The 72,089-nt window shown below is 37.5% G+C and overlaps 1 long non-coding RNA gene across 2 annotated transcripts; it reads left to right on the top strand.

The window, feature by feature from the left end:
* The first annotated feature begins 24,981 nt into the window (after positions 1 to 24,981).
* Positions 24,982 to 52,142, top strand: LOC137769628 (uncharacterized). 2 transcript variants are annotated; one of them, XR_011075019.1, is made up of 6 exons: positions 24,982 to 25,287; positions 27,371 to 27,546; positions 44,983 to 45,037; positions 47,003 to 47,080; positions 50,238 to 50,369; positions 50,498 to 52,142. It is a non-coding gene; the product is annotated as an uncharacterized lncRNA (long non-coding RNA). The 2 variants fall into 2 exon arrangements; XR_011075018.1 differs by having other exon boundaries at positions 44,983 to 45,079.
* The last annotated feature ends 19,947 nt before the right edge of the window (positions 52,143 to 72,089 follow it).

Below are 72,089 nucleotides of genomic sequence, written 5' to 3'. Positions count from 1 at the left end.
TGACACCAGGAAGATGAGTCCCCTTGGCTGGATGGAAAACCAGTGGGGCCTACTGGAGAACTCTGCTCTTGTAGAGAGCATCTACAGATTTGCCTACTCATCGTCAGAGTACAGAGGCAGCAGATTGAAAACTGCCTGGGACTCCGACCAGCTTGGCAGGGCTGCCTCAGCGCGCTCCCTAGCCCTCACCATCAGCATGCCCACCAGAGTGGCGCGTTTGTTACAATCAGTGACCCTACACTAACGCCTCATTATCACCCAAAGTCCACAGTTTACATCAGGATTCGATCTTGATATTGTACATTCTGAGTTTGCATGGCCGTTAGATAGTATGGGGACATTTTCCATAATTGAGTGAAGTATATCTGTAGTCCCAATTCTTTTTATTAAAAAAAATTAAGCATGTATGATATGCATGACATTATTATTCTAAGGGTTTGAGATACTTTAGTTAAAAAAAGATGACTGAGGTTACGGTCCTCAGGTTCTAGGGAAGACAGACAATAAACCGTAAATATACTAAATAAGTAAACTATGTAGTTTGTTAGAAGGTGATGAGGGGTGGAAAAACAAAACATAAAAGGCAAGTTGAGTGAAAGTAGACTGAGAGGGCAAGCAGAGAGAGGTGGGAATGAAAATAAGTTACAGGCCTCATTCAGAAGATTTGACATATAAAAGGATTTCTTTAAAATGTTATTTTGGCAAAAATATATTTACTTAAAGTAATAACATTTACTTTTTCCCAACTGTTCCTGAACATATTGACTTGGGTGAGATGGCTCTACGTAAGAGTGTGGTCATAATTAACAGTCATTTCCAAAGTCATATTAAGGACTTTGTTCATATACTTCCCAGAAGACAAACACCTCTACCATGTAATGAAACCTTTTGAAAGTTTTCCAATTTCAAAAAATGTGAAGGAAAATCTAATTGAACAGCAACATGATGAAGCATTAATAGATCAGTTTTGATTTTCAAGTAAATTAGGTCGATTTACAAAAATTATAAAATTGATGCATATGAGTCAACTGTGAGGTGAGTGTTGCCAGATTTACAGTTTTACTTTGTATTGGTCCTTTCATGTCACACTCCACATTTTGTGCAAGTTTTGTTTTTATTTAGTGTAAAATACTTTAAGTCAGATGAAAATGTCTAAATAAAATACAATTTAATTATGTTAATTTAAATTACAAAGTTCAATTTTTCATGATAGAATATTTTATAGAATTTAGAACAATAGTTAATCAAAAGAAAAGCTTTTTTTGGAGGAGGTGGGTTACATCAGAAGTTCCACCAAACAGAGTCAATGTTAGCATGCTAAAACAGATATCTGTATGAAAAGAACAATTGTATAAAAATTGCAGTAGTGGAAAGCATAAAATTTTACAAGTTAACCTGAGAATTTTTTGAGCTCTGTGGAATGTATTTGGGTAGTACTTAGATAAATAACAGCAATAAAATGTTCTATAATAGTTCTTTCTTAAAACAGGGTTTCACAGCATAAAAGTCAGGAAAGGGAAAGAAATGATATTGTGTATCATTTTTAAACTGCTGCCATAAAACTTTCTAGAGCTCTCTGACAGTGAAAACTTTGTTAGTAGTGGTGTGTTTAATAGGCCAAAGAAAGCCAAATAGCTAATAAGCCAGTCTTAACTTGTCTTTTCTGACATATAGTGTAAATTACATGCATTCTGTCCCTTAAGTTAATTTTTAGTCAAAATCCCAAGAGAAATCTTTTAGAGATAGTATACAATCTTTCCATTTCAGTAAGATCTCCTGTGATGAAAATAGTTCCCATACCAAGGGAATATATAAGCTCTGTGTGACTGACAAGAAAACAATAAAATTTCTTAATTTTAAACATCACTTTTAGTTTTTTTTTTTTTTTAATGGTATGAATTAGTCCAAAGCAAGGGCTACTTGACAATTAATGAATTGACAATTTACACATCTGAAGAGACCGTATAAAATGTCTTGGCATATCACAAGTTTCTTATATTTCAAAAGTTGAAGTATGTTAATTTTTAATTATAGTGTATGACCCACTAAACAGGAAAAAAAATCTGTTAAGGCAGAATTCTGTAAAGAGAGCTGCTTTCAAGCCATGTGCAGTCAAATATCTGTTCAATGATGGTTTGGATCATTCTGGATTCATATAACACACTCTTTTTTTTAACATCTTTATTGGAGTAAAATTGCTTTACAAAGGTGTGTTAGTTTCTGAATTATAACAAAGTGAATCAGCTATACATATACATATATCCCCATAACTCCCTCTTGCATCTCCCTCCCACCCTCCCTACCTCCCCCCTCTAGGTGATCACAAAGCTCAGAAATGATCTCCCTGTGCTATGCGGCTGTTTCCCACCAGCTAACTATTTTACATTTGGTAGTGTATATAAACTCATGCCAATCTCTCACTTCGTCCCAATTTACCCTTCCCCCTCTCCGTGTCCTCAAGTCCATTTTCTACATCTGCGTCTTTATTCCTGTCCTGCCCCTAGGTTTTTCAGAGCCATATTTTTTTTTTTTTTTAGATTCTATATATATGTGTTAGCATACTGTATTTATTTTTTCTTTCTGACTTACTTCACTCTGTATGACAGTCCCTAGGTCCATCCACCTCACTACAAATAACTCAATTTCGTTTCTTTTTATGGCTGAGTAATATTCCATTGTATATATGTGCCACATCTTCTTTATCCATTCATCTGTCGGTGGACACTTAGGTTGCTTCCATGTCCTGGCTCTTGTAAATAGAGCTGCAATGAACATTGTGATACATGACTTTTTTTGATTTTGGTTTTCTCAGGGTATATGCCCGGTAGTGGGATTACTATGTCATATGGTAGTTCTATTTTTAGTTTTTTAAGGAACCTCCCTACTGTTTTCCATAGTGGCTGTATCAATTTACATTCCCACCAACAGTGCAAGAGAGTTCCCTTTTCTCCAAACCCTTTCCAGCATTTATTGTTTGTAGATTTTTTGATGATGGCCATTCTGACTGGTGTGAGGTAATACCTCACTGTAGTTTTGATTTGCATTTCTCTAATGATTAGTGATGTTGAGCATTCTTTCATGTGTTTGTTGGCAATCTGTATATCTTCTTTGCGAAATGTCTATTTAGGTTGTCTGCCCATTTTTGGATTGGGTTGTTTGTTTTTTTGATATTGAGCTACAGGAGCTGCTTGTAAATTTTGGAAGTTAATCCTTTGTCAGTTGCTTCATTTGCAAATATTTTCTCCCATTCTGAGGGTTGTCTTTTCATCTTGTTTATGGTTTCCTTTGCTGTGCAAAAGCTTTTAAGTTTCAATAGGTCCCATTTGTTTATTTTTGTTTTTATTTCCTTTTCTCTAGGAGGTGGGTCAAAAAGGATCTTGCTGTGATTTATGTCATAGAGTGTTCTGCCTATGTTTTCCTCTAAGGGTTTTATAGTGTCTGGCCTTACATTTAGGTCTTTAATCTATTTTGAGTTTCTTTTTGTATATGGTGTTAGGGAGTGTTCTAATTTCATTCTTTTGCATGCAGCTGTCCCGTTTAACCAGCACCACTTATTGAAGAGGCTGTCTTTTCTCCATTGTATATTCTTGCCTCCTTTATCAAAGATAAGGTGACCATATGTGCTGGGTTTATCTCTGGGCTTTCTATCCTGTTCCATTGACCTATATGTCTGTTTTTGTGCCTGTACCATACTGTCTTGATTACTGTAGCTTTGTAGTATCGTCTGAAGTCAGGGAGTCTGATTCCTCCAGCTCTGTTTTTTTCCCTCAAGATTGCTTTGGCTATTCGGGGTCTTTTGTGTTTCCATACAAATTGTGAAATTTTGTTCTAGTTCAGTGAAAAATGCCATTGGTAGTTTGATGGGGATTGCATTGAATCTGTAGATTGCTTTGGGTAGTATAGTTATTTTCACAATGTTGATTCTTCCAATCCAAGACCATGATATATCTCTCCATCTGTTTGTATCATCTTTAATTTCTTTCATCAGTGTCTTATAGTTTTCTGCATACAGGTCTTTTGTCTCCTTAGGTATGTTTATTCCTAGGTATTTTATTCTTTTTGTTGCAATGGTAAATGGAAGTATTTCCTTAATTTCTCTTTCAGATTAGTCATCATTAGTTTATAGGAATGCAAGAGATTTCTGTGCATTAATTTTGTATCCTGCTACTTTACCAGATTCACTGATTAGCTCTAGTAGTATTCTGGTAGCATCTTTAAGATTCATGTCATCTGCAAACAGTGACAGCTTTACTTCTTCTTTTCTGATTTGGAGTCCTTTAATTTCTTATTCTTCTCTGATTGCTGTGGCTAAAACTTCCAAAACTATGTTGAATAATAGTGGTGAGAGTGGACAACCTTGTCTTGTTCCTGATCTTAGAGGAAATTGTTTCAGTTTTTCACCATTGAGAATGATGTTGGCTGCACGTTTGTCATATGGCCTTTATTATGTTGAGGTAAGTTCCCTCTATGCCTACTTTCTGGAGGGTTTTTATCATAAATGGGTGTTGAATTTTGTCAAAAGCTTTTTCTGCATCTATTGAGATGATCATATGGTTTTTACTCTTCCATTTGTTAATATGGTATATCACATTGACTGATTTGCGTAAATTAAAGAATCCTTGCATTCCTGGGATAAACCCCACTTGATCATGGTGTATGATCCTTTTAATGTGTTGTTGGATTCTGTTTGCTAGTGTTTTGTTGAGGATTTCTGAATCTATATCATCAGTGATATTAGCCTGTAGTTTTCTTTCTTTCTGACATCTTTGTCTGGTTTTGGTATCAGGGTGATGATGGCCTTGTAGAATGAGTTTGGGAGTGTTCCTCCCTCTGCTATGTTTTGGAAGACTTTGAGAAGGATAGGTGTTAGCTCTTCTCTAAATGTTTGATAGAATTCTCCTGTGAAGCCATCTGGTCCTGGGCTTTTGTTTGTTGGATGATTTTTTATCACTGTCTCAATTTCAGTGCTTGTGATTGGTCTGTTTATACTTTCTATTTCTCCTGGTTCAGTCTTGGAAAGTTGTGCTTTTCTAAGAATTTGTCCATTTCTTCCAATTTGTCCATTTTATTGGCATATAGTTGCTTGTAGTAATCTCTCATGATCCTTTGTATTTCTGCAGTGTCAGTTGTTACTTCTCCTTTTTCATTTCTAATTCTATTGATTTGAGTCTTCTCCTGTTTTTTCTTGATGAGTCTGACTAATGGTTTATCAATTTTGTTTATCTATTCAAAGAACCAGCTCTTAGTTTTATTGACCTTTGCTATTGTTACCTTCATTTTTTTTCATTTATTTCTGATCTGATCTTTATGATTTCTTTCCTTCTGCTAACTTTCGGTTTTTTTCTTCTTCTTCCTCTAATTGCTTTTGGTGTAAGGTTAGGTTGTTTATTTGAGATGTTTCTTCTTTCTTGAGGTAGGATTGTATTGCTCTAAACTTCCTTCTTAGAACTGCTTTTGCTGCATCCCATAGGTTTTGGGTCTTCCTGTTTTCATTGTCATTTTTTTCTAGGTATTTTTTGATTTCCTCTTTGATTTCTTCAGTGATCTCTTAGTTATTAGGTAGTGTATTGTTTAGCCTCCATGTGTTTTTATTTTTTACAGATATTTTCCTGTAATTGATATCTAGTCTCATAGCATTGTGGTCAGAAAAGATACTTGATATTATTTCAATTTTCTTAAATTTATCAAGGCTTGATTTGTGACCCAAGATGTGATCTATCATGGGGACTATTCCATGAGCACTTGAGAAGAAAGTGTATTCTCTTGTTTTTGGATGGAATGTCCTATAAATATCAGTTAAGTCCATCTTGTTTAATGTATTTTTTAAAGCTTGTGTTTCCTTATATATTTTCATTTTAGATGATCTGTCCTTTGGTGAATGTGGGGTGTTAAAGTCCCCTACTATGATTGTGTTACTTTTGATTTCCCCTTTTTATGGCTGTTAGCATTTGCCTTATGTATTGAGGTGCTCCTCTGTTGGGTGCATAAATATTTACAATTGTTATATCTTCTTCTTGGATTGATCCCTTGATCATTATGTAGTGTCCTTATTTGTCTCTTGTAATAGTCTTTATAGTCTGTTTTGTCTGATATGAGAATTGCTCCTCCAGCTTTCCTTTGATTTCCATTTGCATGGAATATCTTTTCCATCCCCTCACTTTCAGTCTGTATGTGTCCCTAGGTCTGAAGTGGGTCTCTTGTAGACAGCATATACATGGGTCTTGTTTTTGTATGCATTCAGCCAGTATCTGTCTTTTGGTGGGAGCATTTAATCCATTTACATTTAAGGTAATTATTGATATGTATGTTCCTATTACCATTTTCTTAATTGTTTGCGTTTGTTGTTGTAGGTCTTTTCCTTCTCTTGTGTTTCCTGCCTAGAGAAGTTCCTTTAGCATTTGTTGTAAAGTGGTTTGGTGGTTCTGAATTCTCTTAGCTTTTGCTTGTCTGTGAAGGTTTTAATTTCTCCGTCGAATCTGAATGAGATTCTTGCTGGGTAGAGTAGTCTTGCTTGTAGGTTTTTCCCTTTCATCACTTTAAATATGTCTTGCCACTTGCTTCTGGTTTGCAGAGTTTCTGCTGAAAGATCAGCTGTTAACCTTATGGGGATTCCCTTGTGTGTTATTTGTTGTTTTTCCCTTGCTGCTTTTAATATTTTTTCTTTGTATTTAATTATTGATAGTTTGATTAATATGTGTCTTGGTGTGTTTCTCCTTGGATTTATCCTGTATGGGACTCTCTGCACTTCCTGGACTTGATTAACTATTTCCTTTCCCTAATTAGGGAAGTTTTCAACTATAATCTCTTCAAATAGTTTTTCAGTCCCTTTCTTTTCCTCTTCTTCTTCTGGGACCCCTATAATTCGAATGTTGTTGCGTGTAATGTTGTCCCTGAGGTCTCTAAGACTGTCCTCAATTCTTTTCATTCTTTTCTCTTTATTCTGCTCTGCAGTAGTTATTTCCACTATTTTATCTTCCAGGTCACTTGGCTATTCTTCTGCCTCAGTTATTCTGCTATTGATTCCTTCTAGAGAATTTTTAATTTCACTTATTGTGTTGTTCATCATTGTTTGTTTGCTCTTTAGTTCTTCTAGCTCCCTGTAATTGTTTCTTGTATTTTCTCCATTCTATTTCCAAGATTTTGGATCATCTTTACTACCATTACTCTGAATTCTTTTTCAGGTAGACTGCCTATTTCCTCTTCATTTGTTTGGTCTGGTGAATTTTTACCTTGTTCCTTCACCTGCTGTGTGTTTCTCTGTCTTCTCATTTTCCTTAACTTACTGTGTTTGGGGTCTCCTTTCTGTAGGCTGCAGGTTCATACTTCCCATTGCTTTTGGTGTCTGCCCCCAGTGGCTAAGGTTGCTTCAGTGAGTTGTGTAGGCTTCCTGGTGGAGGGGACTGGTGCCTGTGTTCTGGTGGATGAGGCTGGATCTTGTCTTTCTTGTGGGCTGGACCTCGTCTGGTGGTGTGTGTTTGGGTGTCTGTGACCTTTGTATGATTTTAGGCAGCCTCTCTGCTAATGGGTGGGGCTGTGTTCCTGTCTTGCTAGTTGTTTGGCATGGGGTGTCCTGCACTGTAGCTTGCCGGTTGTTGAGTGGAGTAGGGTCTTAGTGTTGAGATGGAGATCTCTGGGAGAGCTTTTGCTGTTTGATATTACGTGGAGCCAGGAGGTCTCTGGCGGACCAGTGTCCTGAACTTGGCTCTCCCACCTCTGAGGCACAGGCCTGACACCTGGCCGGAGCACCAAGATGCTGTCAGCCACACATCTCAGGAGGAAAGGGAGAAAAAAAGAAAGAAAAAAAATAATAAAAAGAAGTAAAGTTATTAAAATAAAAATTAAAAATAAATTATTAAAAATAAAAAAATAAAAAGTAATAAAAAAAGAAAAAAGAAAGAAAGAAGAGAGCAACCAGACCAAAAAACAAATCCACCAATGATAACAATCTCTAATAACTACTAAAAAAAAAAAGAAAATGACAGACAGAACCCTAGGACAAATGGTAAAAGCAAAGCTATGCAGACAAAATCATGCAAAGAAGTATACACATACACACTCACAAAAAAGAGAAAAAGGAAAAAAATATATATAGCTATATATTTAAAAAAAAGGAAGAGAGCAACCAAATCAATAAACCAATCTACCAATGGTAATAAACTCTAAATACAAAACTATGATAAACATAAAACTAGAAACCAGTCAGTCGAGTCGCATACAGCAAACCTCAAGTCTACAGTTGCTCCCAAGTCCACCACCTCAATTTGGGAGGATTCGTTGTCTATTCAGGCATTCCACAGATGCAGGTACATCTAATTGATTGTGGAGATTTCATCCGCTGCTCCCGAGGCTGCTGGGAGAGATTTCCCTTTCTCTTCTTTGTTCGCACAGCTCCCGGGGTTCAGCTTTGGATTTGGACCCGCCTCTGCGTGTAGGTCGCCTGAGGCCATCTGTTCTTCGCTCACACAGGACGGGGTTAAAGGAGCAGCTGCCTCGGGGGCTCTGGCTCACTCAGGCCGCGGGGAGGGAGGGGTACGGAGGAGGCGGGGCGAGCCTGCGGCGGCAGAGGCCGGCGTGACGTTGCACCAGCGTGAGGCACGCAGTGCGTTCTCCCGGGGAAGTTGTCCCCGGATCACGGGAGCCTGGCTGTGGCGGGCTGCACAGGCTCCCGGGAGGGGCGGTGTGGAGAGTGACCTGTGCTCGCACACAGGCTTCTTGGTGGTGGCAGCAGCAGCCTTAGCGTCTCATGCCCGTCTCTGGGGTCCGCGCTGATAGCCGCGGCTCGCGCCCGTCTCTGGAGCTCGTTTAGGCGGCGCTCTGAATCCCCTCTCCTCACGCACCAGGAAACAAAGAGGTAAGAAAGAGTCTCTTGCCTCTTCGGCAGCTCCAGACCTTTTCCCGGACTCCCTCCCGGCTAGCTGTGGTGCGCTAACCTCTTCAGGCTGTGTTCACGCCGCCAACCCCAGTCCTCTCCCTGCGATCCGACCAAAGCCCAAGCCTCAGCTCCCAGCCCCGCCCGCCCCGGCGGGTGAGCAGACAAGCCTCTCGGGCTGGTGAGTGCTGGTCGTTGTCGAGCCTCTGTGCGGGAATCTCTCCGCTTTGCCCTCTGCACCCCTGTGGCTGCGCTCTCCTCCGTGGCTCCGAAGCTTCCCCCTCTGCCACCTGCAGTCTCCACCCGCGAAGGGGCTCCTAGTGTGTGGAAACCTTTCCTCCTTCACAGCCCCCTCCCAGAGGTGCAGGTCCCGTCCCTAGTCTTTTGTCTCTGTTTTTTCTCTTGCCCTACCCAGGTACGTGGGGGAGCTTCATGTCTTTTGGGAAGTCTGAGGTCTTCTGCCAGCGTTCAGTAGGTGTTCTGTAGGAGTTGTTCCACATGTAGATGTATTTCTGATGTATTTGTGGGGAGGAAGGTGATCTCCACGTCTTACTCCTCCACCATCTTGAAGGTCTCCCATATATCACTCCTCAACCATACCTGATGACAGGTGTGTGTGCTTGGTGTGGGGAGATGATTTTAAACTTAGAAGTCAATAAAAGGATTAGTAGAGAGTAAATGTACTGCATATAACTCAAACTCTCCACATATACATACTCATATTCTCAGATATAATCACAAAGCTCAGATAAGTGGTAGTATAATCCTAGTACTAAATACAAATTTCTGCAACGAGAACATTTTGGTGAAATTCATAGTATTGGATAAGAGAACATGTTTTCATCCCACATATGTCCAGAGCTTGATTCCACGTGATTTGTGGTTGCTTATCTGTTTCCACACTTGTTCACATCTACATTAAAAGAGGTCCTTTGTTGTATCAGAGCTAAGAAACTCATTATACAGATTTCTGTGTGGGTTCACAATTATACAACATTCGTAATGTAAGTCTAAGATTCTTCATCATTTTGTTTTGATAGTTCTAGTTGCTGCACTTCCTAATTTGCTACTGTACATAACATTAAAATTCTGACATTTAAACAAGTTTACACTCCTTCAGTGAGCACTGTAATATTTCCTTTGACTTCAAATAGCTTCTTTCTCTACCTCATTATTGGGTGGTACATGACCACCTTAGTTGTCCAGCCCAGCCCAGCGTTTTTTCTCTGTCCCTGCTCTTTCTCTTTCTTAGTCTAAGGCTCTCAGTTGGCCCTTTCTGTAGGGCACTAAGTGTCCTTCTAAAAGATAAAGAGGCTGCTTCTAAAACTCTAAAATGACAAATGAGTATTACACCTGGGCTGCAGTTCTTAGAGCCTGGGTTGGCCTCAGAGTAGAGCTGCTCTGGCCAGAGGCTCCAGAGTATGGAACTATGGGAGGTCGAGGGCTAAAGCCTGGGTCAGGCCAACTGGCCTTTTCTGCTGAGGTACGAAGGGCCTGGGAAGTAAAACAGAGCAGGACAGGAAAGGTGGACACTAAGACACAATAAGCTGACTTGGAATAGAAAGTGGAGAGCAGAGCCTAGAGACTGCCTCTAAGGGGCTGTAGCCACTAGACCTTTCCATAGGATACCTGCAGGCTTGCTCAGGGATGGAAGGGAGCCATTGAGGGCACTGAGACTTCCTGGACACCAGCTTTAAGTGAGGGATGCCTGCAAAAACGTGTTTCCATTGAGCCAGTCACTGACAACAAGACACTTTCTACGTTGAACTACCAAACATCCTTCATTCCTGTGCCAGTGTAGAAATTCCCCACTGTACCATCAACATCTGGCTCTCCAGGGCTCTCTCGCTGGGTGTTATTTTGTGTTTGTGCTTGTCCTATAGCTCAGGGCCTGTGGTCTGCTCGTGGACCAGTGAGGTTCAGATATAGTTCAGTAGAGAACTGAGAAAGGATTTTTAAAAATCATTATCAATGAACCAAAACCAGGGTGGAGGAAATATTCAAGGCATGTTAGATTTCATGGTTTTAGATAATGAGAACTTAGTTTCAACCCTTTGAGGATTTGTGAATTTTTATTTGGAAACTCTAAAGTACAGATTGGAACTCTATTGCTTCGCTGTTCTCTGACAGAGGTGAGGCCATAACATGATCTAGCAATTCTTCTACTCATTTCTAGTCAGGAGGTCTTTTATGAGAAGTATGTCATTTTCATAAAAGTCTCACCCCTCAACCTCATGTTCTATTTTACAAAGAGAATAAAAACCATTTAACATTTATTTTATGCAACAAATATTTATTGAACACCAACTATATGTCACGATCTGTGCTACATGCGAGGATACAGTGGTTGGAGGATACAGGTAAGTAGGTACCTGTAATAAATATGACCCAGTCCTGACTAATTAGACATAAAGAAACCTCTAAAGGGCTTCTGAGACAGATGACCTCCCCTGCCAAAGGGCAAGGACACTGCAAAAGAAAAGTTCTTGGAATCCCTTCCCCTTGTCCCTGCTTTCGATTCTATTGTTTGAAGTCAGATGTCTGTGAGGTTAAGATGGGGTCCATTTTACAACCAGTAGAGACAATATGGAGGATGAAAGTCAATACACTTATTGTGGTGAACCAGAAGCGTGGAAGAACCTGGGTCTATGTGAATATATTGAGTTGCTGAACTAACCATCCCAAGGACAGGCATTTAATGTTCTTATGATTTAAGCCACTGATAGTTAGGTTTTCTGTTACTTGCATCCAGAAGCATCTTGACTGACAAAATGTCATGGGGGAGCTTAGGAAGGATGCCTACTTCAACCTTCTTGGAGAAGTAGTATCTCTGATGGAACCTGAGAATCTACTAGGAGATTGGTATTCCGAGGAGGGCCAGGTCTGAGGGGGAAGGATGTGCCAGGCAGAGGTAGCAGCACATAGAGGGGTTCAGAGGGAGAGTAAGTGTGAGGAACTTCAAGTAATTAGTGTGAAAGGAAAAAAGGACATGACGGGAGCCTTCCAGAGTGATCATGTCACTCCTCTCTTCAAATCTCTGCAAGCGCTCCCTGGTTCCCTCTTAGCAGAGGCCAGAACCCTTGGAATGAGTTTTAAGATCTCATGGTCTGGCTCTAGATATTGCTGGGGCTTCACCTCCTACTATTCTCCCCTCACTCCTTCTTCTTAAGCCACAAGGACCTAATTTCTCTCCGTCAAACATCCTTGGCTTGATTCTGCTTCAAGGCCTTTGCACCTGCTGTTCCCTCCACCAGGAATGCTCTGTCCACACATATCTGCGTGGCTTGCTATCTCTTGCTTTCTTCAGTTCTCTGCTGAAGTATCACCTTTCCAGGGAAGCTGCCTCTGACCACTCTATGTACAGTAGCAACTCCCAATTACCTCTGCCAGCACTCCAGATCCCCTTTATCTTGTTAACTTTTCCTCTAAAGCATGTGTCGCTATCCTATCCTATATAAGTTTACACATTTGTTTATCGTCATTCTTCCCCTGTGTGAGCAGGAATTTGTCTGTTTTGCTTTGCAGTATATCTGTAGAACCCAGATAAACTGTTTCACTGCTGTATCCCTAGCACTCCAGCCCTTATCAGAGGCTCAAAGCAAATATTTATTGATAAAATGCGTGAATGAATAAGGATAAACCAAATCCTCTAGGTTTTTGCATGCTATGGTAAAGACACATTAACTACCTTAACTTGCCCCTTTCCTAGGCATTTCCAAACTTAACCAACTCTTCTTTAATCCTTTCCTTCTGAGAGGATTGTAGGGAGTTGTGGGCATGAAGATAGAGAGGTAGGCAGATCACAGCATATACTATGGTTGCATAAGGGAGCTCAGGTTTTATACTGAAAGGTTTTATAGCAAGAGAGTGACGTTTATCAATTCACATTTTTGAAAGGTAACTTTTCCTTCAGTGTAGAGAATAAGTTTGGAGTGGATACAAGTGTAGAAAAGGAGACCCATGAGGAAGCTATTGCAATAATACAAGTGAGAAATTATTAGGGTCTTAACTAAATAAGGGGCATCTGGGATTGAGAAAAGGATGTTGATTGAGACCTGATTGTGAGGGAAATGATAAAGGATTTAGTGTAAGATTAGATGAGAGGGTATGAAATACAGGGCAAACTCTGAAATGCCCCCAACTTTGGGTCCTGGGGACCTAGCTGACATTTCATCAAGATGGGCAGGTGGCAAGCGGAAGTGGAGTTCCAGGAAGTGACAGAGTGAGCTTGATTTCAGACATGCTGAGTCTGAGGTATCTGGAGAGATATTCTCAGGCAGCTGGATACGTCCATCTATACAACTCACAAAGAATCAACCACTAATATCTAATGGGTGCGCAGAGGAAAAAGAATTGCTGAGAGGCTAAGAGGAGAGCTTCATAAAATGAAGACGGAAAAGTGGGCAAAGTGCTGCATGATGAATACCAAAAAGATATTACTGTATTTGACAACCCTAAGAACCTTGATGACATTTGATGGAAACATTTCAATAGACTTACAAGGATGGAAGCCAGATTCCACTTGGTTGAAGAATAGGAACAGTAATAGCTAACATTTTCTACTTATTTATTGAGTGCCAGGCCCTTTCCTCCGTCCTCTTTGAGTATAAGTGCATTTAATCCCCACAAGTGCTTTGTGAGGTCAGTCGTGCTATCAGAACCACCCCCATTTTTCTGATGAGGAAATGAAGCACAGAGATAGTGATTTACGAACATCACACAGATTAAGAAAAGTAGCAGAATTTTAGGATTTGAACCGGGCCGTTTGTGCTCAGAGCCCATCTTAACCACTATGCTCCACTGTTCTCTGATGAATGAAAAATAAGGAAACGGAGGCAATAGGTACAGGGGTTTCTTCGAAATATTTGAAATGAAGGAAAACAGAGACAGAAAATGTTAGCTAAAGAAGAAGGTAGGGTCGAAGGGTACAAGATGCCGTGCAGAGAGTATGAGCTTTGAAATCAGATAAAGGCCACTCCACCTCTTGCTTGTACTGTTATTTCAAGAAATTAACCCTGATTCGTGTTCTTCATGTATAAAATGGAGATAATTACAATGAAACATTAGAAATGTTGCAAGGGTTAACTGAACAATAAATACAATGTTCCTAACATAGCTCTAGATATACAGTAGCTGCAAAGAAAAAATATGCATTTCCTTCTTTCCCCACACAGCCAGCCAAGGGGCTGGTGCCCTGCCAATCACAACACCCGCTGATTTCACAGAGGTTGTCATGGTTTCCTCCTACTTGGCCACGAGCTCTTCTAATTCTACTAAAAGCATTCCTTTTTTTTCCCAGACTCTTCACCTCTCACTGCTATCTCTTTCATGCCAGCATCTTATCACTCTGGGAAAGCTGAGGGCCCACTAGCTGCCTGACGGTGTCTGCCTCAGATGGCAGGCTGCGTTGATGGCTCCAATTTTTCACCCACTTTGTGTCTGTGCCCCTTGCCATGGCTGGCCGTGCGATTGCCTTTGGCTAATGGGATGCTGGCAAACTCAATAACAGATGAGGATTAAAAAATGAGGTTTTGTTATCACTTTTGCCCTCTTGTGCCTCTCTGCCACCGGTGTAAGAATATACACGGGCCAGGCTGCCAAGGGCTGAGAGACACATGGAGGAGAGCTGGGTCACCCAAGGTGCCCCACTGCCCCATCCATCTAAATTGCTAACCTACAGACCCATAAGCTAACTAAATGCTTCATATTTAAAGCCACAGAGTTTTGGGGGGGGGGGTCTGTTATCCAACACTACTTCAGCCACAAATAACTGATGAACTCTGTCAAATTTGAGCATTTTATCAACTGCCAGTAGGGTCCCGGTGAAGCTGAATTAGTTACAATTTTTCCATTGAAAACTTCTGGCTCTGTTCTGCTATAAATGGAAGCCGGACTTTACTCAGAAAGATTGAGGCATGTTCTTGGGGCCCCATCCTGGCTTAACAGCCCCTGATGCTGCAGCGTTCTCCCTCTTCTCTCCCCCTCCCCCTCTGAGGGCTGGGTGGGAGAATTAACTCAGCCTAATGGTCTTTTGCAGATCATACATTTCTACCTCTCCCAGTTCTATGATGGTTGGGTGTTAGACTTAAAATCTCAATTTCAGTGTTTTGACGACTCTCTTTTAGTAGAATGGCAGAGATTGGCACACATCCTCCTGTGGAAACTTCATTAACCGGCCTCTCTTTAGCCCCCCATACTCTGTGATATATACAAATGAATAAACTCTAGAAAGCCTGGGAGCATGTCCGCAGTTCTGGCCTCCACCCGCATGAGAGCTTTCAATTGCTGCTGGGTCCTTTTGCCCTCGTATGTCTGGGAAATGATTAGAGGCTAACAAAATTCTTTTCCTATGGCTGGTGCAAGATAGCCACAGTCACAGAAGTTTCCACTGTGAGAGGCAGTGAAGCCAGTGGATGAAATAACCTGCACTTCCTGACCCTCATCTAACGCGTTCCAGGCGACGTGACTATCTCAGCAGTTGCCCTGGTGCTAGTGCCAGCCTTTGGTCTCCTTTGCTGTAAAGTAATATTATTTTTATACAAAGAGTATGTAATATAAAATAGGTAACGTCTAACTCCGCTGTCTTTGTGAAACTCAAAATGTAGAAATTTAAGGTCAGAAAGATGTCAGAATAATAGCCTTTAAACATTGTGGCCAGTATGTGCAATTCTTGGGCATCTTTTGGGGGGTGTGGAACAGCTGGAGAATATGTATCTGTTTCACACTTCTCACACCACCCTTTATCTCTCCTGTCTGTGCTGTCATATGCCCACCTACCATTGAAATAACTCAGTAACTTAGCTTAAATATATTTGCAAACTGTGTACCTTTGTTTCTGTTATGACAGGCCTTTTTGTTAGGCTTTCTGCTATTTAAGTAATGACAGTTTTGCTTGGTAGGTGAGAAAAAAGTCATTCTTGATCTTTCTTTAAAAACTAGGGGCTTCCCTGGTGGCGCAGTGGTTGAGGGTCTGCCTGCTGGTGCGGGGGACACGGGTTCGAGCCCTGGTCTGGGGGGATCCCGCGTGCCGCGGAGCAACTGGGCCCGTGAGCCACAATTGCTGAGCCTGCGCGTCTGGAGCCTGTGCTCCGCAACGGGAGAGGCCGCGATGGTGGGGGGCCCGCGCACCGCGATGAAGAGTGGTCCCCACTTGCCGCAACTGGAGAAAGCCCTCGCACAGAAACGAGGACCCAACACAGTCATAAATAAATAAATAAATAAATAAAAAATAAAAAAGAACGTGAATTTCTTTAAAAAAAAAAAAAAACTAGGTTGGGGGTTTCCCTGGTGGCACAGTGGTTGAGAATCTGCCTGCCAATTCAGGGGACACGGGTTCGAGCCCTGGTCTGGGAAGATCCCACACGCCGCGGAGCAACTGGGCCCGTGAGCCACAGCTGCTGAGCCTGCGCGTCTGGAGCCTGTGCTCCGCAACAAGAGAGGCCGCGATAGTGAGGGGCCCACGCACCGCAATGAAGGGTGGTCCCCACTCGCTGCAACTAGAGAAAGCCCTTGCACAGAAAAGAAGACCCAACACAGCTAAAAATAAATAAATTAATTTAAAAAAAAAAACTAGGTTAATATCTCCTAGATTAACAGAAATTTTGAGGCTACCATACTTACTTGGAGATTGTTTTGGAAAGGAAAATGGCATTCGTATAAAATGTCCTTAAAAACAATAGGAAAGTTCTTAGACTAAAGACTGAATATTATTCCAATCTCAAAGACTAAAACTTAAAGTTGGAAGCTCACACACACACACACACACACACACACACAGGACCAGTCTGATGTGTCCTAAATCTTCTTGGCCTGTCCCTAAGTAGAATCCCAGTATACTGGGGTTGAAGACAGGCCAAGATCAAGATCAAGAGCTAAGTTTTGGTTTTTAATTTTTTCCTTGAATCTCTTTATCCTTCTTCCTGCGTTTCACTTACAAGGAGGTGAATACAGTAACGAGTAACCTATATTCTTTATTTTCTTAGTTGCTTACAGTGTGATTCCCCTTCTGTCAGCCCCCTTCCCTTTTTCTTGCTCTCTTTCTTCCCCTCCCTTAAACAAAGGCGTTTCCTCCCGGAGAACTGCCTCTGCTACGGTTGCAGTTCCTCTCTTCGCCTTGCCTTCTGGAATGTTTTATGAAATGCCAGACAAGATGACTCAGGGAGAACAGGGGAAAAAAAAGCCTGTGAGTCCCTTGGTCTCACATCGCGTATGGAATAGAATACTATTTAGGAGAATTCACTTTGCGAAAGTAACTAGAATAAGATGCTGATAATATTTTCCACTATCAGGTGCAATACCATGAGGACACGTAAATGATGGATGTGAGCGTGAAATGTCCCTGATGGCTGAACTCATGGAAGGAACGTGGACATGAGGTGTCACAGGCTGGCTGGAAGCTCCGTGCACATTTAGACACAAAAAATAATGTGAACTTGGTCTAAGGAATGAGACCAAATGAGGAGCTACGGACTTCAGAGACGTGTGCTTTTCATTTAGTGCAAACATGTCCTTGAGTTCTCTCATTGTAATTTGATGTGTACCGTTCAGTATTTGAAGTTTTGCCTCTGTTTCAAAAAATCCTCAAGGATGGAAACTCAACAATTCCAGAAATCCCTTGATCTCAGTCTTCCCGTTTTCATGCTTCAGAAACATTTCCTTCTTGGGTGGAGACACAAAGAGGACCAGGAACAGGGAGGTCTGGGGTTGGAGGGACGGGTGACGAAAGATGAACGATGAGGAAAGCAAGTCTCCATAAATAGGCCTTGTTTTTGCCAGACTTTTCACTAGGAAGTGAAAAATCACTAGGTAGTGACTTTTATTTTATTTTACTTTACTTTTACTGTATATTGAAGCTGACTTCATGGCTAGAGAAAAATAATTTAATGGTTAGTTATGTCAAAATTTCACACTTTAATTTCCTTTTGTCATAACTGCTAAGATTATATTTTTGGGAGGAGGAAGGAGCAAATTATCACTAATAATATCACTTCAGGTTATATGATGATTTTAACTTCTCAAAGTAATTTTATTATTGACAAACTTATTTTATCCTTTGTAAACCAGAAATATTTTCTTAATTTGCATAATGTCAAAATCCTGAAGGGAGAATCCTGGAATGAGCAGATTTGTAGGATAACCTGATTCCTTCCAAGAGGCGTTGATGTACTGTGTTCCATGTGAGTGAAGCTGAAGTGAGGAACTTCCTTTCTTACATTCTACTTGAGGATGAAGTTCTCCATTTACTCATTCACAAAATCAGGGGGCCGGCCTAGATGTCTTCCCAGAGTATTTTCCTTTGAAATTCTGTGGTTTGGTGACACTGTAAAGACACATGTCTCTCGCCTTCCATACCAAGACAGGTATCCTTCTGTGTGGAAATATCCAGCTTCTGGAAGTTGCCAGAACACAATCAAGTTGCTGTCCTCAGGTAGAACAGCCTGTTAATACTTCAGTATATTCTTGTAGATGTGTATATTCTTGTTGTAACTATCTCAAATTCTTCATGGGTAAATCTGGAGGGAAAAAAAATAAGAAACAATCAAGAAGCCTACTTTGCCAGTTTCCAGTGGGGATAAAAAGCCACAGTTAAAGCCATAATCCTTGACTGGAAGGGTAAGATCATGTCGACAACCTTGACTGACAGTTCCCAAGGAATATATGAAATTACTTGGAAAACAGGTGAGGAATACCTGTGTCAAGAGAAAATAATAAACAGCCCACGGGGGTGCAGCCTTACCAGGTGGTTCAATGAATGGATGGCTTTTGGTAAAAATGTTCTTTTTTCGGAACACGTAGACAGGGAGTCAAATTGGTTGCCATCAATGAAATGCGCTATCACCAGGAAGATAAGCTGGGCCCTTCAGGTCTCGGCATATAGCTCACTCGCTGGGGGAAGTCAGAGCCTTCAAGCTCTTTGGACACAGAGGACCCCACGGGGAGGCCCGGCTAAGAGCACAGGATGGAGGGTGTGTGCTGCTGTTCTTCTGATGACCCTGCATCCCTTAGCTCTCATTCCTTATTAAGAGGTGAAGAAACAGAAGCTCAGAGAAGTCATATAAATGGTTTACCAAAAGATGTTTACTAATTAATGACCAAATTGTGACTCGCAGGCAGAGGCTGGTTTGAAAGCTTTAAAACAGACGGTGGCAGGGCCCATCTAAGTACTTAGATGGAACTCTTTACACTTCAAGGACACTTTTAAAGCTCTTTTTCCCCTCTGCTCTATATTAAACTTAACTTCACATCCAGGTGGCTAAGTGGCTTACCTTAAATCTATTGACACTATTTCTCATCGGTTCAAATCATGCAAATTGCCTGGAAGAGGAAGGCCATGGACTTACTGGAGAATAGATGGGTTAAAGAGGAATAACAGGGGTTTCGAATCAGCCTTGAGGCTGAATCTTGACTCCACTGTTCACATGGGTGAGACATTTAAACTTCCAAAACCTCTCCTTTCTCATAATGGAAATAATAATACACTATAGGGCTGTAGTATGGTTAAAGAAGTATAGGAAAGATGTAGCACAATGCCTGGCAGATAATAAACAGTAGGTAACTCTCATTGTGATAAATGCTAAATCTGATTACCTATCAAATTAGAGACAAAAACTGGGTTCGACAAACTTTTCCTATAAAGGGCAAAATAGTAAATATTTTAGGTTTTTCAGACCAAACGGTTTCTGCAATAACTACTCAAACTTTCTTGCTGTAGCACAAAAGTAGCCAGACAACAAAGAAATGAATGTGTGTGACTGCGTGCCAGTAAAACCTTATTTAAAAAATGGGAGGTACACCAGATTTGGCTCATGGGTATAGTTTGCCCACCCCTGAGGTTAAGTGGTAAATAGATTAATTGTAAGAACATAAATATCTCAATATAATTGTTGCACTGTGTCTAACGGTCTCTAAATGAAATATATCCAGAGTTAAAGTGCATGTAACTTGACCTCCACAGGTAAGGCCCAAGGGTCTGGGTTGGAAGGCAAGCCTCGTGAACTGTACATCACTTCTCTCGCGAGTCGTCCTTTGCGTGGGATGGCATTTACCATTTTACGTCTGTTAATCATTTTTGTTGACTAACGGCAAATGGATTCAGCTGTTCAAATCACATGCTTGGGTATACCAGGAAAATCTGGGATTCAGAAGATCAGTTTACATGGCATTTCACAACAAACTGAAATCCATTACTGAACTGCTGCATAAATTTTCCAGTTAAGGGAGTCTTTGGGAATTGGAAGCTTTTCTGACTGAATGTACAATTTGGCAGACCCTGCCTTGTTTGAAACCATGAAAGCCTGAGATATTTAAGTGATGCAGTGTAATTAATAAAGTTCTATTAATCTTTCTGAGTTTTGTCCAAAGCTTTTAATAACTCGGTTCTATTTTTTCTGATCACTTTATCTTCTGTTCCTATGGGAAGTTTTTGGGCTATCGATTATAATTTGATGTGATCAAACTGAATTCTATTTCAACTGTGGAGGGAAAACATTGAATTGAAACACAATGCAATCAATTTTATATGTACAAACAGCTTAAAAGAACGAAGTAGTATCTAAAAATAACTATGCTTTGTCATTAACCGATTTAAATGAACAGTTTTATTAAATTGGTGTCTCATACTCAAATCTCAACCTCATGGAATGGGAACTATGGCATTGAGTTCTCAGGGGTTTCTGTACTTGGGGGAAACTACTTGGTTTCTCTGCTCCAGAGTGAAATGTGATTGCCCCTGAAATGCTGAGTTTTCTTGCCAGAAAGGCATTCTCACATCCAGAAAAATAAAATATTCCCTATGATCAGCCATAAGCTAAATTGCTCACTTTGGAACGTTAGTTTGCTTATAAAATCTCCCTTTTTCTGCTTTACATCATAATCCAAAAGTTTCATTAGTTTTTCTTTGTTATCACCCTGTGTTACCTCAATTCATCTCACTTCTGACACTGGCTACCTGGAGTTACGTCACACCTCACACGTTAAGATCTCAGTCCCACAAGACTGCCCCCAATTTCACTTCAGATGCCAATCACAGGTCCAGGTTGTTAAGACCCACTGGTGATAAAATCAAAGATTCCCACCTCCTTCCCCCCCCCCCCACCAACTTAGGTTCCATTAATTTGCTACAGCACCTCACAGAACTCAGGAAAACAGTTTACTTCCTAGATCACCAGTTTATTATAAAAAGATATAACCCAGAAGCAGCCAGAAAGAAGATATGCATGTGGGTAGGTAGGCGGAAAGGAGCACGGAGCTTCCATGCTCTCCCTGGGTGCCGCCTTCCCAGCATCTCCACGTATTCACAACCAGCAAGCTCTCCAGACCCTGTCGTTTAGGATTTTTATATACGATTCTTTACATAGACATGATTAATTAAATCATTGACCAATAGTAATTGATTCAACCTCCATCTCCTTTCCCGTCCTCAGAGGTCAGAGGGTGGGGTTGAAAGTTCTAACCCTCTTAGTTACAGGGTTTGTTCCCCTGGCAACCAGTCCCCCTCCTCCGGTTATCGAGGAGCTTTCCAAAAATCACCTCATTAATATAAACTCAGGTGTGGTTGAAAACAAGAGACACGCATTTCACTTTTATTACTCTGGATCTATTTCAGGAACTGGAAACAAAGTTTAAATATTATAACAAAAGATGGCTTTCTGGCTTTTATCACTTGGTGAATTACAAGGAACGTAGGAGCTGTGTGTCAGGAGCCATGGACGAAGACCAAAGTAGGCATGTCTTATTATAAATCAAAACATCTCAGGTATTTTTCTATATTATAGTAAAAATATTACTCACTGAGTTTAAATCAGTTAACAAGACTTAAACATCAGGAGCTAAATTAGGAGTTTGGGATTAAAATATACACACTACTGTATATAAAACAGGAAACCAACAAGGGACCTAGTGTACAGCCCAGGGAGCTGTACTCAATATCTTATGATAACCTATAATGAAAGAGACTGTTAAAAAAGAATATATATATATATACACACATATATATGTATGTATAATATAACTGAATCATTTTGCTGTACAACTGAAAATAACACAACACTGTAAATTTTAAATTTACATTGTAAACTATATTTCAATAAAAAATTTTTAATGGAAAAAATTAAACGAAGACTTAAACATCAGTAAATTGTACATAGATATCCTGATTTATTGCTGTCTTGGAAAATTACAATGTCAAGAATGTTGGGATGGCCTTCCTTCTTGTGGTTTTTAAGGTCACAGGTTTGTTTCACTGCTGGGGGGCGGGGGGAGGCCTTTGGTTCTGGGGATGGTCTAGTTTTTGTGCTCAACTTGTACTGCAAAATAAAAAGTGGCAGTCTTTGAGTAGAATCTCTGTGGGACTTTGTGATGTCTTGCTGTCATTAGTTTTCTTTTGCATTGAGGGACTGGGGTTCTCTCTTCTCCTGCAGACATGAGATTTGACGGCACACTTGTTGCTTTGGCATCCGAGGTGACAAGAGATTCCACTGCAGCAAGCAGGAATCGGGGCAGGGAAATGTGGGTGCTCATTAGTGGCCAAAGACACTACTGTATAGCACATTCTTGGGTGGGTTACACCTTACACCTGCAGTTCCACAAACCATTGAGAGTGGTTTTTGTTTCTAACGAGAACTCCACAAAACCCCACAAGGAACTACTCGTTATGATTCTTTTTTTAATTTATAGTTTGATGCAACTTGAGAAATATTGGGTACTTATGTTCAATTTTACATTACCTCATCCATCTCTGATCAAAGGATTTCTTAAGGGCCACAAACAATTTACATTGCAAAAGAGTACCTGATACATGGTATAAATATATTAATTATTATTATTGTCATTACTATTTGAGCATTATTCTGCATTTTTAAAAGAACAGGGTGTTTGTAAACCTTCAGTCCTCAATGTAATTCTTGTATTCAGAATGTTAACAAAAGAAAAATCACTATAACATGGACTGTTGAGATTAAATATTAAATTTTATAATAAAAACTTTTAGTGCTTTTTGGGTGAAGACAAGACAGTTTCAAGTCCTTATTTCTTCTGAGGTAAATTCTTACAAAGAACAGTACTGAATGCTTGAGGTTATTCAATCAACACTTACACAAATTTTGTATATTTAAGGACAGACTTTGCCAAAACCATGCTCATTAAGGTAGAGTTACCATCATCATAGGATGAAAGAATTTGGTAGCCTTTAAAAAGTTGAGAATGCCAGTGGTATTGCTTCTGCAGGCAGTTCTGCTTTTAGCACTCTGACCCATTAAACACACTAGCAGCCTGCTGACAGACTGTCGAATAGAATTTCCTTTTCAAATTTCCATCTTAGCCAGCGAAATAATATGAAAGCTATTTGTCATGCCACATAGATCAAACACGAACTTGCAAAATAAATTACCTTTGAGGTTATTTGCAGACAAGTATGATCCTGGAAAAAATGTGCATATGGAAAGATAATGCAAGTCAGTGAAAGAAATAGCTGATATCCAGAGTGAAGAACAAGTATTAAAAAGTTTTCCAAGTTGGAAAAAGTGAATAATTAAAAAAGCCTTTACTTTCCATTATCTCTCTTTTAAGGGCAAGAACTGTGTGGAGATACAAGCGAAGCTGCTGTTTTGTAGTCTAGCGTCTGATTTTGTTGCTCACGCTTTGACAAATAAGAAGATGAGATCATTTTTTCTGCCTAGGCCAGGTGTTTCTGTGGTTATACCTGGTTCTGAGGTTTCCTTAAAGAATAGAAAAATTAATATCAACCATCCATACGATTAAGGTTGTTATGAAGTACATATGTGTATGTTATGATTGCGTGGATGTGTGTGCAATTAATTCTGCAAACAGAATTTTTAATGTTGAAACATGAGGCTTTTGCTGTGCAGATTACGAAACATTCCCCGAGAAATTAGTGCAATATTTTTGTGCATGTGTGCTTGTGTAAGGCAGAGAGTTCCTTGAATGCCAGAACAGTGTTCATTTGTCTTTGGATCTCAAGCACCAATAGAGTGGCTACCTAGTAGATGTTCAATAGATCTTCCTGATAAATAAATCCTGCGACCAGAAACTGCCAGTGAGGGACCATATGATAAGTGAATGGGTGTCAGCTAAAAAATATTATAATTCGAGGTGGCACTAGAATGGGGAAAAAAATGGATTTGAAGTAAAAAATAATGAAAAGAGCTGGATTCAAGTTCTGGTCCCCATAAATTACTGCTGTATGGCCTAGAGGTGAGCATTGTGTCTTCAGGAGAAAAAAGTGGGGTGGGGAGAGGTGAGGAAGGGTTAAAAAATTACCACATAAAAAGATTAGAAGAGGATCATTGAGTTTTAGGTAATTTTTTTCAGTCATTCAAAAAAATATCAAGTTCTTACTCTATGTCAGGCACTGTTGTTTATAGGTGATGGAAGGAAAGTTTCATTCTCAGGGAGCTTACATTCTAGTGATCTATTATATTATGTCATATTATATTATGTTATACGTGAAATGTTATTTTTTCTACTTCATGCTATGTAGTATGCAGTATATTAGATAATATTGTATTGATTGATATCTTAGAAAATACGTTAAATCGTGAGATATTATAATAAGCAGTATGAAGAAAAATAATCGTCAGACATTGGTGCTACCATTTTAGATGAGGTGATTAGGGAGGTGACCCTTGAGGAGAACGTTGAATGAGGCAGGAGAGGAAGTCAAGGAAGAAATAGGTCTGGAGTATTCCAGGCAGAGCAAATCTCAAATAAAAGGTCCTGAGGAACAACTCGGGTTTATTTCTTCAAGAAAAAAAATAAGAAGTCCTGTGTGATTGAGGGTGGAGAGTCAGGAAAAGAGTAGAAGGAGAGGATGACAGGGAACGAGGCAGAGGCCAGACTACGGAAGGGCTTTTTTTTTAGAGTCATCAACCCATAGATACCAGCGAAAGTAAACAGAGAAGAACGATTTTCGACGACTGAACCCTGGAGAACAGCTGAGTTTGGGATTCGGCATCTGGATGAGCATACAGCCGCGGAGACTCAGGAGTGGGCGTTGAGCTGGGGAAGAATGGGGAGAACGTGCCTCTCACACAGCAAGTATTTGAAGAAGCATGAGTCACCGTCTGTGCCCAATTCCCCTGCAAGACTGAGGAAGACGAAGACTGAAACCACCCTTTGTACTCATGCCCTCCCCAGGAACAGTTTAGTGAAGTGGTGGAGACAGAAGCTGCCTGTAGCTGATTCGAAAGTGAATATGAAACAAGGACTTTGGGACAGAGAACAAAATACTCTCACGAGAACGAGAGATGAAGAAATGGAGCTACGGAAGGATGAGCCCATGCAGTAAAGGAAGCATTTTTTTTCCCCAGGATGGGAGATATTATACCATACTTGTAAGAAAGACAGACGGATGCGACAGATGGAGCGTGTGACGGGCAGAGTGTCTGGGAGAGCAAACACAGGTGAGCCATGGTCACAGGTACGGTGGATGCTGAGGGTGAGTGGAGAATAAGAGCCGTATTGTTTGTGATCTTATCAAGTTTACAGTCTCAAGTTTCCAACCCTAATTGCTGCTGAAAGCACTTTGCATTAAATCGAGATGGAGCTATATAACCTAATACTTTCTTGGCTCTTTTAAAGTCATACCCCATTTAAACAGCTGAGAGTTGCATACCATAGAGACCAAAGACAGGGAACAGTCCCTGTTCCTCCTCTAAGTCAGTTTTTCTCATGACCCGTGGAGTATTGATAAACATTTAACCACCAACCCTCTGGAGGGAAAAACACCCTAATTTGCAGTAATTGCCAATTATGGTAGTGTCAATACTCTTGCCATGGTCAATTTCAAGTTACTAACTATGGAACAGCCAGCTTGCAGCATTCCGAAATATTTCACAAGCAGCTCTGACAAGTCAGTAGAAGCTGGCTGCAGCATTCCACCCGTCAGTCACAACTTCAAATTTACAATCCCTCCATGACTCTAAGCTTCCTGAAGATAAGAAATGTGTCTGGTCCACTTTCTATCTCTTTAAGCACTAAGCACATTGATTTATCTAGTAGAGCCACACGCCAAATATTTGGGGAAGGAAAGAAGAAAGGGCGGATACTCTGATCAATAGCTGAGATAAATGTCATCTGTGAGCCACTCGGCTTAGAACACACCTCCCCATTCTACCTGCCTGGGCCTTTGCCTCACATGTCTTATCTGAAATGTTGCCTTGATAGAAAGCCCTTTCTACTGATTCTATCCAAGCAGTCCCCGCAGTTATTTCATAACTCTGCACTCTGTTGCTTTTTTTCCATAGTACTCATTGTGATCTATCATTTTCCACAATTTATTTCCTTCCCAATTTACCCCACCGTACTATAATTCCCAAACAAGACGGGACCATGTTTATTGTATTCCCAGTGCGTAACTAGCAGCCTGAATGGGGCCTGACTCATACGACACACTTAATAAAAATATACTTTGAACAAATACGTGATTTTACATGATTTATTAGTAAAAAGCAAGCTACTTAACGAAATGCTAATCCTATTGGTAAATTGTTTTGATATCTACAATACCATTAGGATACTTCGTTTTGCATTTTTCTTCTTTGTCAATTATCAGAGTAGGAAGTTAGTGTTACTAAAATGTTCATCAACTTTGTTTCCTACACAAAGATGTCACTGTCATTTGGAAACTGTAATTTTACATGGTTTTATATTCGAGAATGTTATCTATGTTCTCTCTGCTTTTTATCTAAATTTACATACACACACTAACAGCCATACATGTATTAAAGATGGAAGCAAGTACCAGTAGACAAAAGTTTGGACTCATCCTGCTAATAATCACGAGGGAGTATAAATTTCTATATAGAAGTGAAATACCAAAGACTCCTTTCCTGTTATATCTACAGTCCTCAAGCCTGTCTTATATCATAGAGTGTTGCTTACCTGCTTCTATGCCCTTTGCGCATGCTGTTTGCTCTGCCCTTTGCTCAGGTTGTTTGCTTTGAACCATCCTCCTCGTCGCAGTCTCCACTCATCAAAATTCTATTATCCAACAGATTTCATCTCTACTGCTCTCTCTAACCATGAAGTGTTTCTCATTTTCATATATCACTCCTTAAAGAGACAGTTTCTGAGACTGCTGCGTCTCTGGCACTAAGCAAGTACTAGGTACTCGGAGATAAATAAGATACAGCCCTGCCATGCGGAGCTGACCGTGTAGCTGGGGGGTCAGACCAGCAAGCCTATTGGGCTTCACACAGGGTCAAATGCGAGGTTCTGATCCAGAATGAGCTGTCAGAGAATGCTTCCTAGAAAAGAGTGCCTCTCCTGGGTTACAGTCACGCTAGATGGATTTCCTCTTCATTCAGGTCCCGTAGGATGTTTCTTTTTCTTATGGCATTTGTAGAGTTCCTTATTTTATTATAGACATTATGGGCATTTTTATATATTACGGATGTATAAAATATCCTTATATTTTTATATGCGTGCGTATTTATTGTCACAATCAAGTCTGTTTCTCATTCGTGTCAATTAATTATTTGTCAGGTGGCCAACAAGGTGATTCAGGGACCCAGGCCCCTTCCACATATTGGCTGCTCCAAATACTCCATTGGCTGCTCTGAGTCTGGCCTGGAGATGAGGGGAGAGAGATCACCAGCAGAGAATCTCAGGGACAAGTTCAGAGGCCACGTGCAATGCTACATACATTCATTTGGCCAGAGGTAGGCACATGGCCCCAAGTAACTTGCACCTATTATCAAACTGTGAACTTGCTAAGTCTACTAATGTATAAGGTAACTGCAAGACGCTTCAAAATACATTTATTTACAATAACTTGAGCACTTTTTCCTCTGGAAAAGAAGTTCAGAAAGTTTCATAATATACTTTTCAATAACGTTCTTGTGCACCATTTAATCTACACACCTGGCAGATGATCTTCAGTACCTTCCATGCTGGGGAGTGAGGCATCCAAGAGACATTTCTTCCTTGTGTTAAATGTGCAGCCAGCCCCAGCGCTAGCTATGGGTCACCAGAAGGCTTGCCTGTTGAACATAACTCTTTCTGTCTGCTGGTTTGTAAACCGAATTCAGCATTGTGAAGTGAGATTTTTTTTCCAGAATTTTATGGCATGTGGTATTTTTCAAAGCATTCATCCAAAAGAAACCTAGCTAAAAACTACCTATGATAATACCTCCATGTCTCCCAGTTTTTGCCTTTAAAATCAAATGCATTTGTGTTACCATGCCCCCTAAGTAGAGACTGTCCCCGGGTACATTCCAGTAATACAGAGAAGGCCAGTGACAGCTGAAGGACTATTTTTTCCTAAACAACTGTGTAAATTGAGAATGGGCATAACCTCTAAAAAGTGGGTAACCATGTTATTTATCATCTTGTAAGATTATGTAAATTAACATCAAGTCAGCTTATCAGCACAGTCAGCAGGAATTATACAGTGTGAATTTGATAAATATGGAACAGACATGTGAGGTGGAGAAGATCAGCGTTTGCAATTAAAATAGTAACAGAGAATCATTTGCAGCTCTAATCCAGGAAACCTCACACATTCATTAGGCAAGGTGGTCTAATGGAAGAAATAGGTGTGAGAGTACATAGCTTTCCGTTCCATTCAACTGTTTATAACCTGTGATCTTAAGGTAATCATTTAATTAATTCTCATCTAGACAGAGGTTGAAAACACATACTGTAATCATTAATTATAAGGATGTAAATTTACCTGCAACAGTACCTGATACAGGGAAACCTCCTGAAGGAGCTATCATCCATCCTAACTAAATTTATTTATTTATTTATTTATTTGTATACATCTTTACTGGAGTATAATTGTTTTACAATGTTGTGTTAACTTCTGCTATACAACAAAGTGAATCAAAGCATACACACATACACACACACACAGATTCAGACATTTCTGAAGAAAAAATAAATATCTCCTATGAACTCCAATACCAAAGAATGACCATTATAAGATTTTGTTGTATTTGGCATATATTGTATGTATGTATGCATCTCAATATTTTATAAGTGGCAATATTTCAAAATATATTTTAAATAAATGTGGGCATCGTATAGTTCTGTATGCTTATTTTTTAACTTAACGTTAAGAATTTTCTGACTTTTCAAACATGATTTAGTTGAAAACAAAACTTAGAGCACATCAAATAAAGTTCTTTTGTCAGCCACAAATACTGAATTAACATAGCAAATATAAAATTAAAGGAAAGATATGCATGAACATACAAGATCAGAGGGACTCAGGACAAGAAGAAGAAATAATATTCAAAATATTTAAAAACCTGAATGGCACGGGACACTGTATCTTTCAGAATCCACGTCAGCCATGGAGCTGCTGGGCTAGGTATTACGCCGTTATTTGCTCAATTTGGGGGCCATCCTTGGGGTCCTGGAGGAAAGGCTGAGTTAGGGGGGAAATGAAGGACTCTCAGGGGCAATGGCTGTTCACAAACAAGTATGGAAGTGTCAGGGAGGGGGAAATGTCCCCCTACCTTTCTTGAGTTCTTTTGGCTGGTGTAATAATTAAATTGACACAAGATAGATCAAAAGGAGAAAAATATTTAATTTGCTCACATGGAGGTCTCAGAGAAATAAGACCCCAAAAGTGGCCAAAGCAGGCAGCTTTTATACTTTTTAGATGAAAAAACAATAAATTTGTGAGGAATTGACTGGACAAAGAAACTTAGGGTCCTTAATTAATAAAGAATCTAAACAAGAGTTTGGGCTTGGAATAGTAAGTTAGTAAAGAAGTAACAAAGTATGTTTATGTAGGCTTCTTGGCCCCAAATTCCTTATCTCTGGCAACAAGGGTATGGGAGATTTGTTTCCTGCTTTCAGGGACACAGCAAGGAGGGTCAAAGCATCCCTCTTGCATTGACTGTTTCTTAAGTCATCTTAATTCAAAATAATAGATATACTGCTTTTGCATGTTTTGGGCTGGCCTGCCCTAAGCCCCAACAGAAGTAATTAAATATTTTGACAACCAGAAAGCAGAACAGTAGACCCAGCATGGTCTCATCCACGGCAGGAACCAGGCAATCTAGGGGAAACTTATGAGCAGAAACTGCTCAAGGTCCTGGCTAAGGACCTGCAATGAAATGAATAAACTATGACTATCTCATTCTTCCTTCCATCGATCTGAAAATATTCAAAGTTGACGGAAAGACTCCATTGGCCTAGCTTGGGTCAAATGTCTATCCTGTGACTAAGAGAATACGGAGCACCTAATCTCTTATGGGGAGAGATTTGGGGAAGTATAATTAACAAAACAAGATGGAATGAATATTGTCATTTGTGTGATATAATGATTCATTTAATTATTCCCCGTTGTTGGACAATTAAGATGTTTCTAATTTTGTTATTGTATATAATGCAGTATACCATATTTTATATATATATATATAATACTAATACATATTATATATGTGTACATATATAATATGTATTAGTATTATATATAATTCTATAGCATCTTTGCTCCCTTCTCTGATTTTTTAAATTATTTTCCTAGGAGGAGATTACTAGATTAAACAGATATGAACATCATTAAGCTTTTCAGACATAATGGGAAATTGCTTTTCACAAAGATGGTACCAATTTATATCCTGATGAGCAATGATCAAAAATGCTGTCAGGAGCACTTGATACTACATTTAACAAATATTTTTTCGCAGTTGCAATGGGCTGGTAACCATTACAGTCTCCAGATAGACAGTGATAAACAGATGTCTCTGCTAATGTAGAGCTTAAATTATAAATGCACAAGAGCATTTCAGAACTGAAGAATCCAATGAAGAAAATTAATCAGGGGAAGAAAATTAAAAGTTATTGTCATGTGAGTGTGGAGAACATTAGAAAAAGTGGCCAGGAAGGCCCCTCTGAGGAGGTGACACTTAAGCTGAATTCTGAACGATAAGAAAGATCTGTCACGTAAGATCAATGGGAAGAGCTTTCTAGACTGGGAGAAGGGCAAGCGCACATGACCTGATGCAGGAAGGATTTTACTATATTTAATGAAGGAAATAAAGGCAGTGTTGTTGGAGGTGAATTAACAAAAGCAGGAAGAGATAAGAAGAGTAGGATGAGAGAGGGCCAGATAATGCAGCAGCTTCTATGCCCGAGGAAGAAGTTTCAGATTGCATTTAGTTGTTGAGATATTTTAAACAAGACATGGACATTTTATTAGTTTGCTAAGGCTGCCATTACAAAGCACCACAAACTGCGTGGCTTAAGCAACAGAAATTTAATTCCTCACAATTCTGGAGGCTAGAAGTCCAAATCAAAGTGTTGGCAGGGTTGATTTCTTCTGAGACCCTCTCTCCTTGACTTGTAGATGACTATCTTTTTTCAATATCTTCTCATGGTCTTTCCTCTGTGCCTGTCCGTGTGTTAATCTCCTCTTGCAAAGACACCAGTTGTACTGACCCATACGACCTTATTTTACCTTAATTACTTCTTTAAAAGTCCTACCTCCAATACAGACACGTTCTGAGGTCCTGGAGGTTAGGACTTCAACATATGAATTCGGGGTGACATAATTCAACCCGTAACAGATGTGACCTGATTCCCAATTTAAAAAAAAAAACAAACTTCTCTACTAGCGTTGTGGAAAACAGATTGTAGAGAAACAGGAGTGGAAACAAGAAGATGCGTTAGAGGTGTTCACAGTAATTCAGGTAAAGGATGATAGAGATTAGAACAAAGGCTGTGGCAAGAAATGAAAACCATTAAACAGGTTTGGGATATATGTAGAGACAATAGAACCAGCAACTCTTCTCAGTAATATAGTAAACTTCAGTACCAAATAGCCTCACGTAGAGAGAGTTAAGTGCAAGAGAACTTTATTTCTCACTCATGTACCAATAAATATGTATCTGGTGAAGTATTTTCCAAAGCATGTTCTGTGGAATATAATTAACGGAATCCTAAAAAAATGGATTCTCTGGTCCCTTAGGTTGAAAAATGCTGGTCTAAACAAGACAGTCTGATCTATTTACTGACACTCCTTGGAATCTTTAATTCCTTTAAAATACAGCACCAAGAAAAGGCTACCTTTCCCAAAATGATTGATCAAGTAGTCTCCTTTGTTTAAGAAAACAGTGTGTGAGACTTGTGCACCAAACAATGGCAATTTGGGAAGCAGTTGTCTATCTCTAATTAAGTATAAATCTGGCTATTACTTTAAGATACTTTTTATTATACTAGGTATGGAGCTTTCTATTCCTACTTTATCTAGTTTTGTTTTTTTTAAATAATGAACTGGCATTACATTTAATCACAAAACACATAAAAAACTATTAAAAAAAACTATTGATATTATCATGTATCTATTCTTTTCTAATCTATTGATAATGATATACTATACTAATAATTTTTGTAATATTATACCATCCTTTAACTCCTGGAATAAATTCTATTTTATTAGAGTGAATACTTCTTTCTAAGAACAATAGAAATATGCCTATTAAGTATTTATCTAGAATTGATGTATCACACAAGTATAATTGCTCTGTAATTTTTTTTGTGCTATTGTCAGCTTTTAGTATAATGATAATGCTGATTCACGAATGATTGATTGAATCAGTGGCTGTGCATTGTTTTTAATCATTTGGAACAGTTTATTATATTTAAATTTGAAAGTATGTCCTATGATGAACCTGGAGTTATTTTTATATGTAACTCTTTGAAAACTTTTTCAATTATTTACATGATTATTTCTGTCTTTATTAGATTATCTCTACTTCCTTTTTTTCTGATTTTGCTTATTTTGACTAATTTTTAGTAATTTTTACTTTTAATATACTTGTCTACTTTGTGCCTCTCTTCAAATTAATGAGCAAAAGCCATTACCTGGCTTTCCTTACACTTAACAAATCTCTGTAACTGCTGATACCTTCACATTCTCCTTTCTGCTTTTCTGTTGTGTTTCTCCTGTTTTCTATTTTTCTTAATTTTATTATAACTTTCATTAATTTTTCTATCTCATTGCTAGTTTTTTCTCAAAAAAACATATTTTGGATTTATAAATATTTAAATTTTCTCTTTGGTAATTTATTTGTCATATATTTTTATGTATGAAATCATTCTTTGTCCGCATTTATTTAAACAATATTAAGAGCTTAAGGTTGTAACAGACAAATGCCTGGTGCATTTTCGGGCAGTCTGAATTATAAAACTCACTTGTCATTTTCTTTGACTTCTGATTTTTGTATATTAATTATGACTTAGTTACTTTAATCTTCTTCCATGATAATCATATGTATGTAATATTTTAAATTATGTAATAGTAATGTTTAAGTTTTTGAGAAATAAGCTTTTATCCATATTTTTTGAATTATCAACATCAAATATAATTTTGACTACTGCATATATCAATCCTGTTCAACACTCTATTACTTTTCCCATCTCTCTACTTTATAATTTCAAGCTATGTAACCTGGTTATCTTCATTGGATTATTATTTCATTAAGCATAGTTTAAAATATATTTTTATATTTTCAGTTGTATTAATGGTACTATCATCCTTCTATTTCAATAGTCCCTTTCCTTTTTTGATTTTCTTCTTCAGCCCATCTTTTTGTTAGTTGGCATATATGTTCACAAAAGTTTTTCGCAGTGACATGCAGATGACAATGGAGTTTTTCTTGGAGTAGAAAGAACCTACTTCTGCCTCTTTCCTTACTGGTCATTTCGTGCTCTCCCAGAGGCTTACATATAAACTAGCCAAAGAACATTTCTTAATCCAGCATGTTAATTCTATGGTTAGGGTGATTCCTCATGAAAACTAGCAAACCATTGGTCAATATCTTGCACTTCTAATTTTCTTGATATTTGTGAATTTTTAAGTGAGTTTTAAACATGGGAAGTTAGAGGAATTAGCCTAAATCACACTGTAAATTATAACTAAATGTTGAAGGTTAAAAATAAGACAATATCTGTGCGATTGTTTTGTCTGTATTGTAAGGGTCTGAAAACCTTTTCGACAAAGGGTCAGATTGTAAGTATTTTAGGCTTTGTGGGACATACAACCACTGTCACCATGACTCAACTCTGCTACTGCTGTGTGAAAGCAGCTCTAGAGAATATGTAAACAAGCAGATGTGGCTGTGTTCCTATAAAACTTTATTTTCAACATCAGGTGGTATGCCAGATTTTGTTCCAAGAGCAGTTTTTTGCTGACCCTTCCTGTATACAATTACAATATTGTGATTTAAATGAGATTATTCTGTGAAACAGTTAATTATTAAGTTTCTGTGTCTGACGTGAGGCATTGGGATATTTATAATAATTCACAATTTAATAAAAGTTTCAGATTTTAGTCATGTGTATAGTCTGAAGACCATTAAGTGATTATAACCTTTGTTTTCAGTATAAATAGCTCAGCTACAATGCATTGATTCACAGTTTTTTACTGAAATAATGATAGACAAGATGCACATGATAAGTTTCCTATGGAATATATGATTGGTGAGAGTAGCCGATCTTCCTTAATTACTATACTCAATGAATTCTTATTCTCAAGGGAATGAATCTTGGCTTGAGGAAGCCCATTGGTAAGAGAGATCTTCTGTACTGCTGGTAATTAATAAGAAGAAAGGCTAGATTAAGATTAAATTAAGTCACAAGCAATCCAAACACGTACTTCCTGTTTGGTTAAATGTGTGTTGAGGCTCGGGGAGAGCTGTGAAGGCAAGAGTAAGATAAGATGCTGTAACACTGGAGTCTGCGTCAGGCCTCTGAAAGCATTCCCTTGCCCACTTGGTAAATTCTTTTACACCAATTCCATAAATGAACATAACTCAGGGATTTTTGTTTGCCCATTTGTTTTCAGGATTGCGTTAGTTTGCAATTGCTGTGTAACATATTATCAGAAACTTGGTGGCTTAAAACAACATAAATTTATTTTCTTTCAGTTCTGGAGGTCAGAAGTCTGAGATGTCTCACTGGGCTGAAATGAAGGTGTTGGCAAAGCTCCTTCTGTTAGCTCCAGGAGAAATCCTGTTTCTTTGCCTTTTCTAGCTTCCAGACGTCACTCGCATTCCTTGGCTTGTGGCCACCTTCCTCCATCTTCAAAGCCAACAGTAGAGGGACGTGTTCTCACATCACATCAATCTGACCTTCTCTTCTGCCTCCTTCTTTCACTTGTAAGGACCCTTGTGATTACTTTAAGCTCACCTGGATAATCCAAAATAATCTCCCTATCTTAATGTTAGCTGATTAGCAACCTTAATTCCATCTGTGAACTTTATTCCCCTTTGTCATATAGCCTAACATAATCACAAGTTCCAGGAATTAGGAGTTAGCCATCTTTGGGAGACCAGTGTTCTGCCAAACGTAAGGATCAAATTATGCACAAAATTAAGTAAACTGAATTGAATTTTCCTATAGAAGAGTTGATCCGCATTGAATTTTCCTATAGAAGAGTTGATCCGCCCTGAGCCATCCTTACATCTGAAGATGTAAGGCCTAAAGAACAAGGCCATAAATTTGCTGGAGAGCTAGAATATGTACTAATTTTTTTAATACAAAAGCCCTAATTTGGATACATTATCATTTACTTAGTGGTTAAAAGCATGGCCCTGAAATAATAGAACCTGGGTTCACACGCTAGCACCACCATTTACTGGCTGTATGGCTTTTGGTAAATCACTTAGCCCTAGGTTTCTATTTCTTCCTCTGTAAAATGGGCATGGTAAAAGGTGTATCTTTTATAGAGTTGTTGGGATGATTAAATGAGACAGCACTTAAAGCTCTTACAAGGATGTCTGTAAGAAAGGGGCAAGGGCACAGTTACCAGGGGAAAAAAAGGCACAGGTGCCTGACTTATTGAAAAGGCTCTTTATTTCTCGCCTAACATTATTGAACTGGAGAACACAGAAAAGGAGATAGGGAGCAGGCCAGAATGTGTTTTCTAATTTTAATGTGGTGCTTGTATTGTTTTTCAGGGTGGATGAATGAAGTCTTCCATGTTTGATAGTGTGAATGCAAATTATTTTCCTAGACTTTGAGAAAGATGAACAGATCAGTGGGCATGTTCCATGGGCAAGAGCAGCATAGACACAATGCATAAGACTGCTCTGCCTTGAGGGGGCTTGTGTCTCCTCATTCGGTGCAGTTGGATGTATAAAGTGATAGAATTTGGAATATTGGACTTCACCCATTTTCTTGGTATCCTCGGCCTCTCTGACATTCTCTTAGCCCCCAAATAATGATTAATATCTACATTGATAGACAGAAATGTATCTATATATTCTGACTAATATAACTTCATACTTTAGAGCTTTGACACAAAATCCGTACCCTAGGCAATATTTCCACAGAATTCCTGTGCCAAAGGTGGTTATAAAATGTAGGAATAAAAAACTAGGGAGAGCTCAAATAATTAAAGGGTTCTCCTCTGAGTCTCTCTCTCTGCCATGGTTTAAAGTTTTAGACTCAAGAACTATCAGGGGAGAGGTCATATGTGTTCTTATAATCAGCCTTGGCTTCTTTAATACCTCATTTTAAGCAACTGAATTAAATTCACATAGTAATTCTAAGAAGATGGTATATCTGTGTTTTTTCTACCTTTTAATGAGAATTTATTACTTTGCACGCATTTCTATTGTAATTTGAACTAAATCTACTCATCTGAAAGATGATGAAAAACTAATATTAACATTGCTTATGGTACTTCCAGTAGCCTCACCAAATGGTTTTATGATTTCATGTTCTTCTGTTTCTCGCAACTGGATTGAAACAAAAGAACATCATTTTATTTTTTAATAAATAAGTAGCTTGAAAAGATACATGCACCCCAATGTTCATAGCAGCATTATTTACAATTGTCAAGATATGGAAGCAACCTAAGTGTCCATCAGTAGATGAATTGATAAAGAAGCTGTGATAGATATATATATATATATATATATATATATATATATATATATATATATATATATACACAATGAAATACTACTCAACCATAAAAAAGAATGAAATTTTGCCATTTGCAGCAACATGGACAGACTGGGAGGGTATTATGCTAAGTGAAATCCAGACAGAGACAGACAAATACTGAATGATATCACTTATATGTGGACTCTAAAATATTCAGCAAACTAGTGAATATAACAAAAAAGAAGCAGACTCACAGATATAGAGAACAAACTAGAGGTTACCAGTAGGGAGAGGGAAGGGGGAAGGGGTAATAGAGGGGTTAGGGAATAAGGAAGTAAAAACTATTAGGTATAAAATAAGCTACAAGGATATGTTGTACAATAAGAGAAATATAGCTAATATTTTATAATAACTATAAATGGAATATAACTTTTAAAATAGTGAATCCCTATATTGTACACCTGTAACTTATATAATATTGTACATCAACTATACATCCAAAAAAAAGAGCGTTGTTTTATGCTATTTTTGTAGCTAAATGGTATAGAAAATGTGTAAGGAAATAAGATTTATTGATTAGCCTATATGTCTTAAACAACTTATTTTATTTAAGACTTACAACAATCATTCAGGAAACATTATTATCCCCACTGCAAATTAAGAAAATAAGACCAAGAGGTTAAGCAACTAATCCAGTTAAGACAGCTGGTGAGCAACTAAGTGTGTATTCCTAAGTAATCTTCTCTGAAGTCTTTGACTTCAAGCCCAGGTTGTAGTACCTGTACTGCTCTGCCTCCTTCAGATCCCACGTATCAAACTGAATGTGCTAGCCAGAGTGATGCCACCTGACAGGTATCCAGTATGTCAGTCACTCTTAAATCAATTTCCCTGTGGATTTTGAGACTTGTATATAGCACTCCCTGTAACCTGGCAGTATATGATTAGAAAGTCCTTGTACACTGGCAACAAGACATTTCCATTACTCTGCTTTCTGCTCATGCAAAATGTTACATAGACTTACATAGCAGGAGTGACTGAATTATATGTGCATGTCAGAGGAAGTTCAAAGACTATAATAAAATATACACTTAGGAAAAAAGAGCTATGACCCTGCAGAATTCAATATTAAAAGTTGCTTAAGATAATATATATTTACCTTGCTTCAGTTATATTTTGCTAAAAAAAGTGAAACCAATCTATTTTTATTTGGTCAAAAATCATCTAGTGACCATTTGCACTCACCAAAAAAGGTCTAAAATGGGTATGAAAAGATTATAGTTAACCTATTTTACTTGGAATTTTATATAATCCAAATAAACAATTTGTCTTGCATGAAATTATCTCCATTCTACTAAGGCTTTAAATTCTGCTTTTGATTATTACATTTTATTGAGAAAATGCTTATTCTTTTGCCTGAAAAAAGAATTCTACTGCTTCCACTTCAATAGTCATCCACAGTCTTCCATAGTCGCTTATAGCAAATATCTGGTATTTCTAAATGAAACCTCAGAAACTCCCTGAATCATAGTCTGAAGAACTAATTAAAATATCAAATGCTGTATAATGATATACTTCACAGAATGGGAAAATAAAAATCCTGCTCAATAGAACAGAGATCTTGAACAATGCCTACATTATTGATTCTGTGTAGAATGGATCCTTTATGGAATTAAAGGCCTAATTGTTCTCCCATTGATACACATGTGTAACTTCCTTTAGAGAAACTGACAGTGAACCCCTTAAGAGGCTTCAGCACTCACATCCTCTACTGTGTATGTGACAGCGAATTGGGGCAGCGAGCTAAGACTCCAATCGCTTACCACATGGTTCTGATCAATGTCGAAGAGACTTTTAAAACCCTACTTTTAGGAGATTGAGGGAAATAACAGATTCTTCTAGGTTCTCCACATCTTTTGCTTTTGGGCGGACAAAATGGGCAAACCTTTTTAGCTCCTTTTCTTAACTGATGTCAATAAAATTACATACTCTGATCCTATAAAACATAATCAAACTTGATACATAAAATAGTCAGTAGAGATCCACAGAATTCCTATCTTGGCACCTAACAATTACATTTTAAATTCAAATAATACAAGAACTATTTGTTCATGGAACACATTTTCTTGACCAATAAAATAACCAGATTCCCACAGAGCACACCTGTTCCACCAGTCTGCGCGTATAATGTCCACAAAGCCAATATTAAATAGTGAACCCCACCCACCTGTGTCCTGCTAACTACCTGCCTGCTTCCTCTTCCTCCGGATCACCCACTGGCCCTCAGAGGCCTGCCCAGCTGTACTTTCATTTGGGTACCACAACCCGTCTCCCTTCCTGTTTCTGACGAGTAGGTTGTTGGTTACTCTTCACTTCTTGCTACACAGCAACTCCGTGAGAACTCATGGATTCTTCTTTGGGTGGTATTTCTGGGGTTGGACCTTTTTACAATGCTGTAAAAAGAAACAAAGAAAATTGCTAGAAAATTGTACGCATCATACTCTTTCAAACCAGCACAATACGCTCCTGCATACAACGGAACATAAACAGAATCGTTCTCTTGTAAGGTAGAGAAATGCAAATTATTTTCTTTAATATTGTAGATGGGTCAAGTGTGTTTGTAATGGTTAATTACATTTCTGGCCACAGAAAGTGGTGTTGATGGTTCCCCTGGAAACTTAAACCACAACCCGGGCTCCAGCCCCAATATGCAGGGTCCAACCTCAGTCTAGCCTCTGGCCCTCTTAAGTTAACACCTATCCAGTAACTGAGCAGAGCCACTCTTGGATGTGGAGGATTTGTACAGGGCTTTAATACAGTCTACCATTGTAATGGCACATGAGATTAGTCGTTCCCATTTTAAGGAGAGGTGAAATTATCTTTATCAAAATTATGCACATTGATTATTGGATCAAACGAATAAATCTTCTAATTACTAAGAATTTAATTGTTGGTTTCCAGTCAGGTACTCAGCTTAAGCACTTAATAAAAATGTCTTTACATTTCCATCTTGACTAATCTTTCTACAACCAGGGCCATTTATTTCTGCTTCTATTCAAGCCCCGACAGTCACTGAGCCACTCTTGCTTTTCACACCTTCTTTCGTTTTCCCATTCTCACTAATGTAAAATGACCAAGGGCTGGGGACAGTGGACGAACAGAGACATCTTGTCGTCAGCCCTTCCCCAGGTGCTTCACTCTCTCAGGGAGTCTTTGCTCGTGCTTTTTGATTCATCCAAATTCCATGAGTCCTAGCTGCTCGTGCCCCTGCCCAGCTTAATCCTATGGGCTGTTTGTTTTCCCAGCCTGAGGAAAGTGCCTGTATTGGCCAACTGCCTCTATTGCTTTGACTGGGACCCGGGTGGTCTAGAGAAATTCTTTGCCTGTTGTTAAACCAACTCCTCAAGGGTGTTTGGTAGCAAGAGGTTCAAACATGGCTCTAAGAGCTTGGTTAGGTGTAGAGTAAGAGGTAAGCACAAGTAAGTCACCGTGTGAGACGTTGGCATTTGCCTATGAGGCTGGTGAAATTTAGCAAAGCTGGACTACTAATAATTTTTTAATTTAATGTTAACATGTGTTCTGGTTCTATAAATATACTATGTTATTTTTGTTTGAAATTTTCTATAAAATTTAGGACCTCGGAAAGGGATTTGAAGTGAAATATCTGACCACTAGAAACTTTGTGTTTGGTTTTAATCCAAAAGTATAAGCAGAATGACTGTTGTTTGTTAATGTGTTTGTGCTTCCTATATGCTGAAGTATTTTTTCTAAAAGACTTTATAAGTTCTTTTTCTAACATCTTATTAAATGATTGAGTTAGCAACAAATCAAGATTTCTGTTTATGACACCTAAGGAAAATAGAACTCTGCTAATCGTTGCCAAGTTTGAGAATTCATAAGATGTTAACTTCAGTTACAGTAATGATCATGAGTTTTTCAATTTATTGTTCGATGGAATTTTTCTCATATATATATTCTGATTTTTCTGATGAATGATTTGATCTGTTTCAACGTGCTTTAAAGTTGGAAGAAATAAAGAATAGTTATGATAAGATAAACGGAAGCAACACAGTGCTGTAAGGTAATTCAAATTTAGCTGTATCTATTCCTTGGATAGAATTTTAAATGTTTTGTAACATTTACATTTTTTGGTATTTAATTAAATTTTGCATTTGTATATAAATTTATGTTTTTGCTAGCTTTTCACACAACTCATTTGATCCTCTTAACAAATTTGTGAGGTAGATAGGGTAGGTATTTTTAATTCCATTTTGTAGATGAGGAAACTAAAGTCAGAGAGGCTATATGGCTTTGGATTAAGGTGTTATAAATTATGCTCACAGACACTATTCATTCATTCAACAAACAGTCATTGTGTGTTGCCATTAGGTTCCTGTCACTCTTCTAACAATGGGGACATGGCAGTGAACCTATGTCTCTTAACTCTTATTCTACTGCTTTATCAACTAGACCACATGGGCAAAGAAAATTGATTTTAAAAAAAAGAAAAGAAAAGCATAATGATGATGGGCATTTTACTCTACTCTAAATATCTAGGTACAGCCCAATATTACATCAGAAACTAAGATTCTATTTGTCTTTCTCTGTCTGACTTATTTCACTAAGCATAATACCCTCTAGGTCCATCCAAGTTATTGCAAATAGCAACAGTAAATAACTGTAAAATTTTTAAAAAGAGAAAAAAAAATAAAAAGAAGTTAAGGTTCTAAGGCATTAAAAACAAACAAAAAGTCTTAAAACGCTTGAAAACCACTATAGTAATGTCGATTGGCAGGAAGATAAGTTACTTTCAACCCTCTGAACTACTTTACTAGGAGGGTGGTGATGCTTTCAAATCATGTGTTCCTCCTTCATATTGCTGGGGTGATCTACTGGGTAAATGGTGTGAAGACTGCTGAATGCTGAGACAGCTGGGGCGGCCAGAAACACTATTTAGAGGTTCATATACACTTCTTCCAGGTAAAGATCTTCTCTGTCTTTTTAATCAGAGATGATTATTGTTATGTGTTTGGTAATTGGTACCCAAACTAAACGATTATTTGAGCCTTGGATACCTTATTAGTACAGTGATCACTTAATTTATTGTCCAAACTGGGACACTTGATTATGAAATGTGGAGCTGTTAATAATTATGCTTTTTCAAGAGGCATAAACTGGGGACTATCCTAGGTCAACTAGGACTAATGGCCACCCTTCTTATGTGGCAGTCCCTTGATAAGCAGAAACTAGAGTATACCACCCTTCCTATTTTAAATGTTCCAGAATAACAATTATTTCAAAATCTGGCCTTCATTTTCAAAGGCACGAAATAGATAACCATAGCTTACAGACTTCTGAATATACTACATACTTTCCTCTTCCAATTAAACAAGAAATTGCTGGACTAAATCAATAAGAAGCTTTTGGTTGCCAGAAACAGATAATCCAGTTCAAACTTGCTTATTCAATAAATAGAATTTAATATCTTCCATTCCTAAAAGATTCAAAGACTGAGCTGGCCCAGGTAGAGGTGAATCCAGTGGCCCAACAGTGACATCAGGACCTGATTTTGTTCTGCCTCTTCCTTCTACACTTCCTGCTGTAGGGTTCATCACAGGCAAGTATTTATGATCCCCAAATGGCTTCCGTCATGTCTCAGTTCCACATGCTTCTGTATTAGTATCACACAGAAAAGAGTGTCACTGTCTCAGAATTCACAGAGAAAGTCCATAGATTTTCAGTGTTTATACTGGCTAAGGTTATGTGACTGTCTGGGAACCAGTCTCTGCGTTCAGGACAGTAGGTGCTGATTGGTCATGTGCTTTATCTTTAAAATAAAAGGTGGCGCCAGATTCTCTGGAATCCAGATGAAAATGGGGAGTTACTGGGCCAGAACGGCCAAGGACTGGGTGGGAGAGGGTGAGGGGTGATGATGGTGGTTGTAGTGGGGTAAGGGGAGATAGGGCAGATATAAAAGCTGAGAAGGTGATAAAAATGACTACTACCTGAACATCAAGAAATCTCTCTAGGATACTGACAATAGAAACTGTGAGTAGGGACAGATATGAGAGATAGCAGAGAAACTGAAGCTGCAGTAAATGAATGAACTCAGAATTTGCATGAGAGATTGGGATCTGGGATGTTTCTAGCATTTCTGGTTTGGGTGATTGACAGGATTATTGACTATATTATTCATAGGGATGGATCCACAGCAAACGGGGTGAGTATAGGAGGAGAGGAAGTTGGATTTGGGACATGTTGAGCTTGAATTGATCTTGGACTTTACACATAGGCTCTCCTGTAGGTTCTTTTAGTTTTGTGTTTCTGCTAGAGTCCGCTAGTTGCTTTACTCTCCCCTATATTGTCAAGGTGACCAATGTACCTGGTTAGAGATATAAATTTCACAACGTCAATTGCAGTTTGAGGTGACCAATGAGATGTGAGAAGAAGCTTCTGGAATTCAGAAAAGTTCTTTATAACTCTGGACCTAGCTGGCAACTGTACTTTGGGATTTTGCCCCTTCCTCTTTCTTATCCATTTACATCATAAATTAAATGGTATACATGTGAATATAGACCTGGAGCTTTGGGGATATATCTGAGATATAAATTCTTCATATTTCAGTACAAGTTAAAATATATCTACCAAACAATATATGCAATATCAGCCTGGAGCATATATTGTATTGAAGGATACAGGAGTGATGAATATACAGTCTTTGCCAACAAGAACTTAGTATAGAGGGAAGAGTAATTGTGAAAGCAAAATTGAAATTATTATGATGAAGGTACCTGTTATGGGCTATGAAGGGGTAGATTTCAAAGGCAACAAGATAATATTGTGTTGGGGGTTCTGGGCCATGTGAGATGGCGCTTGAAGAGTGAGCTAATTTTCAACCGGAAGTTGTGAGAAAGGAAGGGTATTTCAACTGGAAGAAGCAGCTTAATTAATATGTGAGGTTTTAAAAGGATAATCAATTACCCACTTTATTCAAAGGCAAATTGTCACATTTAGGAATTCGGAGCTGTCACAAACAGTAGGAAATTAAGTCTATGAAGATTTGGGACCCTCTTGATGGAAATACAGTCAAAATGGTTAAACTTTTTTATTTACTGAACTGATCAGGTTTTTTTGGCCCAAGTGACCAGATCATCTGACTATTTTAGCATCAGCTGGGTACATTAACCTTTTCTTTCCTTTTCTAGTTCACTGATGATCTCATCTCTGAGTTTGTAAAATCAGTAACATTAACCTCCTACTAACTTATTTTAATGCTTGCCTGTGCACTGGTTTCTCAATCTGTAAAATATGAAACACTGTGTTTCTCGGCTACATGTGGTAAATTAGTTGGTACAACAGCCAAATTTGAGATACTTGAAGGAGAAATTTCATATTCTATGTTTCAGTATTAGTATATTGTGAAACATTTTCTACAAAGAAAACATAGGTAAAACAAACTGAAACAGAATTGTAAAACAATATTAAGCCATCTGACACCTTTATAGAGAAGTTGAAACTTAGATATTTCCTCCTAATTTTAGTCTAATCCTTCAATCATTTAGAATATGACCCAGATGTGCCAGACCAAAACATAAAGTCATTTCCTTCAAATGGAGTGCTGAATAAGATAGTGACATTAAGACTGAATGTTTTGTGGCCACAGTGCATGAACCAAGACTGAAAAATGTACTTTTTATACTAACCATTTAGATTACCTGCCATATTTGCCAATTCAACTTCTGTACATGTACATATATACATATAGATAGGTAGATATATATATGCATAGATATAGTTTATTTCCAACTTTTTTTTATTTTAGGAAAATAGCATTGATCACTTCAAGCTTTAAAAGAATTTAAATCAGTGGGTTTGTTATCTCAAAAAAGTAAAAACGTTTTCAGGAAGCAGAAATTTGAAATGAATTTTTTTTATTATAAGAGTAAATGATTGATAGATAAAATAATCCAAGAGGGAAAATATGTACTCCACACATGCAAACACACATTAAAAACAAACACACACCACATGATCTTTTGGTGTCTCCCATAACTTTTGTCAAAATGGTCATTCCATTAGGAGGTATTTATAGAAGTTTCTAACTCATAGCATGTTATTTATCAGTTGATAATAGTAACTTGCATTCATATGATATTTTACCTAGCATTTTAACATTAAGTCTTTTATTTGATTCTGATCATAGCCTTGTGAGTTAGATATTATGGATAACGTATCTCCTTTTTACATAGGAAGACACTGATTTGGAGAAGACAAGTAACTGCCCTGAGGCCGCACAGGAAGCAAGCAAGTTTCTAATGCCTCTTTGACAATTCTTTCTACTGCAACGTAATAGCTGCCTTTTATTGTTATGAATACAGTTTTAAAGCCCTCTACAGACTAGTCACTGGCAAACAAGGAATCAGACAAATATTGAAAACCTTGTGGACACAGTTCAGTCAAAAAAGTGGATATTCCTCAGGAAAATATAATAGTTATCACATTTTTCATGATTAAGACATGGTTCTAAAATTTCTCCTAGACCCTCTTCTATGATAATTAATAATATAGCTAAATGTCAATAACCCCACAATACTAGGTTTATGTTTTAAATGCAAGATAGAATGCAAAAGCAGATGGGATGCCACGTACCCAAGACAACTTGATCCATTGCCCAAATCAACAGCCCTCAAATGCTTCATTACCAACCTATTTGCAAGGTTCCCCCAGACATGACAACTCAGGAAACCCGAAACCCCAACCAATTTGGATGGGATTTCTAGGTCAAACCCTGAATCCTTTCCTTATTTTCTCTCTGCCATCACAAAGTACACAAAAAATGTCTGGGTCTTTTTATGATACGAGCCCAGAACCATTTCCACCCTACCCAAAATGGCATTCCACATGGTAACTTGAGTGGAGTGAAAGAGATGGCAGAGAAATTATTCATGCCTCAAACAGCAAGCTAAAGACCTCCTACCCTGCAATTTGGGCTTTACTTAAGGTCCTACAGAAAGAGCTGCATTCAGGAGCTTGGGTGGTCCCACATTGGCAGGGGCTAGGGGAAAAGGCAAGCAGTGCATGAGGCAGAGAAGACAGGCCTACAGAACTAAATGCAACTATGCCACCAACACATCAGCCAATATCCACCCCTTTCTGTTGTAATGCGTGCTCTTTCAAATGTAGTGATTTGTTCCTGGCCAAAATGTCACAAAATATGTTCTTCCATTCTTGAGTTTTCCATTCAGAACACTGTGTCCTAAAGGAGACTAGTTTCCACAGTGAAAACTAATTGGGTATGGCCATGTGAATGAAAGAAAAATCATTTAAATCTCTTTTCTTCTACTCATAAATTAACAAGGTTTCAACATGTAGCATAAAAAAGTAACAGGACAAGAACAGTCAGTACACAAAGGAAAAAATACAGACAGCCAACTGTATTAATAGCCAAAGAAATGCTAAACAAACCAATAGTATTTTCACCTATCGTATTGGCAAAAAATTTTAAATAATTTAAAATATCTAGTGTTGTTTCGGATATGAGGAAACAGATTCTCATTACCTGCTAATAAAAGTGCAAATTGATAAAATGTGTCTGGAAAGTAATGTGGAAATTTATCAAAAAGATTTAACACATGCATGGAAGAACTTCTGAGTCAAAGAATATGATCTATTTTGACATTATCCATCAGAAAATTTGCAAGGCTTTATGCTTCAATCAGAACAGAGAGCTGATTGGTTGGATGGCTATTCTTTGGTCAGTGCCATACTGTACTACTTGTAAAATATTTTGATTATCACCTCTGAATATGCCAGCACTCATTTGAATGTATCTCCCATACTAGATATTGGTATATTTTTAAGAAATTAGTGATGTGGTAAGAGGTAAATGTTATCGCTCTGATTTAATTTTCATTATGTAATTGTTGGTAATATTGAACATGTTTTCATATATTTATTCAACACTGTAATTTTTATGGAGAACTGTGAATTTCTTTTTATACTCCCCTTTTCTGTTAGAGGAATTATAGAAAGTAAGGTAGGTTTGGGGAAAGATATGACAATTTTTCATTCTTTGGTTGTGACAAACTGGTGAATGAACTAAATAACAGAACCATAACTAATGAATTATTACCTGCCCAAAAAAGGGTTGTCATGGTCTTAGATACTGAAAACATTCCAAACATTTTTTGGTTTTTGGTTTTATTGTATATGCTGTTTTTAAACAAGATTTCTCATCTTAATTATTTTGTTCTCGGCTCAAATGAACAGCAGTCTGGAACCACTGAGCACACATCAGCCAACATGGGAAGCAGACATCTGGCCCAGGAGAGAAATCAAAACAGGAAGGTAAAATTCACCCCAGTTAGTTCATAAAATCAAAAATGTCCACACGAAAGATAAAATACCATCTTCTCGTTCTGCAACTTTAGTCTTTCACTCAAATAGCAGGATGCAAATTCTCATACTTCAAGATTTATATATCCCATAGCTCAAGACAGACAAATGACCAGATGACAGTTTCATAGCATAATACCCATTGTCAGCTACTAGTTAAAAATTAACTCATGGCAAATTCATGTCATATATCTGGAAGAAAACTGCTTAAGTTTTCTTTAAAGCATCCTTGAGAACAAGCTTCTGGCATGAAAGTGGAAAATAGGTTGAAGAATATTAATAAATGTTAATAAAACTTGTAAAGTACTAAAGTATAGAAAAATTGGGTGGGAAATGTTTTTGCTCTGAAAAACAGCTTGAATTTCTTGTCCCTTAAAACTCCATAGATGATTTCCATATTCACATCTGTATATGTCATGCCAGAAAAGGATGAAAGGGAGAAAGAAAAGGAACGTTAAGTGTCTGGGAAGGAACAGGAAAGCCTGATGTGCTTCAGGGATTCAGGTTTTACACCATACATAGTCAAGATGTTACTCTTACCAGAGATAGATCATCGAGTCTTCCTCTTATTTACATAGATACACTATCGTGGAAAGATTTTCCCAATTAAACTTATGGTTTCTTTTCAGTATTCCTTCAATATATTTGACAAATCCACAACTGATATAAAATTTCAGATGGAAATGCTTCTATAAACATGCCATGTTTTCCCTCTATTCTCTGATTTCTAGATACTTAGACTTGTGCCTTAATCTCTTAATAACAACTCAAACAACAAAGACCACAGTACCATACAGGGAAAATAATGATTTGAGAATCAAAAATCGCTAAAGAGCAGAACTGACTTTCATGTTCATTTAAGGACTTTCCATGGAACAATGATTTTTTTTTTAATTAAGTTCTTATCTCCTTTATTATGAGAGTTTCCTGGAAGAATTACAGTTGGGAAAGTGGCCACTTTCTTATGATTAAGCTCAGTCGTTCACTGCAGCTTGCTGTGATCATTAGGGCTTGTAAAATCCCTTTTGCAGATTTGCAAGGAGGCTAAATTACATTATCTCCATCAGAGTTTATGTACCTAAAGATGAAAGATAGACTCATTGAACTCATAGAGTTGCAGAGTTCAGTGGAATTCGGTTATAGAACTACTATTGCTAACAACGAAATACTGTAAGACTTCTATTTTCAATATTACTGTTAACAGCAAAGCTAGAAAGAAACTTTCAGATAATCTATGTAAATAAAATATCCCTCATAAAAATTCATAGAAAATGACTTTTTTCTTTTTATGATCCATATTCCACATGTAAACTACTGTGATAAAATCTTCTTCTATGAAAAGAAGTAAAATTATTTTTATATTTCTAATGTTTTATTTGGCTCTTACATAATCTAATATATGGATCATTGATCAAAATTTTTATTTTTTATCATGTAGTCACAGTATAAATTTTGATTATTAATTTTTAGCATATCGGAGAACGAGGAAGAAAAGAATTTGAAAAATAAAAACATATCGACTTTTGCAATTGAAATGCTGCAAAACTTATTTAACTCCTTTAGAGCTTACTGAATTTATTCATTTCCCATTCCTTTGCAAAAAAAAAAAAAAAAATGATAAAGTAGATACAGAGAATTTAAGATAACTAAATTTATCCAGAAAATTTGAGAACAGATTAAGAGAAAATGATACTGAAAACAGTAACCAGTACTTTCAACAAGACATGATAACACATAAAACCTGGTTCTTAACCTCAAGGAACCAAATGTAGTGGAAACCAACACCTTTTTCCTTTTCCCGCTGGACGTACAGCTACAGTATGTTTCCCACCCACCCTTGCCCTGAGAGTAGTCAGGTGACTGAGTCCTGACCAGTGAAATCCGGACCACAGAGATGTGCAACGCTTCCATGCCTGGCCTTTCCCCATCTGCAAGATGAATGGACCCTACTGTAGGACTTAAGAGAGGATGGACCAGCAAGCTAGAAGGAGCCTGAGTTTTCAAGTGACCACATAGAAGGTGACCTACAACCAGAAACACACACGTCAGCATTTGTGTGAATGAGAAATAATTCTTATCGCATTAAGCTGCTGAGATTTTGGAGTTTATCACTTAGCATAATCAATTCAGTAAAGCAAAGAGAAACTGTAAAATGTTAATAATTTTACTTCAATACACACATACATACACATAAACACAAATGATGGCATGCATAATTGGAGAAATCTGAACAAGCTCTGTGGGTTGTACCAATGTCAATTTCTTGGTATCCTTATCGTACTATAGTTATACGATATGTTAACTTTGGGGGAATCTAAGGGGAAAAATGCAGAGACCTTCCTGTACATTTATTTGCAACTTCCTGTATATCTATAATTATGTCAAAATAATTTAAAATTTCCCTTGATTAGAGGCAAAAAACTGTATCAAATATTTAGGGAAAACCAAATTTGATTTTTCTTAATTGTTTATTATGTAGGTACAAATGAGGCATTTATATCATTAAAAAGGTTGTAGAACATAGAAAATGTCAAAGTGGAAATTATATGTCTAATTCTTATAGTAACTTTTCGTAAAAACTGGAAGACAATAAAAGTTGAAGCATTATTTGGTAAAGATGATTTGATAATGATCTAATATGATATGGTCCAAAAGTATAAATGCCTATTTGAAAAACTAGATTTTAAACAAATAAAGGAGGGTGTAACAGCCCAGAAATGTTCAAATATTTCTCACTTTGATTCCTACCAGATTATGCTTGCATGCACAACACACACCCATGTGCATCAGATACAACTTCCCTCTATCACTCAAGGAAGATAATGGAATCAAGAGCATAAGAACAACACAATCACGAGGCCAGGCTTGACTTTGCTCTGACTTACTTTTTATTATACTATAAATTATTTGTCAACTTCAGGACTTTCCTATTGTTAAAAAATAAGTAGTAATACACTGTGGAAGAACTCTTTGCTGTGGTTAGAAAGAATCCATTAGCATGAGTTTCTTGGTCTTTCAAAGCCAACACCAGTATTCTACCCCTTTTTGACAAATAAGCAAGGTGTCATGCTGCCTCTAAAACTAGGTGTCTCTGCCATCTCCTCACTAGAGTGGGTTCCACATGTCATCTGCCTCACTAGAGATGTAATGCCTGTGATTGCTACAGCAAGAGTTCCTCACTTTTACTGCAAGAAGGCTGCACATTTCAGCCTTGTGCCCCGGCAAAGCAAGAACTTACAAGGTGAGAAATTTCTTATTATAGGAAAGAGGTTCAGAGAATGAGGCAGCCAAAAAGAGTGACAAATATCTGCTACACAGCACATGTATAGATTAACATTATGAATAAGATGTTATTTTTCTATTTGGCAGTAAAGAACCCTGGCAAACACTGCCTTAGCCAGGTGATGAAGGTCAAGCTCACCCCAGTGATAAGTCATGTACCCCCAACGTACACCCATGTGATGTCATGAGAATGGAAGTTCATCTCTGTGGTCACCGTCCCCAAAATGCACAACCCCCGTTTAATCATGAGAAAAGCATCCAGCAAGAGACAAAATACCTGACAAAACAGCTTTTGTCAAAAGAAAGTCATCAAAAATAAGCAAAGATGGAGACTCTGTCACAAAGCAGAGAAGGCTAAGGAGACATGACCACTAAATATAATGTCCCGGATTGTATCCTGGAACATAAAAGACATAGGAAAAAACTAGTCAACTCTGAATAAAATGTGAAGAGCTCCGCAGACTCTTGGCTAAGATCAAATGTGAATAAAATGAGTTCAGTTAAAAGTAATGCACCAGTGTTGGCTTCTTAGTGTGACAAATGTACCATAGTAATGTAACACGTTAATAACAGGGAAACTGGGTGTGTGAAGGATATAGGGGAACTCTCTGTACTGTCTTTCCAACTTTTCTGTAAATAAAAAAACTGTTATAACACAAAAAGTTTATTTAAAAAAAGAATACTTTTGCACCAGCTGGTTAATGTTCTTATGGACACTAGTGTGAAAATATTCCCCCATTTTCTCCCTCCCCTTTACATAAAACAGTAATGACTGGTAAAGTACTTTAAAATAATACCATTGTCATTTGTGGCTTCTTTTCATTTTAACTAAGGTTGATTCAAAGTATTTAAAGCGTGTAATTTTCTGTTTCTACAGCATCTCACAAACAATCACAAGCAAGCACAACTAACAATGTCCTTAGATTGTTAGATCTGGGAAACATTTCTTTGCTGAGGTTATATCTGGATAGTAGTGGTTCAAAGTTACATATCCTGATAGGATCTGGGGCTGGGAATATTCATATCCATATTAAAAGATGGGATTTAGCCTGTGATTTTGAACATAAAGGGGCTAAATCAGTTATTCTCATTGAATGAAAGGCAGATCTCTTCTCCATATGGAGGTAAGCTGTGGGAGATTTACCTCAGGAATATAACAAACCATTATAAAGTTGTTCTGAACATTTTCAAAAAAATATTATTACTTAAAAAACTGATGTGTAACCAAAATATATTAGGTCCAAGCCTTTAATTAAAGGCAAATTCTTACTCAAGAACATACCTGTGTGTCTGAATTCTCAGCCACTGACGAGTAACATTATTAAAAAGTGTTATTTAAACCCGATTAGCTGCTGACTCCACCAGAATTTCCAAAGAGAAGGAACTGTAAACCTTTTGGGCAGGATATGGGTTTCGTGGGAAGGTTTTTTAGCAACCCTGTGTTCACAGACATGCAGTAAACATTCTGTCTACCCAGAAAGTACCCAGAAGGTACCCAGAAAGTACCTCTCTGCCAAAATTCAAACTTGTTTGATGTTCATGATGTTCATAATGTTTCAAACATCCAACTAGTTCTGATGTTTATAACCAATAAAAGGGATTTAGTTATAACTTCTCGTGATGCTGGCTGTTCTTCAAAGGACTCTCCCAAAGACACTTTTTTCATGAAAACAATTATTAAAAGCAGCAGAATGATAAGTTGTAATGGAATGTACACTTATATGATGTTGAAGGAAAGGTATTTTTATATCTTAATGATGAAAATAATACTTAAGGACTTCTTTAAACTATGCTGATAAGAGTAATTTATCCGAAGTAGGTCTCTGCCAACGGATCTTTCAAATGAAAACTACTGAAAAGAGTCTCAAAAACTGACATAAAGATTTCTGGATCGTGCTGCTACCGTAAAACTGGACCCAGCCATAGGATATGGACAACTCTGGAACACAACTTGATAAACAACCTTTAGGACACAGATTTCCAATGCCAAGACAGCTGATGAATATATGTCAAACTTCTCTGCATAGCTAAATATGCCCATTGTTTTGTGCTTTCTCATAAAATTTATTTTTCAAACTGTCGAACACAGCTGAGTCATCACCACATTATTCCTATGTTATCTTTTCTGTCCTTTGGGAACATTTTGCCCCACTGCTTAGGTGAGATTTCTTCTATTTGTTACTTCTATTTCTTGCCCTATTCATAGTTGGACTCTAGAGGGTCACACATAATTACCCCAGAGAACTATTTCATGGTATACAAAATTGAAAAGTAAAGTGATTTTAAACAACTCCACACTGTAGTGTGGTGTGCCTACACGTAGGCATACAATCATTCATGTTCTGACTGGTATGGCTGCAAAGTAGGCATAGCCAAAATGGGTGCTGCCTATATTCTTGCAACAGGATGAAATGGAGTGAAATTAAATGGAATTTAATTCTGAATTGACTTTGTACTCATCTAATGCAGTGCCTTACATTATTAAAAGTAGAATACATATTTGTTGATTAATAAATGATTGGGGAATTGTTGCAGTTGCAGAATCTGGATTATGTCCTTTGCATTATATTTGTTTAGTACTGCTTTTACTTTCTTAGCCAGGATTAATTTTGCACATAGGCAAATGATGGCCAACTATGCAGCATAATTTTAGTGTGCAAATATTATCTGACAGAGAATAAAGGTTTAAGACTCTAGTCCTCTTGTAGCAGCCGGAACCCGAAGCCTGGCGGGCCCTTCCCTCCTCCCTCCTTGGCGCGTGGCCCACGCGCGGTTGCATCAGGGGCCGCTCCGCCGCTCCTTAGCCCACCAGACTGTCCCCGCGCCCACCCGCACGCTCACTGCGCGAGCGGACAAGGGGGAGCTCTGCTCCGGGGACACCAGCCCCCCGGGCCTCTTTCTGGTGTCACATCTTTCTGCTCCTGGTGTGGTAGCTGCGAGGCAGGCGAGGGCTACAGCAGCCCCGCTCAGCCATTGGCTGGCGCCGCAGTGGGCCCCTCCCCAGAAGCGAGTAACTGTCTACCAGCGACATTAGTGGTCCCGCTCAGCCATTGGTCAGTGCCACAGTGGGCCCCGCCCCCTTCCCCTCTTGTACATAAAAGGAGCCCGAAGTCGGTCGGAGGTAAGGTGGCTTCTTGAAATGCTAGGCTGCCATCTTCTCAGTCTGTTAGCTTTCCGATTAAAATCGTTATTCCTTGTTCCAACAACTTGTCTCCCGATTTATTGGCCTGTTGTGTGGCGAGCAGAATGAGCTTGGGCTCGGTAACACTATCCCATTAATCCAGTAGCATAAATTATATATCTATATCTAGACCTGTTAGACTTTTAACACTCTTAGAAAGAAAGAAGTGACTTACTTCCTAAGTTAATGAGACGTATGTCCAAATAGTTTTGATGGAGAAATGGTGATAATGAACAGGAAATGACCTGGGAGAGATAGACTTAAAGGCAATAAGATTTAGGGTTTTTAGCAACAGCTGAAAAGTAGAGGGGCATTATATATATGAAAACGGGGGGCCATAAAGAGATAATGAGTTCTCTTGTGAGAAAAACTGCCAAATTCACAATATAAAGCTGATCATATTTGTGATTTCATGGCGAATGTAAACATGATTCCTAGAAGTCATATCTTATGCTTTGCTCTCACATGAACTTTATAGCTATGCTTTGACTTAGAGAAGATTTCAATCTTCTGTTTTTAGCTTCTACCCTTCAGTTAGAGTTCCCTCATTTCAAAAACAGTCGTAAAACATGCTGATCATTTTACCCACCGAAATTGTTATAGTGGTAATTTCAATGGTTTTTAGCTATCAAGGGCTGTGGGTCAACTGTTATCCCTCTGGCCCACATGTCTTTGTATTCCAAGACTCAGACTAAAGACAGCACACAGAATATATCTGATAAGGACTCACATTTAGAGTATATAAAAACTCCTATAACTCAATACTAATAATAGAAATAACCCTATTAAAAGAATCTGGATAGATATTTCTCCAAAGAAGATGACAAAGGACCAACAAGCAAAAGAAAGGATGATCAGCATCCTCATACATCAGGGAAATGCAAATCAAAAGCATAGTGAGATAGCATTTTGTATCCACTAGAATGACTCTAATCAAAAAGATAAAAACAAGTGTTGATGAGGATGTACAGAAATTAAATCCTTATCTAGTACTGGTAAAAATGCACAATGATGCAGCTTATTTGGAAAATTAGACTGGTTATTTCTCAAAATGTTAAGGGTAGAGTTGTCATATGACCCAGCAATTTCACTTCTGCATATGTATTTAAGAGAAATGGAGACATGTCCACACAAAAACTTGCACACAAACGTTGATAGCAATGTTATTCATAATAGCCAAAAAATAGAAACAACCCAAATGTCTATCAACTCATAAGTGGATAAATAAAATGTGGTATATTCATATACTGTAATATTACTTAGGAGTGAAAAGAAACGAACCACTATTACATGCTAAAACACTGGTGAACCTTGGAAGAAGCTAGTCAGTAAATTTGGTGTGTCTGTGGGTGGAAGTGAGCTCAGAGACTTCCTACTCTATCATTTTGGCCACACTCTGTACACATTAAATAGATGAATTGTACGCTATGTGAATTATATCTAAGTAAAGCTGTTATTAAAAATATATAATAGGGGATATTTAAATCAAGAATTTAAACAATATGTGGACAAATTGAAAGAGCAGTTGCAGAAGCTGGTCAAGCAACAGCTTTTCAGTAAGTAAAGTCTCATGTTGTCAATGGACTGTTGGTAACGCATGCTTCTGGTCAGTCAGACAATAGAAGTAAATTTTTCCTTAAATGGAGAAAAAGGTGACTTCAGAAAAAGAGATTAAGGTCTCATTTGCCTATTTGAATGGTTGTCTGAGGATAACTTGCTTAAGAATTAATATATGGGTAGCAACATCTCACCAATATCAAAGTGGATCTAAAGAACATATCTTATGAAGATTTCACTTCATAAATACAAAGTCACCTCATGAGTTTAATAGGACAATCTCATCTTCAGAATCTTTGGCACAAAAATGGACTGAAGAATTTAAAAGTCTTATTTGAACCCAAAAAACCTTTTCTACTTGTCAAAACAAAAATGGACTTTTGGGGATATTTTATTGATTAAAGAACTCCCATTCCAATATCAACATGTTCCAGCCTTACCAGATATCATAATCTCCATAGATCCATTGATCAGGGAGGCATGGACAAGGAGAGAGGTGTGAACTTGTATAAAAGACCTTGAGAATGGACCTTGAAGGGGGAGTAATGGCATATTATCTCTACTTCTATTCAAAGGAAATCTGCCTCCTACTTCACCAAGACCAGAGATATCCACTCAGCATAATCAACTGTAGCTATAAACCCTCAGTGTTGAGGTGTGCTTGTGTGTCTGCCTGTGAATGAAATCTCATAATTGATGAATCTATTGAAAATAATTATTTCCATATTTTATTTCTAGATATTATATCCTAAGCTTTCCTCCCTAAAGTCTCCTATTTGTAGAAATAACATTCCTCTCTTCATTTGAAAATAAGCCTCAGATCTTTTTAAATATTAAATGATAAGTATTATTTGATCAATATATATAAAGAAGACTATCTAAGCTAGTTCACACATCTTGTCACGGGAACTCATCATCAATATAAGATTACCTAGTCAGAAGATGTAATTCACTGAAATATGTACCTTAGACACACCTGTTTAAAATACATTTTGGAATAATAGTGGTTGAAATGTGGTGTGTCCCAGAAAGTGTCAAAAGACAGACATCACTGACAGTGGGCCTTTCTACTGAGGAAAAGTTAGTTCAGAGCTTAGTCTTAAAATTGTGTTCAAATTTCACGTTCATCCCCCCAAAGTAATTGATTACGTAACTAGTTGACCATAAAAGCAATTAAGTCACAGGTCTCTCACAGAAACACTGTATGCAGTCTTTGGCAATTGATAGCTCTGATGAAACACTGCAATTTAGAAGTCTGTTTTACATATTTTTTCTTATGGAGTGATAAACATATCCTGATTACATTTCATCTTGGATTTGGTAACATATTATTGATGATTACAAGCCTTTTCTTGTGGTTTGAGAGTTGCTCGAGTACTATGAACCTAATCTGCGATCATTCTCCAAATTTAGTTTAAATAAACCCAATATGAATGGTTTACCTTATTAGGTAAAAAGGCTAAAAATGTATTCAACCTCAACATTCCAAATGAATGAAGTTGGCCTATTAACTTGCGTAAAGCAATGTCTTTCTCAGAAAGAAGAGTGAAAAGCAAAATCCTCTCTGCACACATAGTTTGGATTTTGAGTAGATTATCACCTAATGCTAATACTTAATTAATTCTGTGAGCACTCTTTAAAGGAGAAAAGAATACATAAGTTTCAAAATGTTTAAGACTCTCCCCTAAAGAGGCAGATTTCAATAAATAAAATCCTATATTCTAGAGTCTGCACCTTACTGAAGACAAGGTACTAGGTAGCTAGAAATCTGGATGATAATAGTATAATACTTCAACTTTTGAATGAAAATTTACAAATAAATCTGTGGAACAGAATAGAGCATATCCCTGTAGAGCTAGTTAAGCATTTTCAAATTATCCTACAACCACACTCATATTAAACCCAAGCAATGTCAAGAATCAAATCAAACCCATATTACAATACCATACTAGAAACTTCATGTCTAAACTAAGAGTCATGTACCAAAATGTTCATTGCAGCTCTATTTACAATAGCCAGGACATGGAAGCAACCTAAGTGTCCATCAACAGATAAATGGATAAAGAAGATGTGGCACATATATACAATGGAATATTACTTAGCCATAAAAAGGAACGAAATTGAGTTATTTGTAGCGAGGTGGATGGACCTAGAGACTGTCATACAGAGTGAAGTAAGTCAGAAAGAGAAATACAAATACCGTATGCTAACACATATATATGGAATCTAAAAAAAAAAAAAAAAAGGAAAAAAAAATGGTCAGGAGAACCTAGGGGCAAGATGGGAATAAAGATGCAGACCTACTAGAGAATGGACTTGAGGACACAGGAAGGGGGAAGCGGGGAAGGGTAAGCTGGCACAAAGTGAGAGAGTGGCATGGACATATATACACTACCAAACGTAAAATAGCTAGTGGGAAGCAGCCGCATAGCACAGGGAGATCAGCTCGGTGCTTTGTGACCACCTAGAGGGCTGGGATAGGGAGGGTGGGAGGGAGGGAGATGCAAGAGAGAAGACATATGGGGACATATGTATATGTATAACTAATTCACTCTGTTATAAAGCAGAAACTAACACACCATTGTAAAGCAATTATACGCCAATAAAGATGTTAAAAAAAGAAAAAATAAATAAATGAATAAACTAAGAGATCAGTGAGAACAATGCCATGTGTGTCTTCTTCAATAGTGAAGCAAATATTTTGAATAAATAAATACGAAAGCATGAGTTGTGCAAGATAAAACAAATAAATGCAGATCTGCAGACTAAAATCGTACCTGCTTACAAATGTGATAATAAAGACAAATCAGCAATGTGTGCAAATATAGCCTACGTGTGCCCAAGACAAAATTTGGATGTTGTTAAGCATAAAGAAGTTTTTGATATCTGTGTTCCTGCTAATTGGAGTCTGAGTGAAATAAGGAACAAATTAACACCTCTCCACACACACAAATGCTCATACATACAGCAACACACACACACACACACACACACACACACCACACACACGCACACACACACACACTTTTAAGGTCCCAGTATGTTGACGTGATCCCAGTATGTTGACATGGCTTCCACTGATGTCTTCAGAAATCTGGATGACAGATTTGTCGTCCTTGTCCTGGTGTCCATTATTTGTCCATTACTTGTCCTGGTGTGACAAGTAAATTCTTGATCAGGAGGACCCAATTATTAAGACTCTATTGACAATGAGCTTGGAGCAAGTTCCTAAGTAGTTACATAAAAGAAACATGGTCTTTCACTGCTGACCACATAAGAGCATGTAAATATATTTCACATAACCAACAGTGTGAAAAATAAAGTTGAGCTACAGCAAACAAAATGTGCCATGAACACATGTTGTTTGAAGCCATGATGAGTGGTCCACATAAAGAAGATCAATAGGATAAGAATAACACAAGAAGACGAATCCGTATAGCGCTCAAGAAGAAACAATGGCTTGACAAATTAAGAGATTTGCATGAATTTCTTGCGTGAAAAAGTTGAAAATAAGTATGGATGCTCAAGTTTAATATTATTTCGTAGTAAACTATAACCACTTTTTCCTCAAAAACATCCAATCATTTCTATTAATTATAATTCTTATAGATTTTCAGGTTAAATAATCACAGTATGTTGTTCTAGGTAGATACAAGAAGGAGAATATCACCTCTGACATTTGTACTCAGGGGTCTGGTTCCCAGAGTAGGAAAAGCCAGAAAGAAGTACCCCTAACAGAATGGCAATTTATTTAGGCTTACTTCTGACTAGAGACAAGGAGATTGCTGGAATGACAATAAAATAATAGCGATTTTTATGAATTCTTACTAAGTGCCAGACACTGTTATAAATGTTACATATGATTCATTTAAGTAACAACCCTATGAGTTAAATATTATTATTAGCCTCAGTTTATAGAAGAAGATACTAAGACACAGAATGGTTATAGACAAATGAAAACGAGGATGTCCTAATCTAGTCTATGAATCAAAGGAAGTTTCTTTCCAAAGAAATTTAGCCTCTACTTTCCTATAATGGTTAGGGAAAATGCTTAGAATTATTTGTACTTTTATATTTTGACACCTGGTTAAGATGAATCAATTGCAATGGTGACTTGGCATTCTGGATCAGACAGAATTTCTATCCTTCTATATTCATGTAATTGCTATAAGTTATATATATGAGAGAATCTGATAAAAAGATGCAGATATGCCAGCAATTAATTCTAGATATTATAACTTCTGATAAGATAACACAGATGAGTTTATAACAATTTTAAATTCCACGTCTAATCTTCATTTCTTCTTACACATTCCACTGGATCACTAGCTTAGCATCATTTAAAATATTTATCATATAATATATAGTACAGTGGTTTTCAAGTCTGGCAGTGCATCAAAATCAGGCTGGGAGTGTATAACATTCAAGATGAAACAAGTCAAAATGTCTAGAAGAAGGGTCCCAGAAATTTAAATTTTTAACCACCTCATTAGGTAATTCATATGACTCTTAGGTTTGCAAACCAAAAATCATGTACTAGACCTAGACTAACCTGGGGTGTCTGACACTGCATACATCAATGTTTGGAAGGGGCCTTAAAGAAGAGTTAAAAAAAAAAAAATTAATCCAGTTTCCTGGAAGGATTGTTAATGAAGGAGGCAACATAAATGTTTTCATTTAGCTTAGGCTTGGACCAGAAACTGAATAACGTAAATTGAAATATGTTGGTGTCCAGATGTGTGAAGTCACACATACAGAAACATGTCAAGACTACAGTCAAAGCAAACTTTAAAAGGAGACTCAGAACTGGTTTTAAGTCAACATTTACTGGGCAGAAATTATTTAAGTGCCAAAATCATAAATCTAACAACTGGAACAAACTTCATGACATGATTGTAAGAGATCATAAAGAAGGAAAAGTTTTATACAATATATAGCCAGCTTTTTTCAAAATACTGAAGATTTTAGGTTTCCCTGAAAAATTAATTTCTATCAAAAGGGAGAAACATCTTAATTTTCACTGATACCAAGAAACCCATTATTCTGTTCACTGTGTATATTACACAAATATACGCATGCTATGGAAGGGAAAATAGTGTATTTTTAAGTAGTGAGATTTCCTAACCATTTACAATTCTGTACATTGAAAATTTTAACATTTTCTCAGTAGCATTTTCCATTGTGTATATTTCTCTCCAATAAGAGGCTCATGGTGAAGTCTGTAAATCACCACTTGCTATTTACCCCCTATTGGATATTTATAATGTACATTACTAAATAGTCTTTAGACAGACCTACCGTGATCTGTTCAATTTTGTTTAATTCAGTGTTTCTCAAACTTATTTCACAATAGACTCCATTTAAAAATTTTAAAACATCTATTATCCCACAAGGAACATGCTCTGGAAAACACTGGGTAAACAAATTTGAAAATATAACTTTATGGGGAAATGGCTTTTCACTAAGAAAACAACTTCACAAACAAAATAGAAGGAGTAGTCTCAAAGATTTTTAAAATAGTGTAATTGTTCAGACAAATTAAGATAAAGATACTCAACAAGTTGTGCCTTCTTAAGAGGGGCACATGTTTTAGCTTTCTCTTTTCATTTTATTAGCTATTTTTCAATAAAACATGGCATTTTATGTAATCATATTTTATCTGAATTATTCCTTTTTTAAATCTTTGGTAATTGCTTCATATATGTGACCTCAGTGCAACTAGTCAATTTCTAAATATAGCAAAATACATAACAAGCTAGTTGGGAAAAGTAGACTAAACAAATGGTTGTAATAGAATCTTCATTTTTAACTACTAATTTTTGCATCATGTAAGGAAAAAACCCATAAATCCTAGGCTATATTTATATAGCATAAATAAAAGCTAACAATCAGTCAAAATTTAAGATGCATTGCAATATGTTTCTATATAGGTAACGTCTATGTATTTTTAAATTACCTTTTGCAATTTACCAATGCATAATAAAATAGTTTTAAAAATGGAAGGAATTTTAGAGACTGTTTGTTTCAAACTCCTCATATTATTTATGAGGTAGAAGGTGGTCCAAAGCAATAAAGAATCTTAACCAAGGTCATATCAGGTTAAAACCTTCTCTGGTAATATTCAATTCTATTTCTTAATGTAATTAAGTTCATCCAACATTTATTAAGCACTTAATATGAGACAGGCTTATCCAATTCCAGTTATAAGTACAAAGCTACTGAGACTGCAGGATGTTGCAATCACTCAGCAAGCTTATCCCAAAGGAAATGAAGGAGACAAGACAGAATTCAGTCCAGAAACCCTCAAATCACTTAGAAAATATGATTGTAAAGGGTATCCTGAGAAATGGGCCCCCAAATGCAAAGTGTTTACAACTTAAAATTCCTTCTGGGACTTCCCTGATGGTCTGGTGGTTAAGACTCCGGGCTACCACTATGGGGGCACAGGTTCCATCCCTGGTCGGGGAACTAAGATCCAAAAAAAGTTCCTTCTCAGAAACTATAAATCCCCCAGAAGAATTCCCCCATAGTTCTCTGAAACAGTAGCATGTGGCTTCTGGGCAGCCTTCAGAGATTTGCTGGTCAAACTAATAACATGCTTGAAAACCTGAGAATGAAGTAGCAAACTCTCTTCTCTCTCCTTCCCTCCCTTAGTGAAGAAATTTCAGTAAAAAGCTAAGAAAGGTTACAAAACTGGGGGCTTGGGGCTTTGAAAGCTAAAATTATAGAGTTTTGCTAAACACTGACCCTCTGTGGGTACAAGGCCACAAGTGCCACTCTGGCTGAGCCTCCTATTTACACAGCCGGTGTTCACAGAGACTCTGAATTCCAGGGGGCTTGAGAATGTGGGATGGTGTTCGGGCGCCCGGGATGCCCAAACGAACCCAGATCCAGCCGGATGTATTGTTCGGCTACAAGGAAAACCCAAATGTGTGGCTCTTACCCCTTGATTTCACAGTGAGGAAAAACAAACTTTAAATCTTTGGGGATCAAAATATGAAACAGACACACTTAAAATACTCTTCACTCTTTCCCACATTCAACAGCTTTTGTGCCACTTCTAGATACTTGATATCCAAAATGTCCATTATTTAGATTTTATTGAAGGATATGCATACATATACATGTGTATATAGAAACACATTTTTTTTTGTAATGGTGATGGGCAGAAATTTTACAGCTTGTTATCTGTATATTTAAAGATGTCCTCATACCGCCTTACAAACAACAGTGTTACATCCCAGGGTGTGTATCTAACTTATAAAGATGTATAGTATATTTATTTTGTGTATCCACAAGTGTTTATTTTACTGTTTTAGATCCTGCCACTCTTTGTGGTTCATTTCTCTTTGCCTTGTGTTAAAAAGAGCACATTTCTAGTCACACACGAAGTCCACTGGGGCTTGGCCATGAAAGACCTAGATAGCGGACCTGTGTAGATATGCCAAGCCAGTCCCAAGGCCTCCACATCTAATCAAGATGGGAAGCAGATCAAACTTTCCAAAATTCACAAAAGTGAACAGTGACCTGGAGCAAATGATAGAAGCTACTGAAGCAGGTTTCCACTTCCACTTTACTGTCGTTCTTACATGTTGTGGCCAGAATTGGCTCTGCACACAGGCAAGTGAGTGGCCATCTATGCAGTCCTAGAATAAATAATTATCTTTAGCAAAGTCATAATTAAAAATTCCATGTAAAAAAATCAACACTTTCTATATACTTATAATGAAAAATTGGAAATTGATGTTTAAAAATAAAAACATAATTTATAATAGCATAAAAATATGAGATGATTATGGACACGTTTAATAAAATACTTGGGAAGCCTGTACCCTAGAAATGACAAAACACTGCTGAGAGAAATTAAAGACCTAACTAAATTGAGAGACATCCCAGGCTCATGAATGGGAAGACTCAGAATTATGAAATGTCAGGTTTTCCCAAGTTGATTTATAGCCTTATTAAAAGCCTAAAAAAAAAAAAAACCTAGGTTTGTTTTGTTGTTGTTGTTGTGACATACACAAGCTGATTCTAAGAGTTTTTATGAAAATGCAAAGGGCCTAGAATAACCGGAACAATTTTGGCAAAGCAGAATGAAGTCAAAAGACTTCCATTACCTGGCATCAAGACTTTATATTATAGAGCTAGAATAAACAAGGCAATGAGGTATTGGTGTAGGATCAGACATAGATCAATGGAGAAGAATTAAAAGTCCAGAAATATTCTACATATGTATGGAAAATTGATATTCAATAAAGGAGCAAACACAATTCGATGGATTCAATGGGAGGAAAAGATGTCTTTTCAACAGATGGTGCTGTGATAATATCTATGCATCAAAAAAAAACCCAAAAAATCTTAGCCCTCATATTACACCAGTATTACTACTACAGACCCATTCTTCTCAGTATTATAAGCTCAGTGTTACTAACCCATTCTACAGATGCTGCATATATAAGGTAGTTGAAAGAATTCAGTGTTTGACTTTGGGCAGGTCACCTCATAGATCACCATCAGTCAAATGAGGGACAGGGGACTTTCTACTCTCCTATTTTCACTAAAAAAATGTATAATGTTCTACAAATACAATTAAAGTTTGTATCTATTATGGACATAAACATTAAATATGCTACATTTATATATGTTTACATGCATTAGAACTTTAAAAAATTTAATGTAAGGTAGATGTGAGACTTGTTATAGCAAACGAAACTGATCGAAATGGAGGTCTAACTATGTACAATGTTTAATTCACCAGGTGTTTGACAAAACAAAACAAAAGAAAGTGAGTTAATCAAAAACTGTGTGTATGTGTGTGTATTCCTTTGCAATTAGTAATTTTGGCTATTTCATGGCATAAGTAACAAACAAGAATTGATTAGTTCTTATGACTTGGTCTAATGGGTCTGATAGTTTCCTTTCTGGAATTTAGACTTATTAACTTCCTCATACATACTTGAGAATTGGTTATTTTCTGAAGATGTACAAGAATTTTGCAGTATTTTGTGGTTGATTGAAAATTGGAAAATGATGAAAATATATTGGATGGACTAGGGCCCTGGGAGCAGCTAAAAGAAAAAAAAAATGTTTCTAAAGTACTTAAAAAGACATTTATGAGATGGAAAATTACTGTGGATTTTTATAGAAATCTCTTTATTAGAATTCTGCAACATTTTTCTTAAGGAATTCTTTCTTTTAAAAGTGTGGTTAATACCCATATTATGCTGTAGGCAATCAGAGTTTAAGATTTTTATTTAATGCATAAATATATTCTTCAAGGAGTGTTTCCACTCCAGTGAATATTTAAATATGCTCTAAGGCATTTGGGGTATTAAGGAAAGCTCGAGGAAATATATGAGCATTTGTTTTTCCAGAAAGCTATACTAGGAAAATGCATGAGGCATAAAGCTTGAAAATACCAAATTTCCAAACAAAAGAAAGAATGTGTCTTCCACTCCCTCTTTTTCACTATTAGAAAGTGAGTAAAATAAACATATCCTTCTTACAGACTTAAAGTTCAAATTGCTGTATGAGTCAGACTGTAATGATGTTTTCTATATCTTTCAAGTTATAATGAAATATAAGCAAACTACTATGGAAAAAATCTAGCCACAGGCTCCTTTTTCTTCCCTCTTCTATATAAATTAGGTTTTTTAAGCCAAACCAAACCCTCATGCATGGGTTACAAACTTTATTTTGATTTCATTTTTAAATGACCCAACCAAAAATCCCTAAGCCAAATACCACAAGGAACTCTCTGCCTTCTCCTCCCCAAAGTAAGATTCTGGAATTAACCTCTCTTGGTTACAATTACAGAGTCACTTTAAAAGTATATGGTAGTCCCATTTTTGTCATTGAGGTAACTGATATACTTGAGCATAATATATTATTAATATTTAGCTCTTTGGCTCCTAAAGGAAAATATTTTTCTTTAAAAATTGATGTCATCAATCACTACAGAGTACAATTTGGCAATATTGATCTATTTATCATCTATCTCTTACAAATATACCTATTCTTCTACTGAGAAATTCATTTTTAGGAATTTATCCTGCAACTGTATTTCAAAAATTTTGCAGAGATTTATGTACAAATATATTTACTGCAGCATTGTTCTGTAAGAGCAAAAGATTGAAAACAACCCAAATGTCCACCAACATAAGGCTATTTAATAAATGAAGGTAGGTGAGTACAATGGAAAGATATTCAGAAGTTAAAAAGCAAAAGGCAGCTCCAGTTTGACCTATATAGAATACCCAATGAGATACATTATCAAAAGAAAAAAACTAGGTTTTATAAAAGTATGTAAGATATACAGTTGCCTGCAGTTATAAGTGCATATACACTCATAAATAAATACAATATCTCTGGGAGCTTACGTAAGAAATTGGTAATACAGTTTGCCTGTGAGATAGGATTAAATATCAACTAGTGTACAGAGTGGGCAAGAGACTTACCTCTCACTGAATTCCATTTTATTAGTTTTGAATATGGATTATGTGCATATATTATCTATTAAAATAATCATCTTAAAAGGTAATATACACCTAAAAGGCATTCTTTATACTGAATATGATGAAGAAGAGAAACACTGCTTATGGGGAAAAAATAAACACGCTAGAGAAAAATAAAACCTAGCCAAAGAACACAAATGATTTTAAGCTGTCAGTATTTGGTGCTAACATTTAAAAATATTACTGAGACAATTGCAATGTGGTAAACATCTCCACTGTTTACATAAATTTTGTTGTGGGAAGAGAATACTTGTCAGCAGCAATTAGAAAAAAATTAAAAGTAAAATATTGTTGGCTGATTGAATATTTGCGAACCACACGTGAGGAAATAGGATTTATTTAGAGTGGTTGGAGTCAAGGAGAACAAAGTTCCTAGAAGGAAGTTAGACTTTTCTTTCATGAGTCAAGAGCAATACCTGTGTCAAGAAGCTAATAAATACAAGTCAGGATCCAAAGGACGAATACAAGATCTACCCAAGAATATTCCTGCAAAGTGGGGTTAAGATGAGGTTCTATCATCTTTTAATTAGCAAAAGAATGAACTGTAATCAGAAATTTCTTCTAAAAGCTTAATTTTCTGGTTGAGAGGGAGGAACTGCCGTTCACTCTTCTAGAGCCATAAATCCATGACATATCCAGCCAATTTATCAATCTGGTTAGAATTATATACTGTTTGTGACTGATTGCTTCTTGATTCTTCTTGTCCTTAATGCTTTCTAACACTTTGGGATCACTTTGATAAGTTCTAATATTTATAAAGTTGGGGTGAGCACAGTAAGACCTTAAAGAAACAAATTCTCTGCACTCCCATCTCTACACAGTGGCTTCAACATCTTCAGTGATTGTTGACAGATAATAACAGGGACATTCCATCTATTGTGGGGAAAGGAACCACATCACTTAGACTATCGAAAACAAATATCTTTAACTTTTAAACCATGAAGTACATCCAAGGGGCAAAAACAAAAGTTCTTAAATAGCAAATATTTATCATGATATAATATATATGAATCTTTTTGGTGTTATTTACTCTCCTCCACCTCTACTCTGAGTAACCCCAGGCCCTTTCTCCCTAAGCCTTATCCTCTATGTCAACTTACATTTCGTTGCTATTAAGTAGGTAGATATTAATTATTTTCATAACAAAACTTTATATTTTTATAATATATATAATTTCAATATGCTTTGACAAACATTGTTTTATTAGAACTTCCCAGTAAGCCTATTAGGAGTTCAGAATAGAAATTATTGGTGCCATAATATTTTAGATGAGGAAACTGATGTTTGTAGTTCTTAAGAAAATTGCTAAAGTTCTACAAATAATATGGAATAAAAGAGAAAACACACTGCCGTCTGACTGCTCCTCAACTGGGACAGCAAATATGCCCCTCCCACAAAAAACAACCTGCCAGAGAAATGTGCGCCAAAAGGAACAGGATAGCGCTTGTTTCTTAAGGACTTCTTAATAAGAATTTCAGTTAGTAGGTCTACTTGATGAGAGGTCAAATCACTGATCATACAATGCATTGAAAGATCCTCTGATGGACTGTAAATCTCTTTATTATCACAGAGATTTTTGTCAAAAGACTTTATCCAACGATGGGAGATGACTGAAAATGCGGTCTTTCATCCATCACTGTCACCATATTGAGTTCCAGACAATGAGTTCCAGAAAAAGAGCTATCATTTTTCAACTCAGTTTTATTTTCTTTGCAAATATATAATGAGTGCAATAAAAGTATTTTAAAATGCATTTTTTTTTTTAATAGGGAGCATTTTCTTTTTTCAAATTTTTTATTTATTTATTTTATTTATGGCTGTGTTGGGTCTTCGTTTCTGTGCGAGGGCTTTCTCCAGTTGTGGCAAGTGGGGGCCACTCTTCATCGCGGTGCGCGGGCCTCTCACTGTCGCGGCCTCTCTTGTTGCGGAGCACAGGCTCCAGACGTGCAGGCTCAGTAATTGTGGCTCACGGGCCCAGTTGCTCCGTGGCATGTGGGATCTTCCCAGACCAGGACTCGAACCCGTGTGCCCTGCATTGGCAGGCAGATTCTCAACCACTGCGCCACCAGGGAAGCCCCTAAAATGTATTTTTGATAAGCATTTTTCCCTGGAAAAAATATCTGCTAAATAATCTGTTTAAAAATTGAAATTCAAAAAGTAATGGCAAAGAGTGATTTCCACAGGCTTCCTCATTTCTCAGCCACTGTTACAGGTTGAATTCTGCCCCTTTCAAAAACAGATTTGTATATCGAGGTCCTTAACCTCCAGTACCTCAGAAGGTAACCTAATTTGAAAATACAGAGTATTTGCATATACTTAATTAATTAATTAAGATGAGATCATAATGGAGAAAGTTGGACCCCTAATCCAGTATGTCTGGAACCTTTATAAAAAGGAAACTTTGGGCACAGACACACACACAGGGAGAACACCACTTAGAAATAAAGGAAGAAATTAGAGTGATGTTTCTATAAGCCAAGGAATGCCAAAGATTGCCAGCAAACCACAGAAAGGTAGGCAAAACTCACGGAACAGATTCTCCCTCACAGCCCTCAGAAGAAACCATTCCTGCTGACAACTTGATCTCAGGCTTCCAGCCTCCAGACTGAGAGACAATATATTTCTGTTGTTGAAGCCACTCAGTTTGGGGTCTTTGTTCCCACAGCCCTAGCAAACTAAAACACCCACCAGTATGACCAATTTAAGGAGAATTCCAGCTACGTATGTAATTTTAAGATGTACAGCTGGCAACACTGGGGAATTAGGAGCAGAAATCACCAAGAAAAGGAATAACTGAGATAGAAAGAAAACGGATAAGGATTAAGGACAAGAACGTATATAGGATGAATGAAAGGAAAACTTCCTGGTTGAGAGTTAAGAGTACGTGAGAGAAAGGTGTTAGCAAGGGGCTACTGTAAAGGACGGCGAGTCAGACAGTGACTGAAGAAGAGGAATTTTAAGCTGTTTGTGTACCCAAAAAGTGCTCCCCCAAACCTCCAACCCATGCATACAAACATCCTTCCAACTTTAAATGTTTGTAAAAAATGAATATATCAATTACATACGGATATATTTAAATATATAGACGTGCATTTTTTTCTTGCTAAATTGCTGTTTCTTTGAATCAACACTTCATGAAGACTAAGCCAAAATTGTATTATATCTATTACATTTAGATTATATGTATGCAAAACATATTATGTATATTATATATTTTATTGAATTTTAAAGTATGGATTATTTGAATATCTATAAAAGTACAGATACTTACGTGCCCACCACACAGGCTTTATATTTCCACCTTATGTAATGAAATAAAACATGAATTAGTTTCTACCACTATCATCATAAGTTACCACAAACAGTGACTGAAACAACACACATTGTTTATTTTTCTAGAGATTAGAAATCTGACATGGGTCTTACTGGGCTAAAATCAAGGTGTTGGCAGGGATGAATTACTTTCATAGGTTCTTAGGAGAGAATACCCCTTTCCCTTTTCCAGTTTCTAGAGGCTGACTGCATCCTTGGTTCACAGTCTCCTTCCTCCCTCTTCAAAGACATATCAGAGGGTCTAGTCCTTCTCACATCACAGCACTGTGCCCTCCTCTTCTGCCTCCTTCTTCCCCCTTTAAGGACGTTTATGAGTACACTGGGTCTACCCAGAAATCCAAGATGATCTCCCTATCGTAAAGTCAGCCAATCAGCAACCTTAATTCCACTTGCAAGCTTAATCCCCATTTGCAGCATAACCTGACGTATTCACAGGTTCCAGGGATTAGGATGTGGACATTGTAGTTGGGGGTTAGAGCATTATTCTGTCTCTCAGATATGGTCAACACCAATTGCCTCATCTCTCTCTCCCTCTTCACTCCTAGAATATTTTTTTACTGTTTTTCAACATATTTTTGAAATATGTGTTTTTATAGTATTGTTTTGTGTATTTAAATTTTTCAATGATATTATATTTAATGAGAATTTACATTCCAGTTTACTTAGGATAGTCTGGTTTACATTCATTGTTCTAACATAAGTACTAATAGCACTCTTATTCTCAAAAGCAGTTCAAGTCATACCATTCATACCCTTTCCACAGCTAGCATTTTTCACTCAACATGTTTTTAATATCCATGTTTTTGCCCATACATCAACATTATAAGAGACTGGCTATATTCTCTCTGTTCTCACTTATTTTGGATGTCTCAATTCATCAACACTTCCTCTACACTCTTTCTCAAAAGAGATGTGCAAAAATTCCCTCTATGACTGAAGTTTTTCAGTTTTCCTTTTACTTCTGTCAGTTTCTCCTTTAATGTATTTTAAACTTATATCATTAAATGTACAAGGTTCAAAACTGCTTTACTCTCAAGTGTTTGAGAGTAAAGTTATTGCTCTTATCAAGTTTCTTCTGATAATACAATAAAACTTTTCTTTGGTTGGTATTTATGTAGTTTATCTCTTCCATCTTTCCATTTGTTTTAAAATTTTTTTTGTCATTAACATTCAGATAATGTCACTAATAACTTTTATTTTGTAATTTAATTTTTTATTTTAACCAGTAAAATTAATCTCTTTACATTTGCTTTAAATACTAATATTTTGAGACTTCCCTGGCAGTCCAGGGCTTAAGACTCCCCACTCCCACTGCAAGGGGCATGGGTTCGATCTGTGGTCGGGGAACTGAGATCCCACATGCCACGTAGCATGGCCAAAATAAATAAATACAAATTAAATACAGATATTTTGCATTTTTCTGCCATGCAATATTATGCTTTCTATATGCCGTCTTTTTCCTTTGCTTCTTTAACATGTTTAATTTAGGGAGAATCTATATCCCTTCTCTCCTCATGAATAATGGCGAGAACATTTTAACTCTGGTTAACATCTTTCCCTTAACTTATTGCTGTCCAATATTTTAGTTCCACATTGTTTTTACCCTCCCCCATTATTTCCTATAATTATTATTGGCTTTCACATTCTGTATTTTTAGGCTGTCTGATATAGTCACAAATTTCTTTGTTCATAATTGCTTCTTGCCAACTCACTTCACATTGGATTCAGTTTCCTGAAGTATATCTTGTTAAAGATGCTTCAGTATAGGTCTGCTCATGGTCAACTCTCAGATTTTGTTTGAATGAAGGTACCTTTATATTGACTTTTGAGACTTAAGAGTTTTTTTTTTTAATTTTAGGTTGCACTTGTTACACTTCTGCCCTGTAGAAATATTTCTTGTGACCAACTATATCTTCCAAAGCTTGACATAAAAATGTCTCCCACCTTATAAGTTCTTCTACAATATGACCTTGATTTTCCCACATCGAGTGGTGGGAATCTATGCTACCCTCCTCCCAACACCAAATCTGGCAGTTTTTTGACTCCCTTGTAACCAGTAGACTCTGGCAAAAATGAGACTGTATAACTTACATGCAAATTCAAAAAGGTTTATGCAACTTCTATCTTTTTCACAGACATTACTTTTGAGCTCTGAGTGGCCATTTAGGAAGTCTCACTATCCTGAGGCCACCTGGGGAAATGTAGGCCAGATGCTCTAGTCACAGCCTCAGGTATGGTCCCAGTTAACAAGCAGAATCAGCCAACACACACATGAGTGAAGACTCCTCTAAACGACTCCATTCCCCAGCTGCTGAGTAACCCCAGCTGTCTTGTTGTCCCAGCTAAGAATTCAGACATTTTGGAACAGGAACAAGACCTTGGCTCTATGCCCTGTCCAAATTCCTGGCTCACAGACTCTGTGAGCACAATAAAAGTGTTGTTTTAAGACACTAAGTTTTACGGTAACTGGTTATGCAGCCATAGTAACTGGAACACTAGTGAACCATCTTTTGATCTATTTTTATTGTTCCAAAAACTTCTTGGTCTCATTCCTCTTTATATAATCTGTACCATCACTCTGGTTGTTTTCAGATTTCTCTCTTTGTCTTTGAGAAAGAAAGAGATTTTCAAAGATGAAGGTAAGTTATACCATTGGAGTAATTAAAGAAATAAGTGTAACTATTATTTGTTTAAATAAAAACACCACCTCTGGACTTCTCTGGTGGCACAGTGGTTAAGAATCCACCTGCCAATGCAAGGGACACAGGTTTGAGCCCTGGTCCGGGAAGATCCCACATGCCGCGGAGCAGCTAAGCCCATGTGCCGCAACTACTGAGCCTGCACTCTATAGCCCATGAGGACAACTACTGAGCCCTCGTGCCACAACTGCTGAAGCCCACACACCTACAGCCCATGCTCCACAACAAGAGAATCCACCGCAATGAGAAGCCCGCGCACAGCAAGGAAGAGTAGCCCCCGTTCACCGCAACTAGAGAAAGTCCGCGTGCAGCAATGAAGACCCAACGCAGCCAGAAGAAGAAATAACAGAAAATCGGCAGAAACAATATTTGAAAAGATAATGGCTGATAATTTT

Source organism: Eschrichtius robustus, chromosome 9, assembly GCF_028021215.1.
Source record: "Eschrichtius robustus isolate mEscRob2 chromosome 9, mEscRob2.pri, whole genome shotgun sequence".
NCBI classification, from domain to species: domain Eukaryota; kingdom Metazoa; phylum Chordata; class Mammalia; order Artiodactyla; family Eschrichtiidae; genus Eschrichtius; species Eschrichtius robustus.
The sequence above is the reverse complement of the archived record's forward strand: the minus strand, read 5'-3'. Positions and strand labels throughout refer to the sequence as shown.